General features: G+C 44.8%; 2 protein-coding genes across 2 annotated transcripts; both read right to left on the bottom strand.

The window, feature by feature from the left end:
* Positions 1 to 34,198: 34,198 nt before the first annotated feature.
* Positions 34,199 to 34,895, bottom strand: LOC123116007 (uncharacterized). Its single transcript, XM_044537030.1, has 2 exons — positions 34,664 to 34,895; positions 34,199 to 34,562 (listed from the first exon to the last, which is right to left on the bottom strand). The coding sequence occupies exons 1-2, from the start codon at positions 34,861 to 34,863 to the stop codon at positions 34,433 to 34,435; spliced, it is 330 nt and encodes a 109-aa protein (XP_044392965.1). The 5' UTR covers positions 34,864 to 34,895; the 3' UTR covers positions 34,199 to 34,432.
* Positions 34,896 to 49,746: 14,851 nt separating this feature from the next.
* LOC123111461 (peptidyl-prolyl cis-trans isomerase FKBP43) lies at positions 49,747 to 53,737 on the bottom strand. The gene is made up of 10 exons (XM_044532265.1): positions 53,534 to 53,737; positions 53,360 to 53,433; positions 52,649 to 52,884; positions 52,383 to 52,561; positions 51,054 to 51,396; positions 50,767 to 50,965; positions 50,442 to 50,526; positions 50,316 to 50,357; positions 50,181 to 50,229; positions 49,747 to 50,078 (listed from the first exon to the last, which is right to left on the bottom strand). The coding sequence occupies exons 1-10, from the start codon at positions 53,544 to 53,546 to the stop codon at positions 49,997 to 49,999; spliced, it is 1,302 nt and encodes a 433-aa protein (XP_044388200.1). The 5' UTR covers positions 53,547 to 53,737; the 3' UTR covers positions 49,747 to 49,996.
* Between the last annotated feature and the right edge of the window lie 18,352 nt (positions 53,738 to 72,089).

Consider the following 72,089-nt stretch of genomic DNA (forward strand, 5'->3'; position numbering starts at 1 on the left):
GTCCATCGCAGTAGGGGTACAATCTGCGAGAGTTTGGGTTATGTGTGGTAGGGCTGGTTCTTGTGCATGTACAACCGGGGTGCTATCTCCACCAAGAGGTAGCACTGTTTTATTTGAAGACCGTGTTTTTATTCCGCTAGATACTGGCATCACCCGCTCCAATTCAAATGGCTGATAAACAGGAAACATAGTTGAATGTACAGACATTGTATGAGAGACAGATGCAATAGATAGTGTGGAAAAAAGAGGGCATGAAATAGTTGACATGTATATTGTTTAACTAAAATGGATAGCATGACATAATTTCACATATATGATGTCTATCTAAACTGGATAGCATAGCATAACATAATTCAAAGATATGATGAATAACTAAACAGGATCGCATGACATAATTCACCTACATGTTATCTAAGTAATCAGGATCGCATCATTTAATTCACATATGTGATTTATATGCTAAACAGAGGGCATTCGATATGATGTCTGAACTAAGAACATGGTGTTGAATATTGTGTATATGATGTCTAAACTATGCAATGCAAGACACCGTATGCATGATATGAGCAGTATAACCGTGCCAAGTTAGAGCATACACCTCAGTGGGGGAATAGGACTGGTCATCTGTCTCTGAATCCATCTCTGAGGAGCTATCGGGACCCAACAAGAGATCTGCTTCGACAGGTAGCACTGTCTGCTCTGAAGGCCTTGTTTTCACTCCAGATTTTTCCATCTCCCACCCAAATGGCTGATTCACAGGAAGAGTAGTTTAATGTACAAACATTGTCGACAAATGGAAATGTAATGAAGAAAAGGATGGGCAAGATATCATTCAAATATATGATGCCTGGTTAAACAGGATGGCATTGCACATTTCACATATATTATGGCTGGCTAAAAGACATGAGACTGCATAATTCCCATATATGATATAGAAACTAAACAGGTGGCATTACAGAACATGTCTAAACTAAGCAGATGACATATATGATGTCAAAAGTAGGCACTGCAAGGCAACATATGCATGATATGACTAACATCATCATGCCAAGGTAGAGCAAACACCTTGGGGGGTAAATAGGAGTGGTCAGCGGCGTCTGAATACGCCTCAGAACAGATATCTTCCTCTGGATTACAATCTGGAGAGGGGTGGGGAGGGTTTGCCATTGAACCCACCATGGAGCGATGTCTGCATGACATTGTATTGCCGCGCAAAACTCTTCTCTTTTTCTCTACATGTTCAGCATGACTGTGTACAATATCTGACATGCATACGAAAAAAATATGGTGAGATTATGTAAGGAGAGCATGCAGAAATTTAGAGTGATGGTAACAACCAGTGGATCGACGTTTTTCCGTTGAACCAAAATAGCCCTAATGGATCGACGTGAATGTATAGTAATAAGTGATGCAACAAGTGTACAACCTCTTTGCCGTAGCCGTGTCGACCTCAGCATCATTGGGTTGGTCGCTGAAGCAGTTGAGGCAGAGGTGGCTGTCGGAGGTGTGGAGGAAGATCTGAGGAATCTGTAGACGGCGTCCAGGGCACTGCTCTGTTGTGATGGATCGTTCTGTCGTTGGAGCAGCTCCGGTGAGCCGTAAGACGTCAAGGCTGAAGCAGCACAAGACAGACATCGTCAATCTCAAGTGGGATTCTAATAGCATCTCCAATAGATGATGTAAAATGGATGTAAAATTAACATCACCAAAAACCACCTGACTACAACAGATGAGGTAAAAACTGTTGACTCTGAACTTAACTGTCGAAACTGAAATTTACTGTGGAATCTGAATGCTACTGTCAAAACTGAACGCAATGGTAGCAGAGAGGCACTTGACATGTAGTTTAGGGAGGGCCTGCAGTTCATCTTCAACCTGCACCCCCCTGAGCCGCCAGCCACCACCGGCCAAACCGCCGGCCCCAGCGCCGCCTTGCCGCCCCGAAACAACTCACCATCGCCGCCCCGGCCAGCCCTCTAGGCCCCCGCCCCCACCCTGAACCCTAAGATAGATAGTGGGGTACCTCTCCGGCGAGCCCCCGTCCCCGCTGCGGGTGGTTCTTCCTTAACTCCGGCGAGCCGCCCCCAACCCCTGAAAATCGACTGACCCAAAAGTCGATTCAGCCGACTGAAGTGTGGCATCGGAGCAGAGCAGCAGCACGAGCAAGGGGGAGAGCAGCAGCAGCAGCTGGGCGAGTGAGCGATCGAGCGAGAGCCGGAGCAGCAGCAGCAGCGCGAGCGAGCGAGCGAGAGCCGGAGCAGCAGCAGCAGATCTGGCTGGTATGGACGCCGCCGCCGAAAGGGCCTCGCACTGGGGGAGAGCCGCCATGGAGATGTCGCCCGCGGCGTTGGCTTCAAGGTAGCCTCTCCATGGGGGTGCGGGATGGAGCACCGTCAGCGCCGGGAGGTCGAGTTAAGGAGAATGTGCGACACGATGAGTGTACAACCTCTTTGGTGGCACCGAGTAGGCCTCGGCTTCGTCCGAGGAGTTGGTGAGGATGATGTGGTTCCGGTGGAGCAGGTTAAGGTGGCGCTGTGGGGATGGAGCATCCACGATAGACGAGGCGGTCGTTGGAGCAGCTCTTTGGAGATGGAGGATGGGAAGGCTGAACCGGCTGGACGGCGAGATGGACGACGGATCCTCATCCGGGAGGTGGACGAGGGACGTCGAGCTGTTGCGGTGGACGATGTCGTCGGGGAAGAGGCTCCGGCTGGGCAGCGGTGACATGGCGGACAGAGAAGGGTGGGGTTTTCGCGGCTGGAGCAGAGAGGTTATGCCGGCCTGGGATTTCGAATGGCGAAAAGGGGCGATGGGAGGGGGTGAAGCATGACTTAGGGACGCGCTTGTCCAAAATGTAGGGTGTGTTACAAAAGTACCCCCCATCGATTTGAACTAGCGGCCCTTTCGGCTCAGGGTTAGAAGGGGGATTTCGCATGTCGGGATTTGGCGGCTGGAGGGAGTTTTCGCGCGCGTTGTAATTTTGGGATAGCAAGGCGCGGGTTGTGAAGGCGCCAGTTTTGGGAGCACGATATCTGAATTTTCGGGATATAACAAGACGCGGGTTGAATTTTAGGGACAAGCCTAACGTGTAGTAATATTGTACTTGTACGTACCAAAACAATTCGCACTTCCCTCAACCAAAAAGAAAACGAAAAAAATAAAACTATTCACACCACACAAAGAGAGAGTCTTGCCCCGTTTTACTATACAAATGCTATTCAAAGCTACTCCCTCCTTCCATCTATATAGGGCCTAATGCGTTTTTCGATGCTAACTTTGACCAAATATTAGAGCAATGATATATGACATGCAACTTACACAAAGCACACCGTTAACTTCGTCTGTGAAAGGTTCTTTCAATGATATAATTTTCACATTGTGCATGTCATGTACTATTAATCTTGTCAATAGTCAAAGGCGGTCTTAAAAATCTCATTACGCCCTATATAGATGGAAGGAGGGAGTATGAATCCATGTTATGTCTGATTAATTTTTTTCGCTTGCTGTATAATGCATGTAACCTACTCATACCAACATTTTAGTGCATTCCAAATGTCTATACTACCGCTGCAATTCGAACTAAATTTGAATTTGTTTCTCTATTTCAATAAGAATCTACAATCATGATTGTTGCCAACTTCAACCATCATAGTTTCCTTGCTATCCGCCAGATATAAATCGGACGGCCTATAATGCAGGATGGCAGGCACACCATCATCAACAACTCCGTTTTTTATAAGAGTATAGATAAAATATATTAAATGTAGTATAACATGTTCATAAACACACCATGTGTATCACCGTTATATATATTCACACATGCGTCGGTTTAAAACACTATGATAAATTCTTCAAATATCCGAATTCGCTTTTTATAATGAAGTATATATGATCTCTATTCGTCTTTTACACCCACACAACCCTCTTATCTTTGTAGCTAGCGCTAACTTTCTCTTGTGCATGCACACGCCCGCATCCCTCTCACCCTCCCTCAGCATTCTCTAGCTCCATCGCGCAAATTCGTCTTTTCACTTTAGGTCGTTCACCCACGGTGTGTGTAGGCCCCCCAGCTCCTTCTTTACGGCACACATCGATCGATATGCCTCTCTAGCCAGGTGTGCCTAGCACAAACACAAGCTTCCCCTCTTCTCTTGTCACCGTCCATGCCTCACTCCCACCACTCTTTTCATCGTTCTCGTACTCGCACACTCCTCCCCGCTCGATATAGTATGCCTCTCGTACCACCTCCTACATGCATCCCTCTATCTCTATCCTTCTCCTCGTGCCTCGTTTGCTTCTAACACACACATGCATGTATACCGATCGATCTCCCAACATATACCTGGATCGACTTTAACTACCCCCCCATCGATCGACGTACCTCACAAGTTATGTCTCTCCTTTCTCTAACAAAGGGCGATTGATCTTCCTATGTAGTTATGTCTGCTTACCACAGCCACATCGTCCCCCCTCATCATTCGTGCATGCCTCCTGACCCGTCTCTCACACGCACGTGCACAGACAACAAGCAGCCATCTCCTCTCTTATTGATATTGCGGGCGTGCCCTCCGTTTGTCTAGCAAGCCTATCCCACCATTTGTTAGAAGCAACTCCACTACCACCCCCTCCAACACTCTAGCTCTGTCTCTCTCCCAACCTTATTCCTCTCCTGCACATATGCATGGATGCCGATCGATCTCCCTTAATACATGAGGCAGATCGATCTCCTTAATACATGAGGTAGGCCTCTCTCCTCCTCCACACATATACCAGCCATTGTACCTCTATAGTTAATTGGGCCTCCCTCTTCCCCCACCACACACCGATAGTCGAGCGCTGCAGGTAGGTATCCATGCCACAGAGACAAACTGCACATGTCCCCTCTCACGTTCCAGTAGGCCAGCCACTCTATATCTTTGACGTGGGCACACACAAATTCGATGGCACTCTTTATCGATCGCGCGCGCACACACACACATCATCCCTCTTTTCGATTCTATGGACACCTCAAGCCGGTGATACCTCCACTCTCTTCTCGTGGATCGCCCCCTCTATATATATGTTATATCCAGGACTCTATTTCACACACATTGCATATGTTACATTTTTTGATTGACCCCCCCCCCCCAAAAACTCTCAAGAACCCACACACTATATCTCTCTAGGTTTGTATCTCTCTCACACAACCCCACGTAGGTGGTGTACGTATACAAGAAGAGAATAGGTGCACCGTGCACGTACTCACGCTTCGTGCCCAGCCACACCCGTGCGGGTACACGGTGGAGCTCATTTCTTTACGAAATGGCAGCCCACGTGCTAATTTGAATGCCTGTAGCGGTTGTTTACTTAGGGAGGTCATGTACCACACCTGCACGAAACAAAGTTCGACTTGATGCGTTGCCGCGTTATTTTTAAATAAAGTTATAGCGCTCAATGGCACGTACATAGAATATAAAACAATTTTTATGGAGAAAAAGGTAGTCCGCTCACTATATACAATGGAGCCTTGCGTGCCTGGTTTGTCGCCCTTCAGAGTATCTCACACAAGGCTGCGGTGGCCTCTCTCTCTCTCACCGTTGGTCACTAATCCGGCTACATCCCATCCGCCGGGGGAATGGGAGTGCGGTGGTCTCTCTCTCTTTCACCGTTGGTCACTGATCCGGCCGCATCCCGTCCACCGGGGGAAAGGGAGAAAGTGCATCGTTTCTCCGTTCGACGGTGCCGAGGCAGCACGTCCCGATATGCGGTACACACCGTTCTCTCTGACCAAGCTCCGGCGCGGCAGGGCCTACGCCACCTGCTCGCAGATTCCGCCTACCGCCGCTCACCTAGTTACATGCCGACGACCTCCAGGTATGCCCTCCGACCTTGCTCCACTGCCCATCTTCCCACATCGCTGCATGTGGATCTTCCATAGTTCTTTGCCCAAAACGTAGCTCGTCCAGCGTACTTTCCATATTGCATTCTCTTCCTCACACCGTTTTAGACAAAACTGTGTTGTTATCTTCCCTTAGGGCAAGGAATATGCTTCTTTTTTGTCGTCACATGTGTCATCAACTGTTATTGGCCAGTAATTGTTTCATGTCTACCTCTTTTTTGCAAACAGGGCTATCCATTTCACCTCGTTGCTATTGCGACCTTTTGTTGAACTGCACAAATCACTTTTTTCTTAAGAGAGTTTTGTGCAGTTGTACTAAAATGTCACATGGGCAACGTCTCTACATTTCAGTGCGACTGCACAAAGGGAGATTGGTTTTGCTCTATCCGCCTCATCCAACTCCGAGCCTAATCATCTCCAACTAGTTAGTCTTAAGAGAGACTGCAAAGGTGACCGGCTTCTATTTATGTGTTTATTGTTTCATCAGCAGTCCTCTATTATCGTAATCACACTTAATATCTTTGGAACAGGGACGCTCAGCTCTATTTTAGTGGAACTGCACAAAATGATCGGAATGTTGCATGCTCCAGACAGCTACTTTTTTCCCAACATGCCTTGTTGATTTAGACAGAGCTGGGGGGACGTTGCTGCCAATGAAAGCATGGATCAATTTTAATTTAACACCTTCTCACAACTCTGTCTTCAGTTGTGATGTAATTATTAGCTCTGATCTGCTAATAATTGACATGCATTAGCAAGGAAGTTAGTTTTTTATTGTTTCCGAAAGAGCATCGATGGCAAGACACGCGAAACAGAAGCTGAAAGCTCACACCATTGTACAATTTCATGTCTCGCTGGAAAATTATTTGTATAGTACGTCAATTATGTAAACAAATGATGGAAGCTTGATAGCATTGCCAGAAGCCTCTTCATCATCCGGGTCCATGTGCCATGCACAAAATTATACTCCTTCGTTCCTAAATATTTGTCTTTTTACAAATTTCAAACGGGCATATTTTAGAGTGTAGATTCACTCATTTTGCTTCGTATGTGTACTCCCTCCGTTCCTAAATATTCTATTCGTCTTTCTAGAGATTTCAACAAGTGACTACATACGGAGCAAAATGAGAGAATCTACACTCTAAAATATGTATATACATCCGTATGTGCCAGTCCATTTGAAATCTCTAAAAAGACAAATATTTGAGTAGTCACTCGTTGAAATCTCTAGAAAGACAAATATACTCCGGAGTATATTTAAGAACCGAGGGGGTAGTGCACAACCGCATGGGAGACTCAGCCCGGTCGTTGCACCGCATTAATAGTGAGTAATGAGCAGTCAAATCGTAAGCCCCACCTTTCCCACTGTAAGTTGCTCTGAAGAAGCAACCATCAATACGCTCTTCTTTGAATCCGCTCATACTACTCCATCCGTCACTGTTTATACAGCGCGCTTCAGAAAAAAGAAAAAAAGATCTGTGGGACCAAGGCGACTAGCGATCGGCCTGAAAAATAGCATTGGTAGTTATAGCACGGCGTCTATTACTAGAGGGAATAATGCGTACACACATGCATGGAGTGCTTCCACCCGGGGTACACACATGCATGCACTTGCTCCACTCCGTAGGAGTAGTACAGAGTACATGGAGAGAAAATTGTGGACTTGATTGCGGTTACCACGCCCTAATTAATTGAGCATTAAACCAAACGCGTCTAAAGTCTCTCTGGTGGTGGAAATGCATTGAGAGAAATGCATCATAATGAAGCGCGCCCTGTAAACTATGACGGAGGAAGGAGTAGTATGAAGGTTCAAAACCAAGTACGCGTATGGCCAGTCTGTCAACACACCTCCTCTTGGCATATAACTGACATGTGGGACATGAGTGGGAGCAAACCGATCTCAATTGACGGCAAAGAGCCAACCCGCCGTTCCTTGAGAGAGACGAGGAGCAAGAACACACAGACGGGTTTGCATGGAGGCCAAGATATATTCGAGCATGGTTGGTTGATCGATATCATTCATTACATGTTGGGCTATCGTTTTCCGCCCTTCTCCGGAATAAACGTGTACTTTATCAGAGAAAAAAAATAAGAGTACAGACGCTCCACCATGCGGTTCTAGTAGTAGTACTACTCGTACTACTGCGCTTGGCTCTTTGCCTCTTCGTGAAGTCGAACAATGATGGTACTCCGCATATTGGGTACTACAGTGTATGCCTCTGACAATCTGACACCGAATGGACTGATGCATGTCCACCGAGGGTAGGTTGCATTAGTCAAAAGGCGTAAGCGAGCTTCACCTTGTCCTGGAAGCTTCTCCTCGTTCTGCGAGTTGATGGGACACACCAAAAAGTAGTGCTAGTCCATACTCCCTCCTTTCCGGTTAATATGGCTTAATCTTTTTTGCGGGTAAATGAGAGAGCTTTATTCATATATAAGCATTGTTAGGACGATCAGCCAAGACACTGGTCACTAGGAAGCAAGGTACCCCACAAAAAAAGAAGTAGGAAGCGAGGTGTTTCATCAAGCCAGCTCTCGGCCACATTCAAAGTGCAGCAAGCACGGTTCGCACGAAGATGCGCCGCAAGGTTTGCTGGCCTGTTTACATGCTGAATAACAAAAAAAGAGGAAATATTACTGAGCGCTACTATTTGTAACAGGATATGAGCCAGAATTAAGCGAGAATTGTGGCGAGTGTTCCATGCAATGAACTTCCATTATCACATGCGAGAACCCTCGAAGAGAACCAAATGTGTTGAAGATTGCTTTATCACATTTTAAAATTATAATAAGAGTGCAGACGCTCCTCCATCCGGTTCCTAGTACTAGTATAGTACGTACCTTTATAGACTATATTAGTAGTACTAGTACTAGTAAACTTTGCGCTTGGCTGTTCGCCTATTCGGGAAGTCGAACAATAGTAGCACTAGTAGTATAGTGTATGCTTCTGGCAATATGACACCGAATTAACTATTGCACGTCCACCGCCTGAGTGAGGGAGAGCTTGCATTAGTCAAAAGTTTCTCCTTGTCTTGCGAGCCACCGCGCACAAGTAATGCTGGTCCATACTGCCTCCTCTCCGGTTAATATGGATTAATTTCAAACGAGATAAATACACTGTCTGTCATTGTATATTTGTAAAAATACGGTCAGTGGACTTCATAATACACTCATTGCGCTCAATATATATATTTTCCAGTGTTTATACGGTCACTAGCTCACCCTAACTGAGTATGTGTGTGCATGCACGTGTAGGTTGAGCACTTAGCGTGACCGTGTGTGTTCTGTCGTGTGCTCGGACATGCATGCATTAGGGCGTCGCGCGCGTTTTTGCGTCCTGTGTACGTGTGACTGTTGCATACACGTAGGGGGAGTACGTGTAGGGGCCACTAAGGAGCAGTCAAATCACACAGTAAGTTAGTCGGAAGAAGCAACCATCATTTCACTCTTGAATGACACTTACACAATATAAAATGGTTGATATGGAGAGAAAAAGAAAACCACTATATATACACTAGCAGGACCCTAAGCTACAAGCTTGCTTGCTAAGGTTGCTCTCTTCACAAGCATAGAACGACGGGCTTGATCCCACAGCTGGGGGAAGGGAACAATGTTCTGCGTAGACGCGATCGACATCGGCGACGGAGAAAACCCACAGTCGGTGCGTCCCAATCGGGGGTTACCGCGGTATGTCCGCGTCCCAACCGCCCTTCTAGGTACAGGTCGACGTCCCAGGTAGTCCATCTTCCTTTTGGAGCCGGCTTGCTCCACTGCCGTAGCTCCATCTCCATGTCGATCTTTCTCTACTTCTACCAGCTTCTACTTGTGATGAGTTTATGTCTCATGAACTAGTGCCAGTACTATTATTCTAATCACACTTCTTCAATATCTTTGCCATCAGGGATGCTCAGGTCGATTTTAGTGGAATTGCACAAAAGCATCGTATGATCCGAGGGTGCCAGCCGTCTTTCCTCCGCAGGTTCTACCTGGACAGGGAATTAAATCATGTTTAGGGTTTAGGGTTTAAGTCGTAGTGACCCCATCAGTAGTTTTTCTTTCGTACACGCTCTCACAACTTTTTTCTTTAGTTGTGAAGTAAATATTGGCTATGATCTGTGAATCATTGAGATGCATCAGCATGCGTGTTAGTTTTCCTTTGTATTTGATGGAATGTTGTAACGGGGCAACCTTGGAATAGGAATGAAAATGGAGTGGAAAGTTTCCGTTTTTCCGGAGAAAAAATGGAAACGGAGAGAAACCAATGTTTTGTTTCGTTGGATCGCGCCATCGAGAACAACCAACGTTTAAATCACGTCTGTCGTGTTCGTGTCTCACCCTCCTCCACGGCTCGACCCCACACGGTCGCTCGGCATGCCACTCACCGCAAACCGAGTATATGATAACTTCCCGCCTGCTTGTTGATGGATCGCGCCATGGAGTAATACTAGCACTACTAGAAGATATTGAAGAGTTGGGGGAGGACAGCTAGATGTAGCACGGACTCCCAAGAACTTTTTACATGCATGTTGTAGCTGGCTATTGCGACCTTTGAACGCGGAGCAGCCGCGTGCACCCGGAAGCGGCGCGGGCAATGCTCTCTCGGCTGGCGTGCCGCTTCAATGCTGGCGCCAGTGAGAGGTCGCGTCCGCTCTGGCCGGGCTTGAATGCGGCACTGACCATTTCGGGCGGGAAGCACGCGCGGGTGATGAAGAGGGTTCGGGTTGGTCAGGACCGGCCGTGGCAGCGGTCCGGACATGCACAAACAAGAGATGATGTACGTTAATATTGCTGCGTATATAATTAACAACGTAAATAATGTGCTAGTTGGACAAATATGATTGGAGATGGAAATGGAAATGGAATTTTACGTAAACACGGATATGCATGTCTATGTCTATGTGTGTGTGAGCGACGACTCTCGCGACCTGGAAGCGGGGGCGTGTTTTTGATCGAGTTTTCTTTCTTGGTACATTAGAAAATCAGTTTGTCTAATTCACATCTAGATGTTATTTAAGGATATCACATCTAAGCTCCCACAAGTATATAATATAAGCAGGAGCCTCAGCGCTTGTTCGCTAGGGTTTCTTTGCACTCTCCACATGCTCGCCGCAATACATATATGTTACACGCTGGAGGCTCAGCATTCATTCACAGTCTCTCACCCTCTCTTCACCAGATCTAAACAATACTGCGTTGTCATCTTGTCTCTCTCTCCCCCCTCACAGCTGGTGAAGGAGGCGTTTGTATCCCGTCGCACCGGGAAGGGGAGGAGGTGCAATGTTAACTCTATCGCCTTCGGCGAGGGAGGCAATCCACTGCCGGCTACGTTGTTCTCTTTCACCCAGCGCCTGTGCGGGAGGGCCACCGACCCCTTCCTCCTCGGTGCCGTACATAGTGTGGGAAGATCCGGCCTCCCGCCGCACGCCTTGCCACATCCCGATGACCCTAAGGTATAAGTTTCTCTGAAACCGCCGTTGTTCTAGCTGCATGTGGATCTTTTTCGATCTGTATTCGAATCTAGGTCTTGGTTCAAAGAGGAAAGAAAGGTGCGGTGGGGTGGAGCATGTATCTAGGACATGGTTCAATGAGGAAAGGAGGGAGGAAAAGTAGTATAGACTGGCTATCCAGCCGCTTTATTGGTCGAAAAGGAAAAAAGGGGGTAACCCAGTACACACATCTGTAAGGAAACGATCTGTTTGTTGAAAAGGGAAATAAACTGGGGGGGGGTCGGGTAGTTTGTGCAGGACTAGATTTGCTGCCCTCACATAGGAAAAAAGTTCAAAGAGAACAAATATGGGACCAACACAGATATGCTGCTTGGCTACATACTCTGCATTCCCCATTTATAGGTGTGGACGCACATGGTGCTAGCATGTCCCATACAGCTATTTTGCTGTTGTTAATCTAAGAATACCGCCGGAAAATTGAAGTAATGCCACTGTTAAAAGTAAATTACATTTTTTAACGAATGTTGTTTCAAGAGAGTGTCTCTGTTAATATGAATCAACGCAACTGTCGGTGTACTAGAATAGGGGTACCCTAGTACCCCGAACTTGTGCACGGGCGGTCGCAGCATCCCGCGGCAAGGCTTGCCGGGTGACCACCAAGACCCTGCGTGGTTCCCTTGAAGACCATTCAAGAACAAAGTACTCAAACCAAGGCCCCGGCAAGAGGAGCTTGCCGGGAAGGCCAACCAAGGCCCCGGCAAGAGGAGCTTGCCGGGAAGACCAACCAAGGCCTCGGCAAGAGGAGCTTGCCGGGAAGGCCAACCAAGGCCCCGGCAAGAGAAGCTGGCCGGGAAGAAGACAAGACCCCGGCAAGAGGAGCTTGCCGGGAAGGCCACTCAAGGCATACCAAGAAAGCTTGCCGCGACGCGCCGCGCGTCCCGGCAAGGCCCGGTGAGCGACAAGCTCCCGAACACGACAAGATGACGACCGCGGCAAGGAGCTTGCCGCGGGAAACCCCCACTTCGTGCCCGCGCTCCAGCACACCTGCTAACGTGTCGCTCTAGGACTCTTCCAAGCGCACGTGGCAGGAGGCCGTGCAGCTAGGGGTGCGCGGTGGCAAGCAAGCGCTGACAAGATAACCATCGTGGCAAACGGTGGCGTCCCTAGTGGTCCATTTCGGTACTATTTAGGCGACACAGATGAGCATTGAATGACCTTGTCCCCTGCCGTCAGAGTTAGGTAGGGTGCACTGTGTCCACAGTAGCGGTAGCTGCACCTACCGCATCCTTTTCCATTTTTACCCTTCTAGTCTATGTTGCCACCTGTGGGTAACCCCTTGAAAGTATAAAAGGAGGCCCAAGCGCAACGTAGAAGAGGGTCGGCTGATCCGAAACATCAGAGGTTCGGCTCATTCGAAACATCAAGAACACTCTCACGCTTAGTTTGGCAGCGTCCATCGCTCCTGAGCAAGAATTCAATACACACAAACAAGCAGCAGTAGGGTTTTACGCATCCGTGCGGCCCAAAGCTGGGTAAAAACTGCTCGCGTGTACTGCCTCGATCCGCTCTTCGTGCGCTCTCCGCCTCCCACCGAACCGAAAGGGGCCCGGTCCCCATAGGTGTTGGTGGATCAGTTTCTCCCCCGACAGCAACCGTTTTAGAAATGCTACTATCCTACTTTGTTTTCCATCCAAGATAAGTTAGATGCTTCTTTCTATCACCGTTTGTTTCATCATCCTTTATCGGCAAGTAATTGTTTCCTTTTTTGCCTCTGTTAAAACAGGGGTACCAATTCAACTTGCTACTATTGCGACATTTTGCTTCGCTACTCGAAACACTTGTGTTTTAAGAGTGTTTTGTGCAGTTCAACTTGAATGTCACACCGGTGACTTTGCTTAATTTTGGTGGAACTGCACAAAAGGAGATCCGAGATTTGTTTCCAGTATTCCTGTCGAGTTGTTTCAAATCTTGGTCTTAACCACATGATATCTATTCAACTTGTTGCTATTGCGACATTTTGCTTCGCTACGCGAAACACTTTGCTTGATTTCAGTGCAACTGCACAAAAGGAGATTGGATTTCCTATTCGTGTTAGCTAATTCGTATTTTATCCTGGTGTTCTCATGAAAGGTCAGTACAGGCCTTCATCCACATGATTGTGCAGTGTGCTTTGAGATGTTGTGCTACCTGTATTGGTACTGTTTTAAATAAATGTTGAATTGGAGCTATTGTATTGTTGTCTTTTCCCATTAAGTAGTGAACAAAAATGGGACCAACCCAGACATGATGCTTGTTGCTTTGTTACAACAAACTCTGCATCACCCCCTTTATAAGTAGACGGAAGCACATATTGTTGTTGCGCCCACTCTCCCCTGGAACTGTTTATGCTTTTCGTTAATCTAATGCCGCTGGTAAAATTAAGCAATGCCACTCTCAGAATTAATTAACTACTGAATCTTAGTTCAAAACGGCAACACTTGTTAGGAATGGTACTATCCTACTTTGTAGTTCTTTCTACATGTTTAACCAAGGTATTGTTAAGATAATGTCTCTTTAAAAATGAATCAGTTGCATTGCTTTAGGAATGGTACTTTTCTGCTTTGTCGTTCTTTATACATGTTGAAACAAGGCATTGTTAAGATAATGTCTCAGTCAATATGAATGAATCACACTGATGGAGAATTGCTACTCTCCTGCTTTGTTTCCCATTAAGACAAGTCATCAACCGTTATTTCTCAGTAATTGTTTCCCTTATACCTATTGTTGCTTACAGGGGTATCAAAATTAAAGCTCGGGTTTATTCCGACTTCGATTTTAGTTGAACTGCACAACAGGAGCCAATGTGTCCAAGGCAAACTGCTGTGTTACTGGGTCCAGTTGGACGTTCCACTTTGTAGAAAGAAGCAGTCACTGGTTGCGGTACATTACAGAAGGAATGACCGAGAAGCTTTACAGAGTATTATTAGACACCGGTGACATGACTAGTCTGCAGAGACCAGTGGCAATTTAACAACACGTGGAGTGCCCTGGGCAAAAAGTGCCCAAACAAGTACAAGAGGCTACGACAGGACACGATCATAGGCATTACATATTTTGAATGGGAAAAGCTTGTCAAAGTTTAATCATTGATGTTAGCAAGAAGACGTTAGTTCAATATATTGGAATTGGAAAACCTTGTCAAAATTTGCTCATTGATGTTAGCCAGAAGACATGCATTTGATATTTTTGAGTGGGACGCCCTTGCTGGGAGCAGCGTCGAGTGTTTTTTCCTATTCCTGTGTTCAGTTTAGAAGTAAATAGTTACTCTGCTGAGATATTCCTGTGTTAAGAGTTTGTTCTGAATATTGTCTATGTAATGCCAGGCCTTGTGTTTGATTGCAAAGTTGAGCTTGGAATGTTGTGGCATGTGGCATCACGAGCTGTTCACCCTGCCTCCTGAGAATAATGCTTCACATTGTTTTGCATGTCGATCTAATGCCAGTGATTTGCTTGTTAAGAAGATCATCCTCTTCTATTGTTTCCGTGCGTAAGAAGTTCATCGTCTGATGTTTCATTCATAGCCTATACGACATGTCGGGTAGGTTAGACGTGAAACCATATGATCTTCCTACCAACTCATGATATTAGGCCATGATTGGATCGTCGTTTTCCAACCAAAACCGCTTGTAAAACTGACGCTTGTAAATTAAAGCAGATGGTCTCCGGCGAAGGCGCTTGGTTGGTCGATTTCGACTAGTAAAATATCGGAAGTACTTCACACACGATAAAAACGCTGAACGACACTCGGACCATTGCTAATCTAGCCGTTAGCTGTTGTTTCATCCTTGCCCATGGATGGCATGATACGCACGTCATGCATGTATCGTCTGGTAATGTCGTCCATATAGCAGTGCTCGTAAAATATACACTGGTCTCTCAAATTACACGCGTAACCCGCCGGTTTTACTTACAGACCTCGGGCCTTCCGATGACGACTAAATTACACTTGTATGTTAATACATGTTTGAAATAAACCACAGCTCCCAAGCGCGGCATTACCGTTTCATGCCGTCTCAGTTTCTTGAAGGTGCTCATAGGTGTCCGATGATCCTGGCTTCCTGAATGAGTAGCGGGCGCTGTATCAGACCTCCGTAGGGCCTGCGAGGCCCTCTCCATTGTCCTTCGAGTTGTTGCGCTCACCGTGGCGCCGAGCATTGTTAACATGGTCAACGAACATGAGGATTCAGGAGATGACTTTATTTTGACTGGATGACACTAGGGACCCACTAGGGCCATAGCCGTACGTACGCAAGTGCCTCCTTATTATGTACAACTATATTTTTTTTGCTTTCTCCTGGTTTCCTGACATCACGGTCCCACACCATTGTCAACCTATGTAGTCAATATAAACAGGAGAATTGCACAAGGTGCGGCCGACAGCTGGGACCAAGCAGCTCGAGCAGTATTTGTGTTTTTGAGGCGTGAGCACTGAGAGTTTTTCTTGGCGATGATTTCGTTGTTGTTCAGAGGAGAGCAGGGTATTAACTGGGCGGACTGTGGCCCGTCTAGCCCGGGCCAGATATCCAGCCCAGATACTACTTTTTTCAAGATGAAAATGGCTAGCCCAGCTATACGTCTTTTTGAGGAATACCCAGGCAAGGTCAACTTGTTATTCTCCGCCCCGCTGGGCTGCAAATCCTTCCTAGGAGGGATGCATTAGGCTTAACAGGAAAATGGGCTTTAAAAATAATAAGTGGGATGTAATTATAAAAACTGGGCAGTAACTATAAAAAATGCACCAAACACAAAATTAGTTCATAAAAAATTATTTATGGATTTTGAAAATCTTAAATTTTCATTGTTGCGCGCGCAATGTTTCATTGGATTTTTACGTAATATAAATTTATATTTAATCTGATTAGAAATTTCGGGATAAAAATATTTCGGATCCCATCAAAATGTGGGAAATTTTATTGAATTCTGTCTTCAATGGTTGGTTGAAATTATTAATCATTGTCCTAGCTAGAAAATGGGTTGTACTTTTAACAAACTATAAATGGGCTGTTGTAAATTCCATTAGAATTCAAAAATGGGTTATACATTCTTACAAAACGCAAATGGGCTATAAGTTCTCTGCCACACTGTGGGCCTACTAAGTGACGCTTCCCCTAAAAAAATAAGTTGACGCGTATGCAAGGCTTTGTCAACTTATTATAGTCAACACATGGTTCTAGCAGCAGTGGCCGTTGGATATCTATCCAACGGATGTCGTGCTTCTTCTTCAATCTCGGATATTCTTAGCTTCGACCGCCCAAAAAATGATTCCTCCCCCTGACATCTGGGGCGCACCGTTTCGGAGGCTGACCTGTGGGCCTACTAAGTTGGAGCGTACCAAGGGCTTTGTCAACTTAGTCAATATAAACGATTCTAGCTTCAGTGACCGTACGATGTCCATCCAACGGCCGTGGTGCTTCTTCAACCTCTGGTCTTCTTAGTCTAGCCGCCCAAAGCAGCGCCGGCCGTGCCGCCTGCTCCTGCCTCCCGTGGCCGGCTGTGCTGCCGCGGAGGCCTCACCGCCCCCATACTACTCCCATCGCTGGCCAGGCCATCCCTCCACTCACCCACACCCCCTGTTATTCTGCAGCAATGGCAGCCTCACACCGCAGCCGAACCAGTAAACCCTCGTACTCCTCTCCGCACGGGCTTCCAATGCTGCGTCTTCCCCGGATCCGCGCCGTCCCCTTCCTAGGCGTCACCGTCGTCCACCGCCCTTGTGCTCTCGGCGCGGTGTGGTCAACGTGGTCAACGACCGACTTCCATCGGAAGAGTACTGTACGTGGAGAGGCTGACAGCTGGGTACACTGCGGCCGCAAGTAAGTGCCTCCTTATTATGCACAAAATAATTATTCCTCCACTTGAGCAGGGACCCACCAGACGGGCCACCTTATTTCGCGAAAAAATGTTTCCCCCCTGACTGCTGGGACCCACCGGACGGGCCACCGTATTTCACGAAAAAAAATGTTCCCCCCGCTGTCAGCTCGGACCTACCGGAAGTGCCTCTTTATTACGCACAAAAAAATGAATACCCCCCTGCTAGCTGGGACTCACCTTGGTGGGAAGCTGACTTGTGGGCCTACTAAGTTGACGGGGATGGAGGTCTTTATCAACTTAGTCAATATGAACGATTCTAGCTCCAGTGACCGTACGATGTCCAACCAACGGCCGTAGTGCTTCTTCAACCTCTGATCTTCTTGCTCCAGCCGCCCAAAGCAGCGTCTGTCGTGCCGCCTGCTCCTGCCTCCCGTGGCCGGCTGTGCTGCCGCGGAGGCCTCACCGCCCTCGACTATTTCCACCTTGGGCTAGGCCCTGCGACGACGGCAGCCTCATACCGCAGCCGAACGAGTGAATACTCATACTCCTCTCCACGTGGGCATCCACTGCCGCGTCTTCACTGGATCCGCGTCGTCCCCTTCCTAGGCCTCGCCGTCGTCCACCGCCCTAGTGCTCTCAGCACGGTGTGGTCAACGTGGTCAAGGAACGACTTCCATCGGACGTGGACTGTACATCGAGAGGCTGACAGCTAGGTCCACGGCTGCAACAAGGAAGTGCCTCCTTATTACGCGGAAAATAATGATTCCTCCACCTGACAACAGGGACCCACCGGATGGGCCACCGTATTTCGCGAAAAAAGCATTTCCCTCCTGACTGCTGGAACCAACTAGCTACACCTTCACACGCAAGGAAATGCGTCCGGAAAAAAAAAACCAAAACGATTGGCCCCCTTGACTGCTGGGACCCACCAGGTACATCTTCGCAGGCAAGGAAGTGCCTGACAGTCGGGACCCACCTAGTCGAAGCATACATAGTGTTGTCATTCTGGTTGCGAACATGTATGTACATACTGGTCGATGTAGAGGCGTGCACGTGTCGTAGTAGAGGCGCGCACGTAGCATGTACACGTACGTACAGCGGCGAGGGTGCAAGAAAGAAAATACAGCCACGTACATACATACGGGCAGGGTCTCGAACGCCTACTCGCGCATATGTACATGGCTGGGTCGGAACGGAGAAACAGCGTCGTCGTAATGTTCATGGGGAGCCAACCGACTGGGTCGGAACGGAATGCGTGGTCGTGTTCATCGGGAGGGCCTCCGGTGGAGCTCCGGAACAGGCCCCAAGATGGGATCTCGTGGATACAGGAAGTTACGGCGGTGGAATTAGGTTTTTGGCTCCGTCCCCGATCTATTGGGGGTACGTAGGTATATCTAGGAGGAAGGAGTACGTCGGTGGAGCGTCAGGGGGCCCACGAGGTAGGGGGGCGTGCCCAGGGGGGCGCCCTCCACCCTCGTGACCGCCTCTGGCGCTTCTTGGAGTAGGGTCCAAGTCTCCTGGGTCACGTTCGGTTGGAAAATCACGATCCCGAAGGTTTCATTCCGTTTGGACTCCGTTTGATATTCCGTTTCTTCAAACACTGAAATAGGCAAAAAACAACAATTCTAGGCTGGGCCTCCGGTTAATAGGTTAGTCCCAAAAATAATATAAAAGTGGAAAATAAAGCCCATTATAGTCCAAAACATTAGATAAAGTAGCATGGAGCAATCAAAAATTATAGATACGTTGGAGACGTATCAGGCATCCCCAAGCTTAATTCCTACTCGTCCTCGAGTAGGTAAATGATAAAAAGAGAATTTTTGATGCGGAGTGATACTTTGGCATAATTTCAATGTAAATCTTCTTAATTGTGATATGAATATTCAGATCCGAAAGATTCAAGACAAAAGTTCATATTGACATAAAAGTAATAATACTTCAAGCACACTAATCAAAATAATTATGTCATCTCAAAATAACATGGCCATAGAAAGTTCGTCCCTACAAAATCATATAGTCAGGCTATGCTTCATTTTCGTCACACAAAGATGTTCCCAACTTCTATACCCCCGATGACAAGCCAAGCAATTGTTTCATACTTAAATAATCTCAAACTTTTTCAACCTTCACGCAATACATGAGCGTGAGCCATGGATATAGCACTATGGGTGGAATAGAATATGACGATGGGGATTGTGTGGAGAAGACAAAAAAAAGGAGAAAGTCTCACATTGACGAGGATAATCAATGGGCTATGGAGATGCCCATCAATTGATGTCAACATGAGGAGTAGGGATTGCCATACAACGAATGCACTAGAGCTATGAATGCTCAACAAAAGAAAACTAGTGGGCGTGCATCCAACTTGCTTCCTCATGAAGACCTAGGGCATTTGAGGAAGCCCATCGTAGGAATATACAAGCCAAGTTCTATAATGAAAAATTCCCACTAGTATGAAAAAGACAACTTATGAGACTCACTATATGAAAAACATGGTGCTACTTTGAAGCATAATATATGAGACTCACTACATGAAGAACGAGGTGCTACTTTGAAGCACAAAATATGAGACTCACTACATGAAGAACATGGTGCTACTTTGAAGCACAAGTGTGGAAAAAGAGATAGTAACATTGCCCTTTTCTTTTCTTTTTTTTTTGGGCCTTTTTTTTGTCCTTTCGCTTTTTTTTATTTGGGCAATGCTCTAATAATGATGATCATCACACTTCTATTGATTACAACATGAGGATTACAACTCGAAACTAGAACAAGGTATGACTCTATATGAATGCCTCCGGCGGTGTACCGGGATAGTGCAATGAATCAAGAGTGACATGTATGAAAAATAATGCATGGTGGATTTGCCACAAATACGATGTCAACTACATGATCATGCAATGGGAATATGACAAAAGTAATGTATGTCATAACAATGATGAACGGAATGGTGGAAAGTTGCATGGCAATATATCTCGGAATGGCTATGGAAATGCCATAATAGGTAGGTATGGTGGCTGTTTTGAGGAAGATATAAGGAGGTTTATGTGTGATCGAGCGTATCGTATCACGGAGTTTGGATGCACCGGCGAAGTTTGTGCCAACTCTCAATGTGAGAAAGGGCAATGCACGGTACCGAAGAGGCTAGCAAAGGTGGAAAGGTGAGAGTGCATATAATCCATGGACTCAACATTAGTCAAAAGAACTCATATACTTATTGCAAAAATTTAGAAGTCATCAAAAATTCAATTACTACGCACATGCTCCTAGGGGGATAGATTGGTAGGAAAATACCATCTCTCGTCCCCGACCGCCACTCATAAGGATGCACAAGCCAGGTACACTTCATGTTTCAAATTTGTTACACAACTTTAACCATACGTGCATGCTACAGGACTTACAAACTTCAACACAAGTATTTCTCAAATTCACAACTACTCAACTAGCATGACTTTGATATTATTACCTCCATATCTCAAAACAATTATCAAGCATCAAACTTATCTTAGTATTCAACACACTCAAAAGAAAGTTTCACATATCTTGAACACCAAGTATATTAACATTAAGCAAATTACCATGCTATTAACGACTCTCAAAATAATCTAAGTGAAGCATGAGAGATGAAGTTTCTTTAAAAAAAATCCATCATAGTGCTCTAAAAGATCTAAGTGAAGTACTAGAGCAAAAAATTATCACGCTCAAAAAGATATAAGTGAAGCACTATGAGCAAACTATCAAGCTCAAAAGATATAAGTGAAGCACATAGAGTATTCTAACAAATTCCAAATCATGTATGGCTCTCTCAAAAGGTGTGTACAGCAAGGATGATTGTGGTAAACTAACAAGCAAAGACCCAAATAATACAAGACGCTCCAAGCAAAACACATATCATGTTGGTGAATAAAAATATAGCTCCAAGTAAATTACCGATGGAAGTGGACGAAAGAGGGGATGCCTTCCGGGGTGTCCCGAAGCTTTGACTTTTTGGTGTCCTTGGATTATCTTGGGGGTGCCATGGGGATCCCCAAGCTTAGGCTCTTGCCACTCCTCGTTCCATAATCCATCAAAAGAATTCACCCAAAACATGAAAACTTCACAACACAAAACTCAACAGAAATCTCGTGAGCTCCGTTAGAGAAAGAAAACAAAAGACTACTTCAAGGTACTGTAATGAACTCATTCTTTATTTTTATTGGTGTTAAACCTACTGTATTCCAACTTCTCTATGGATTATAAACTATTTTACTAGCCATAGATTCATGAAAATAAGCAAACAACACACGCAAAACAGAATCTGTCAAAAACAGAACAGTCTGAAGAAATCTGTAACTAACGCAAACTTATGGAACTCTAAAAATTCAAACAAAAATAGTAAGTACTGGAAAATTTGTTTATTGATCAGAATCAAAAAGAATCAATGCAAAATCACGTTCCTGTGATTTATTGATTTTTTTCTCGTGAGCGCAAAGTTTCTGTTTTTCAGCAGAATCAAATCAACTATCATCATAGCTTATCCTATAGGTTCTACTTGGCACAAACACTAATTAAAACATAAAACCACATCCAAACAGAATGTAGATGGATTATTTATTCCTAAACAGAAGCAAAAACAAAAAAACTAAAAACAAAATTGGGTTGCCTCCCAACAAGCGCTATCGTTTAACACCCCTAGCTAGGCATTGATATATCAATGATGCTCACAAGAAAGACAAGAATTGAAGCACAAAGAGAGCATCATGAAACACATGATAAACACATCTAAGTCTAACATACTTCCTATGCATAGGCATCTTATAGGCAAACAAATTATCAAGGCAAGCAAAAACTAGCATATGCAAGGAGGCGGAAAGAAACAATAGCAATCTCAACATAACGAGAGGTAATTTATTATCATGAAAATTTCTACGACCATATTTTCCTCTCTCATAATAATTACATGTGGGATCATAAGCAAATTCAACAAAATAGCTATCACATAACATATTCTCAACACGATCCACATGCATGCAAAGTTGACACTCTTCCAAGATAGTGGGATTATCATTAGCTAGAGGCATGACCTTTCCGAACCCACTTTTATCAAAAATATCATAAGATTGAACATACTCCAAAAATGTGGGATCTAAAGTTGACACTCTTCCAAACCCACTTTCAATATTATTGCAAACATTATTATCAATCTCATATTCATCATGGGGCTTAAATAAATTTTCAAGGTTGTAAGAAGAATCGCCCCAATCATGATCATTGAAACAAGTAGTAGACATAGCAAAACTAGCATCCCCAAGCTTAGGGTTTTGCATATTATTAGCATAATTGACATCAAGAGGATTTATAGTAAAATCATTGCAATCATGCTTTTCATCGAAGGAACTATCAAGTATGGGCGCAATAGCAACGATCTCATGTTTAACATAAGGAACTATAGCAAATTCATCTTCATAAATATTGGCATCATGGCCACAAGGATAGCAAGCATCATGTTCATCAAGGGATATTTCAATCAAATCATCGGAATCATCATTATCTATAGATTCATGCATATCATTATTTCCTTCCAAAGCAGCGGTCATTCTCTCAATAAATTCTTTGACACAGACATTATGAGCATAGTTTTCATAGGAATATTTAAGTATGTCAAAATTTTCAGATTCGTAGAGAGTAATATCATACTTTTCAATCAAAGAAGCAACTTCATAAGCACCCTTAAAAGCAACAAATTCTTCAATTTGTTCGATCTCATAGTAACTGTAAACACCCTTTGCATAAGAAGATAAGATTTCATTTTCATTAAACTCACATAGGTAAGGAAGGTGTTTTTTAGGGTTCTTAGAGGAACAAGTAAAATCATAAATTTCACAAAGATTCCAAGCATAACACAACAATCTGTTTATTTGACTCTATAAGAGTCTCCCTTTTTCAGACAAACGGTGACGCACATAATGAGCATGCTCATCTAAAGATTTCCCATCAACTAGGCTAGTTGGGGTTTCAGCACGAGCGCATAAGGATCGAAGATGATCCAAGTAGAACACTTTAAGTGGATCCATATCAATACATTTTCAGCGAGCGAAGATGCAAGCATATAGAAGGCACAAGGAAACACAAACAAAGATACATACGGGAAGAAGGCGAACGGGAAAGAGAGGAGGAGATTGGGAAAGAGAGGGCAAATAAAACGGAAAGGGTGAAGTGGGGGAGAGGAAAACGAGAGGCAAATGGCAAATAATGTAATGCGAGAGATAGGGATTGCGATGGGTACTTGGTATGGTTGACTTGCTTGCGTGAGCCTCCCCGGCAACGGCGCCAGAAATTCTTCTTGCTACCTCTTGAGCACTGCATTGGATTTCCCCGAAGAGGAGAGGATGATGCAGTAAAGTAGCGTAAGTATTTCCCTCAGTTTTTGAGAACCAAGGTATCAATCCAGTAGGAGACCACGCACAAGTCCCTCGTACCTACACAAAACGATAGCAACTCGCAACCAACTCTTAGGGGTTGTCAATCCCTTCACGATCACTTACGAGAGTGAGATCTGATAGAGATAATATTTTTGGTATTTTTGATAGATAGATGCAACGTAAAAAGTAAAGGCAAAGTTAAAACAAAGCAAGTAAATAAAGTGATATAGATTGATATGATGAGAATAGACCCGGGGGCCATAGGTTTCACTAGTGGCTTCTCTCGAGAGCATAAGTATTCTACGATGGGTTAACAAATTACTGTTGAGCAATTGACAGAATTGAGCATAGTTATGAAAATATCTAGGCAATGATCATGTATATAGGCATCACGTCCAGAACAAGTAGATCGAAACGATTCTGCATCTACTACTATTACTCCACTCATCGACCGCTATCCAGCATGCATCTAGAGTATTAAGTAAAAACAGAGTAACATCATAAGCAAGATGACATTATGTAGAGGGATAAATTCATGCAATATGATAAAAACCCCATCTTGTTATCCTCGATGGCAACAATACAATACGTGCCTTGCAACTCTTTCTGTCACTGAGTAAGGACACCGCAAGATTGAACCTAAAGCTAAGCACTTCTCCCATTGCAAGAACTACCAATCTAGTTGGCCAAACCAAAACGATAATTCGAAGAGACTTGCAAAGATAACTCAATCATACATAAAAGAATTCAGAGAAGAATCAAATATTTTCCATAGATAATCTGAATCATAAACCCACAATTCATCGATCTCAACAAACACACCGCAAAAAGAAGATTACATCAAATGGTTCTCCACAAGAGAGGGGGAGAACATTGTATTGAGATCCAAAAAGAGAGAAGAAGCCATCTAGCTACTAGCTATGGACCCGAAGGTGTGAAGTAAACTACTCACACTTCATCGGAGGGGCTATGGTGATGATGTAGAAGCCCTCCATGGTAGATGCCCCCTCCGACGGAGCTCCGGAACAGGCCCCAAGATGGGATCTCGTGGATACAGGAAGGTACGACGGTGGAATTAGGTTTTTGGCTCCGTCCCCGATCTATTGGGGGTACGTAGGTATATATAGGAGGAAGGAGTACGTCGGTGGAGCGTCAGGGGGCCCACGAGGTAGGGGGCGCGCCCAGGGGGCACCCTCCACCCTCGTGAGCGCCTCTTGCGCTTCTTGGAGTAGGGTCCAATCTCCTGGGTCACGTTCGATTGGAAAATCACGATCCCGAAGGTTTCATTCCGTTTGGACTCCGTTTGATATTCCGTTTCTTCGAAACACTGAAATAGGCAAAAAAAAAACAGCAATTCTGGGTTGAGCCTCCGGTTAATAGGTTAGTCCCAAAAATAATATAAAAGTGGAAAATAAAGCCCATTATAGTCCAAAACAATAGATAAAGTAGCATGGAGCAATCAAAAATTATAGATACGTTGGAGACGTATCATTCCACATGGGAAAAGATGCCACTACCATCTACCACTAGACAAAGGAACTTTCTCACTAGTAGCTTCCCCCTTGTTGGAGTTAGCATCCGTCACCTTGTTAGTGGGATCGACCACTTCCAACGGTGCGGTGGATAATTTGAGACCATCAAGAAAGTTCTTAAACATGCCTTTGACCTCGGCCATCATGGAGTTTTTCAATGTGTCCAAAGCCACATTAAACTCCCCACAAGAGACCGCGGTTGCCCCATCGGCCGTAGACGAGAACAGATTCACACTGGAGTGCTCCTCCCCACCGTCTACGGTGTCAACCATACTCTTCGGATGGCAAAGTCCTTAATAAAGAGACAAGTTTCTGATACCAATTGAAAGGATCGATATAGTTGATTAGAGGCGGCAGGGGTTAATAGGCAACTAACAATTTTTAGCTTTTCTTTACCAATTTAAACTTTGCATCAAAGTAGGTTGTCTAGATATGCAACTAGGTGAGTAACCTATATGATGCAACAACAACAAGCACACAAGCAAGCAAGAGATGCAACACAATATAAGCTTGCACAAGTAAAGGTATGAGATAACCAAGAGTGGAGCCGGTGAAGACGAGGATGTGTTACCGAAGATCCTTCCTTTTAAAGGGAAGTACGTCTCTGTTGGAGCAGTGTGGAGGCACAATGCTCCCCAAGAAGCCACTAGGGCCACTGTATTCTCCTCGCGCCCTCACACAATGAGAGATACCATGATTTACTAGTTGGTGCCCTTGAAGGCGGCGACCGAACCTTTACAAACAAGGTTGGGGCTCTCTCCACAACAGAATTGGAGGCTCCCAACGAAACCACAGAGTTTCACCACAATGGAATGTGGCTCTGAGGTGACCTCAACCGTCTAGGGTGCTCAAACACTCAAGACTAACAAAATCCACACAAGAAAGTATGGGGGAAGCAAATATCCTTTGGTGGATGTGTAGATCTTGGTCTCCTCCTTCAATCCCTAGCAAATTAACGAGTTTGAGTGGCTAGAGAGAGATAGGGCAAGAGATCTTGAGTGGCATTAATGGTGGAGTGAGAGAGGTCGGAGGTAGGTGTGGTAGGTGGAAGAACTACCCTTATATAGAAAACCCTAAAATCCAACCCTTACTGCGAAATCAGCACTGCAGTGGTACAACCGCTCCTTGTCCCGGTACAACCGAGACTCACGGTTTACCTGCAGAACCCTACCAGGTGGTACAATCAGGCGAGCAGGCGGTAGTACCGATCAATGTGACAACCGGAACAACCGCCCACCCACCGCTCAACCACCGCATTGAAACAGTAGGGTGTCACCCCTGAGTGCGGTAGTCAAGCGGTATAGGACCGGTGCAACCGCCTGGCCTTGGACACTTTGGGTGTCTAAGTCCCAAGCAGTAGAACCGCTTAGGGCACTGGTAGTACCGGTTTGCAGGGCACAACCGGACCAACTGGGTCACCACCGCCCAAGTACCGCATGAAAACAGAAACCGGGCCGGTTGTTGAGCGGTACTTGGCCGGTACAACCGCCAGAGACACCCGCAGTCAATTTTAAGCATTGTGGCGGTACAACCGCTCGGGAGCAGCGGTACAACTGCTTGGTTATGACTGGGATGTTCAACCCCAGGGTATCACCCCTGGGGCGGTGGTTGGGTAAGTGCCAGGAGCCAGCGGTACAACCGCTCGAACGAGCGGTACAACCGCTAGGAGAACACAGTAGGCAGTTGAAAAGAGAGGGAGCACTCTCTCACACAAAACACGGAAGGCAACAGAGGGGGTGGCAAAAGTGTACGTGCGAGGATTTCCCCCAACTCTTTCTAATGTGGATTCCCTCTTAATAGTACGGGTTCCCTACGACCAAATAGATAAACACGTAGAAAACTATGTCTTTGATCTTTTCCTTCCAGAGAGAATAGCCAACCGATGTAAGCCTAAACACCGAGAACCTGAAGCACTTAGCACACGATTAGACCAATAAAGGGTTGTCATCATCATCCAAAACACAAAGTAGGGAAATGCCCTTACACAAGTGTGGAAGATGACTTGCTGAAATTAAGACCAATACCAAGTGTGTTCTTGACATATCTGACTATACGTTTAGCAGTTGTCCAGTGAACAGTGGTATGAGCATGAAGGAACTGGCAGACTTTGTTAACAGCAAAAGAAATATCTGGTCTTGTAAGTGTAAGATACTGAAGTGCACCTACCAGACTCCTGTATTTGGTGCTGTCTTCTTGACTGTCCTTCTATAAGAGACAATTTTTCAGAGTTGGATAATGGAGTAGGAGAGGGTTTACAACCTTGTAAGCCAACTTTCTTTACTAGATCTGTGGCATATTTTTCTTGAGACAAGTGAAGTCCATCCTCATGTTTCTTCACTTCTATCCCAAGGAAATAGTGCAAATATCCAAGATCCTTGAGAGCAAACTCTGTACTAAGGTCCTTCAAAAGTCCCGTGATAGCTTCATCAGATGAACTTGAAACAATAATATCATCCACATAGATGAGGACAAATATATGTGTATTGCACTTATTGTAAATAAACAATGAAGTGTCCAACTTAGAAGGAACAAAATCAAGTGCTTGCATTTTGTGACTGGGACATGAGTACCATGCTCGTGGGGCTTGCTCCAACCCATATAATGCTTTGTCAAGCTTGCACACATGAGTTGATGCCTGTTGACTTTCAAACACAGGAGGTTGTTTCATGTACACTTCCTCTTCCAGAACACCATGAAGGAACGCGTTCTGTACATCTAGCTGTCCGAGACTCCAGCCCCTGGACACAGCAATAGACAAGACAAGACGAATGGTAGCAACTTTTACAATAGGACTAAAGGTGTCCTCATAATCTATACCATTCTGCTGTTTAAAATCCATGGCCACAAGTCTTGCCTTGTAGCGATCAATGGTGCCATCAGGTTTTCTTTTGATCCTAAACACCTATTTGCAATCAATGAGATTTTTACTCTGCTGTGAGAGAACCAAGTGCCATGTTTTGTTCTTCTTCAGCACCATGTATTCCTCATGCATAGCCTTTTTCCACTTGTCATCTGCAAGTGCTTCTTCTAGGGTGTGTGGTTCACCTGGTTCACCTGTGGAACACACCATACCATATTTTGTGACATGCTTATAATTAATTGGTTGTATTACGCCTTTATGCAGCCGTGTACATCGTGGAGGTGAAACAACAGCCTGCATGGGCTGCACAGAAGATCTCGAGCTAACAGCAGGGTCTATAGGGTCTGCAGACACTGATCCCGATGGGGATCCAGATGCTGCAGCCGATCCAGGAGCAGCAGTCGTCAAATCGGGAGCCAGATCCTCTGTGGCTGCGGGTGAAGGCGCACGGTGCAGAGTTGGCGCAGAGGATCCCACCCGACAGGGCTCATCATGGTGTCGTGATGAGGGACCAGCACCTTTTGCGCCAGAGGTGGGTCCCGCATTAGTCGGGCAGCGCAGATCACACCGCTTGTAGCACACCGGTTGAGCGGGGAAGCACGCGCCTGCAGGTCCACTAGAGGGCGTACAGGTGGCAGCTGCGGACTCGCTCGCGGGCGCACGTGCGACCGGTCCTATCACTGTTGATGGCATGGAATCCCGAGCCGATCCGGCTGCGACGCTGACAGAAGTAGATCCCGAGGCGGATCATGCAGGCACGTCTGGTAGGTCTGCAGGAGCAGATCGAGGCAGATTTGCTCCCCGGTGCATGACACATGAAATATGGCTTGTTGAGGTCGTTTTCTTCATTGATTTCAGCTCTGCTTTCTTCAGTGCAATTTCCTCCATGATCACATAGCTCATGCACAGTGGTTGGGGGGTTAGTCAACATAAAATCATTGCGGTTATGTTCCCCTTCATCAAGGCCGGTGAGAGATGGTGGTAAAAGGAGAATTTCTTGACGAAGTAAGGCACCAGCATTGGGATGAAGATCAGCGAAAGCAAATTTGGTCTCATCAAAAACAACATCTCGTGAGATGTAGACACGCACGGTAGAGACATCTAGACATTTCACCCCCTTGTGTTGGGCACTATAGACAAGAAAAACACACTGTTTGGATCTGAACATGACTTTGCGAAAATTGTATGGGCGGAGATTGGGCTAAATGCACACCAAAAAACACGAAGAGATGTATAGTTTGGTTTGACATGAAGTAGGCGTTCGGTAGGTGTTTCATTGTTTATAACACGACTAGGGAGCATGTTGATGATGTGAACAACAGTCATGAATGCTTCATCCCAGAATTTAAGGGCATGGAAGCACCTGCTAGAAGAGCTAGACCAACTTCAATTATGTGCCTATGTTTGCGTTCGGCAGAACCGTTTTGTTGGTGAGCGTGGGGGCAAGACACATGATGTGATATGCCAAGTGTTTGGAAAAAGGAGTTTAATTTATCATACTCCCCCCCCCAGTCTGACCGAACAACAATAATTTTGCTATCGAACTTGCGTTCAACGAATGCTTGGAAATTTTTAAAGACATGAAAGACCTCGGATCTTTTCTTGAGAAGATATATCCAAGAGAACTTGTTGTAGTCATCAATAAAACTTATGTAGTAAGTGTGTCTACCAACAGAACTAGGGGCAAGTCCCCAAACATCATAAAAAATTAATTGCAATGGTTAGGTAGAAATACTTGTGGAGATAGGATAAGGTAATTGATGACATTTTGCTCTCTGGCAAGAATCACAAACGGTTTCAATATTTTGCCCACCAACAAACTGAAGCTTATTTTTCCTAAGCAAACGTTCAACAAGAGAAAAAGATGCATGCCCTAAACGATCGTGCCAACGTGTTGAAGAAAGCTTTACAACACCATAGACTTGTTTATTGAATCTTCTAAGCTCCGGAATCAATGAGTAAAGACCTCGAATGCATCTACCTCGATATAGTACCTTCTGTTGGGGAACGTAGTATTTCAAAAAAAATTCCTACAATCACGCAAGATCTATCTAGGAGAAGCATAGCAACGAGCGGGGAGAGTGTGTCCACGTACCCTCGTAGACCGAAAGCGGAAGCGTTAAGTAATGCGGTTGATGTAGTCGAACGTCTTTGCGATCCAATTGATCAAGTACCGAACGCACGACACCACCGCGATCTACACACGTTCAGCTCGGTGACGTCCCTCGAACTCTAGATCCAGCTGAGGCCAAGGGAGAGTTTCACCAGCACGACGGCGTGGTGATGGTGATGATGAAGTTGACACAGGGCTTCGCCTAAGCACTACAACAATATGACCGAGGTGGAAATCTGTGGAGGGGGGCACTCCACACGGCTAAGAAATCAACTTGTGTGTCTATGGCGTGCCCCCCTCCCTCGTATATAAAGGAGGGGAGGAGGGGGCCGGCCGGCCTCATGGGGCGCGCCCCAAGGAGGAGAATCCTACTCCTACTAGGAGTAGGTTCCCCCCTTTCCTAGTCCAACTAGGAGGGGAAGGAAAGGGAAGAGGGAGAGAAGGAAAGGGGGGCCGGCCACCTTCCCAATTCGGATTGGGATTGGGAGGGGGGCGCCCCTCCACTTGGCCGCCTCCTCCTCTCTTCCACTAAAGCCCATGAAGGCCCATTAACCCCCGGGGGGGTTCCGGTAACCCCCCGGTACTCCGGTAAATACTCGATACACCTCGGAACCATTCCTGTGTCCGAATATAGTCATCCAATATATCAATCTTTATGTCTCAACCATTTCGAGACTCCTCGTCATGTCCGTGATCTCATCCGGGACTCCGAACTACCTTCGGTACATCAAAGCACATAAACTCATAATACCGATCGTCATCGAACATTAAGCGTGCGGACCCTACGGGTTCGAGAACTATGTAGACATGACCGAGACTCATCTCCGGTCAATAACCAATAGCAGAACCTGAATGCTCATATTGGTTCATACATATTATACGAAGATCTTTATCGGTCAAACCGCATAACAACATACGTTGTTCCCTTTGTCATAGGTATGTTACTTGCCCGAGATTCGATCATCAATATCATCATACCTAGTTCAATCTCGTTACCGACAAGTCTCTTTACTCGTTCCGTAGTGCATCATCCCGCAACTAACTTATTAGTCACATTGCTTGCAAGGCTTATAGTGATGTGCATTACCAAGAGGGCCCAGAGATACCTATCCGACAATCGGAGTGACAAATCCTAATCTCGAACTATGCCAACTCAACAAACACCATCGGAGACACTTGTAGAGCATCTTTATAATCACCCAGTTATGTTGTGACATTTGATAGCACACTAAGTGTTCCTACGGTATTCGGGAGTTGCATAATCTCATAGTCATAGGAACATGTATAAGTTATGAAGAAAGCAATAGCAATAAACTAAACGATCATAGTGCTAAGCTAACGGATGGGTCAAGTCAATCACATCATTCTCTAATGATGTGATCCCGTTCATCAAATGACAACTCATGTCTATGGCTAGGAAACTTAACCATCTTTGATTAACGAGCTAGTCAAGTAGAGGCATACTAGTGACACTCTGTTTGTCTATGTATTCACACATGTACTAAGTTTCCGGTTAATACAATTCTAGCATGAATAATAAACATTTATCATGATATGAGGAAATATAAATAACAACTTTATTATTGCCTCTAGGGCATATTTCCTTCACCTTCTTCGTGGCCCGATCCTTGATCAAAAATAAGAAATGATGAAATTCAATAAAGACATGATTGTCAATGGTAATGCGATGAACGGATAGAAGATTTTTTTTTGGCATTAGGGACATGCAAAAAATTTCGAAGGTGAATTTTACGAGAAGGGGTACGTATAACCGAATGACCAACGTGACTTATGTTCATACCTGCACCACTGGCTGTGCGAATCCGGTCCTTCCCGTGGTACTTTTCACGTAGGGTTACCTTCTCGAGCTCCCCTGTGAGATGGTTTGTTGCACCGCTGTCGAGATACCAGTTAGTATCGACGTCGTATGACCCATCGGCGATAGCAGCAACCTTGTCATCTTCATCAAAACGATACCAGAAATCCTTAGCTATGTCCAGGCTTGCCGCAGATCTGGCAACACACTGCATCGGGTCGTGATCTGCCCGAGCTGCCGCCGCCGCTACCGCCCCCGTCATGGCGACCCTTGTTGTTGGTAAAGTTAGGGCGTCCGCCGCGGGAACCAGAGTTGCTGGAGCTGCCACCGCCTTGCTTGCCCTTGTGTTGAGGAGGACCACGATGACGAGATGAGTACCCACTGCGCCCGCGAGTGGCCGCGTTGGCAGAGGACTTGAAGCCGCCTCCGGTGCTGTGAAACTGGGTGACACGCTGATCGAAGTTGCTCAGCATGGCGTACAGCTCGTCGAGGGAGACCGGCGTGACGTGGGCGTCGAGGGCGGAGACGAGTGGCTGGTAGTCCATGACCAGCCCATGCAACAGGTAGGAGATGAGCTCATCATCCTGGATGGGCTTGCCGACCGCAGCGAGTTCATCAGCAAGACCACGCATGGAAGCAAAGTATGCAGCAACCGATTGGTTGCCCTTATGTGCATTGATCAAGGTCGTGCGAATGTTGTTTACACGACTCAAAGATTGAGAGGAGAACAGCATGCCTGCGAGCGCCACCCAGAGGGCATGCACGGTGGTGACCGCGGTCACCGTGATGAGCACATCTTTGGAGAGGTTGTTAAGGAGGTAGCCGAGCACCTGCTGGTCCTCCCGCACCCAGATGGGATGGAGAGGGTTGGGCTCGAACGTTTCCTTCCCGTCCTTGTCCTTGGTGACGAGGAGGCGGGTGGGCTCCGGCATGGTCCGTCAATGTAACCGAAGAGCCCAACTCCCCTCAGCTGCGGCGTAACTTGCGTTCGCCACATGACATAGTTCGTCCGAGAGAGCTTTTCCGTGACCTGGCCGCTGAGGTTGGATTGGAAGGCACTGGAGGAAGACATGGCTTGGCACTATGGAGATCGAAGAAAGCTAGGGTTTGGAAGAGGAGGCTCTGATTACCATGTCCGTTAGGTAAAAGCGTCTTACTTCATCGTGAGGGGACGCCATACGTGCTTATAGGACAGGGGTGCACCTCCCTATACAATGCGTGCAAGTAATCCCCTCTAGGCTATCACGCTAAGGGCTACGTACAGGATGTTTAACAGAGTTGACTTCTCTCCGGGGTGAAAACCCATGATCTGACCTGAGTGGTTGGGTCCAGCAATGCGGTGCTTATGAGTCGTTACCATGCTAGATGCGTCGTTGTTGGAACACCTATCTTTGTTGCCTGGGTTGCCATAATTGATGGTTATTGCTCTTGTTTGCTGCAGTGGTTTCGTTGGTCATTTCTTTTGTATATTAATTTGGTTGTGGGCATCCTTGATATCTTGAATAACTCTTGAGATTGTGTTGGTGTAGGTGCAACTAACATCTTGTTGATATAAATATATTCACTTTGTCCAGAAAAATGACAACTTTAGAAACAATAATCTCATAGACAAACAAAATGGGGTGCAAATCATGTAGGGGCTTATTTGCTGCCCAATAAGAACCAAAAGAAAAATACATTTAGTGGCGAACATGTAGCATACATGCATTTTATGAAGGTGTAGTATAGTACACATAAAACATGTAGTGTGCCGCTGCTAAGTGTTAACGTAATGGTATAACATGCCCATAAGCAGATCACATCTTGTATGGTCCTATATAACTTTGGCATGGCGTCGCGTGTACATACATCAGTAGAGGTGGGGCATGTGTGTGTGTATAACCTTTTATAAGGATACAAAATAGAGAATGGCATTTTGGCACATGGGAGCGCGCGCTCCTGGTTTTTAAAATGTGTTTTAAACATATTTTGAAATGTCAAAAAAATTCAGACAAAAATTTGGCGCGTACATCTCGATATTATACATGCTCACAAAGTCATTTCACGGAAAACCGTCAACTTATGTGTCACGTGTGAAAAAGATAAAATCCGGTGTTAAAAAATGCTTTTCACAAGTCATTCTTTTGTCTTTTTTTCGCACAAGGCACAGAAAACGTCGATTTTCTCCGAACCTTGACATGTACATCTATAATGTTGAGATGTATGCGTCAATTTTTTTTTTGAAATTTCCTCACACTTTGAAAATATTTTTGTTTGGAGCACCAACGGATTTCCATACAAAATATAATTACATTACTACTTAGTTACAAATTAATCTCCCGCCAGAAAGCAGTTACAAACTGTGTTAAAAAAAGGTTACAAATTAATCAGTGCTTACATTTATACACATGTTTTGCAGAGGTTTGATGCGTGGACCATATTGGTTCCGCAGAGAAGCAGCTATAACAACAAAAGGAAAAAAAAGGCCAACAACTTGTGCAGTAACAGATACACACATACATGTGCGTACACAAATAATAAGAAATCAATCAGTATAAGTTATGCGCCCATCATTTCGTGATCTCTGAGCGTATTGTGGATAGGAGTAGCATCACCGGTAGAGTCGGCGGGGGCTTCCGCGGCTGCTGCTTCTCCCTCCTCTAGAAGGTACCGCCGGCCTGAGCCGTACCTGCATGCATGCGCCCGACCGATCCATCCATTAAAATGGAACCTAGCTGCCATATATCCACGCGTCTTGTCTAACTACACGGACGTCACGCGGGTACGTACCTGGAACTGAAGAGGTGCTGGTGGTAGCGACGAGCGGCGCTGATGATGTCATGGAGGGGGCCGCCACGCCGAAACCGGGTCTCCTGCGAGCGCTTCATATAGTACTCCCCCAACTCACCCGTCTCCACGTTCGCCGTCGCCACCGTGGCGGCCACGAGCACCGTCGCCACCACCAGCCATGTCCTCGTCGTCCCCGGCATCGTCCCCCTTGATTCTTTCGCTCCTCCTCCCCTCCCTGCCAAGTGCTAAGCAGGCCGACTCCCCCAGATCCCTCCACATATATATACGCGTGCGCCTCCTGAATCCATTTCCATCTATGGCTGGCCATTCCGTGCCTATGTTTGCATATACCTGTGTTTAGACGTGCAACTGGCAATTCATTCACGTGTGGATTTCTTGCATGTTCCATAGCCATAGGAAGTATGTTTTTTGTGACCCAGAAATAGTAGACTACTGTAAAAAAATTTGCGACGGACAAATAGCAGACTATTTATTGCATCGAGGTGTAAACGACATCAAGCCTCCGCCCCTGTCATAGAGAATTCCATGCAACTACTGTTCATGAAAGTTATCTGTCGGATGTTGAAGCACCTGCTAGTGCACCATCTTCCCCTGCTGCAAATGCAAACGAACGAGGCAAATCAATTCCCACGGAAGCTGGTCCAAGCACCTCTGCTCCCCCACGAGGTGTCCATGCTCCTGAAGCATATCCTACGCCACTTGTTGGTCAGTTCAGAGATCGTCTGGATAGCGCCCGTTCTCACTAGTACTACTCCGTTTCATAATGTAAGATGTTTTTTAACACTAATGTAGTGTCGAAAAACGTATTACATTATAGGACGGAGGGAGCACTACATTGAAACAACCGGGAATGCCTCTGTCAGACCTAATGCTGAGGCCCCACAACCCAAACTATGAGGAAGATACTGGTTGAAATGAAGCAGCAACATGCCAAGTTCTTTGCTTGGTCCAAGAAGTAATCAGGTCATTTCTTGACTGAGTTCAACTTGATCCGCTACTATATGCAAGGCTGGACATATTCTACACTGACGAGTGCTTCAACCGTCCGTGGGAAGTTCTATTGCAACATGAGACTGAAGATCAACCGAAAGCCAAAGGCTTCACTAAGAGCTACCAGTGTCATATTCTTCATGATATATACGCACGCAATGCAGGATATTTGGGGAGCTCCTCACACTTTACTGCCATGTGCACCATGCATTCAAACACAATCTATTCATAGTGCACATTCTCAGGGGAGCTATACCTTCTATATCATGAAACCAAAATCCTCGCTACTATTAGTATTATTCAATCTTAGGGTATTTTCAACGCCAACCCGCAAATTTGCTCCCGCATCCATCCGCGGATAGGGGGGACCAGTCCGTGGACATGGATGCGGAAGCCGTCCATCCAAAGCTATCCGCACATGTCCGGTTACATTTCAAATAAAATTCAACGAAAATGAACAAATTTGATTCAAACTTAGACAAGCTGGACATTTTCTACATAAAACTGGATGCTTTTCATCTAAACCAGAGCAAATTCTTTACATTTAGACATTTTTCTACTAGACTGGACTCTAAACCTAGACTAACATGACCGTCGGCGCCCGTTCCCCATCCCCGGCCGACCATGAGCCCCGGAAAATGAAGCCCTGCCCCCTCTGCAGCCCTCCGTAGACATGTCTTCCCCATGTCCGGCAACCCGCTCGTCGGACTGTCGGATGCCTTGGAGGGATATGCTTCAGCTAGAGGGGAAGAATAGCCTCCGCTTCCCTCCTACCTTCCCTATGTCCGGCATCGCCACTCATCATAGTGGACTCTGCTTACGTGAAGCATGGATCAGGATTGGCTTTTGGGGCGGGTGATGATGGTGGCCTGCGAAGAGGGCAAGACACCGGTTATGCATGCCGGCAACGTGCCGGCGGGGGCCTTTGTGGGACCCAAGCGGCGGCAACCTCCGATGATCTACTTTTCCTCGCTATCGGTGGCGGCCACGGATGTGCTGACCGCCTCGTTGATCTCCACAACGCCGACTTCTTTCTCCATCGGCAGGGCGCGACGGCGGATGGTGCGGGAGGAGCGGTACGACGTTATCTCGTCCACGGCAGCATCTTTGCCCGTGCCGCCATGCTCCTCCACGAGCTGGCTTGGAGCGGCCACTTGCTCCTCTGCGCGTAAGCCTGCAGCCTCTCCCGTGGTACTGATAGCCTCAAGTGGTGAGGGAGGCTGAGCAGCGGGTAGCGCTTTCTCGACCGGCGCGCTGCTTCAATGCCGACGCCAGTGAGAGGTCGCGTCCGCTCTGGGTCGGCGTCAATGCGAAGCGGCCGCTCCCAGCGGCATGAATGTGGGCAGGTGGCACCGGCCGGGAAGCGTGTAGGTGAGGGAGGAGGGGGTTTGGGTGGGCCAGGGCAATCAGAAGCGAACGTGTCAGCAGTCCGAACGCCCGCAAACCCCCCACTTTGTCTTCGGTTTGTGGGAAAAAGTGCGTCTGGATCGCCGAGCGGACTGATACAGGCCCGTATTGGATATCACGACACGTCCGGACCACGCGGTCCAGACGTATGCGGGTGGTTTGAAAGTCTACGTTAGATATGCCCTTATGAAGCTAAGTGTGTTGTCATCCCTGAGGACACTGGTAGAAAAAGGGCCTAATGTGAAGCACATTAGTCCCGGTTTGTAGCTGAACCGGCACTAATGTGACCATTATTGTCGGTTCCAACGGCTAGGCGGGCGGCGAACATTAGTACCGGTTCGTGGCGAACCTTTAGTATTGGTTCGTGCCACGAACCGGTAGTAATGAGGTGGTGGCAGGCTTGTGTCAGGCTGGGGCCCCACCAGAACCTTTAATACCGGTTGGCTATATGAACCGGGACTAGAGATGCACCTTTAGTCCCGATTCGTATAACCAACTGGTACTAAAGGTCATCCTATATAAACCCCTTCGTTGAGCCTGAGCGCTCTGTTCTTCCCCTTTCCCCTTTCCTCTGTTTTCTTCCTCTTCCTCTCGAGCTCACACTCCATTTTTGCCAAAATTTGTGAAGATTTGAAGGCACCCCATCCATCCAAGTGACCACAAAGGTTTGCAACTTTGTCCTTTCATCTCTCATTGCTAGATTAGCTCTTGCAATGCTCTATAAGTATATTGATTTGTGGGTTTTATTTTGGGAGGAATTATATGTGGTAGTATTTGATTTATATGCAATTTGAGGTCAAAATAACTCTTAGTTTGCATATGTGGGTGTGGTTTACTTAGTGCCTTCCCGTCTCCGTCGTAACCACCGTCGATCGCCCGCACCGTCCCGTCGTCGGCACCACCTTGTGGTAAGCCTCTTGTTCTTATAGTTTTTATATAGAGAAAATCATGTTTGTGTGATTTAGATATATAGTTACTCGTATAATTATCTTACCCGTACGTCATTTGTTATACATAGTGCCATGGTTTTGATATGCGTCCCCGTCGGCCCTCATCCAGGTTATGATTCGGATGTGGTATATTCTCTTTTATAGCTATTTGTTGCATTTCATGTTTATGATAAATTATGCCCATCAAGTTGACATAGATATTTTTATATAAGAGGTATGTGAACCGGAAATTCCAACCGACCCTATTGTCGAGATGTTAAATTTAGCTGAAAGAGAAAACGAGTATTTGAAAGAAAAATTGAAAATAATTGAGGGGGAGAAGATGGAATTGGAGTTGCATGTTGCCGATGTCATCGATGATCACAAGATAAAGATGGTGAAAATGTGCTTGAAGATTAGAAAGATTAGAAAATATGCCATTGATAGTGAGGCTTGGTATCATTATGCTGTTGGATCAATTGTTACCTTAGTTGCGATCTTGATCGCATTTGTTGTTGCATTTAAATGCTTTAGCTAGAGAGTTATTTGTATGTTTGTTTTATGATAATAAGTGTTGTATGAAATTTATGTACGAACTTTAATTTATGTATGAACTTGTATTAACTTGGTCTTTTCGGTGTTGTGTAATGAAGATGAGTCGGCAATGGTTGTACGATGACCGATGCTATCCCCAGTTCATTGATGGCGTGCATACTTTTCTGCTTGTGGCTGAGGCAAACAAGCGGGCGGATGGTTTTATGCCTTGTCCATGTGCTGGTTGTAAGAATGGTCAGAATTACTCTAAGTTAAAAACCATCCACGTCCACCTGTTTGAGTCCGGTTTCATGCCCCAATATAATGTTTGGACCAAGCACGGAGAAAGAGGGGTTATGATGGAAGACAATGAAGAAGAAGAGGACGACGACAGCTATCCTGGCCATGGGTTCCCTGAATACGATGGTACAACAATGGGGGAAGAAGCTGAGCCGGCAATGTGGGAAGAAGCTGAAGAAGAGGCATCAGATAAGCCCGCTGATGATATAAGTCGGGCCATTGCCGATGCAAAGAGAAACCGCGCAAGTGAAAAGGAGAAGAAAAAGTTGCGGCGCATGTTAGAGGATCACAAGTAATTGTTGTACCCGAATTGCGAAGCTGACAAGAAAAAGTTGTGCACCACACTGGAATTGCTGCAACGGAAGGCAGAGAATGGTGTATCTGACAAGGGATTTGGAAAGTTGCTGGTAATGTTAAAGAAGATGCTTCCAAAGGACAACGAATTGCCCGAGAGTACATACGAAGCAAAGAAGGTTGTCTGCCCTCTAGTGTTAGAGGTGCAGAAGATACATGCATGCCCTAATGACTGCATCCTCTACCGCGGTGAGTACGAGGATTTGAACGCGTGCCTGGTATGTGGTGCATTGCGCTATAAGATCAGCCTGATGTTGAGGGCGAGCGCCCCAGGAAGAAGATTCCTGCCAAGGTGATGTGGTATGCTCCTATAATACCACAGTTGAAACGTTTGTTCCAAAACAAAGAGCATGCCAAGATGATGCGATGGCACAAAGAAGACCGTAAGAAAGACGGGAAGTTGAGAGTACTCGCTGACGGGTTGCAGTGGAGAAAAATCGAGAGAAAGTACAGGGAGGACTTTGCAGGTGATGCAAGGAACATATGGTTTGGTCTAAGCGCAGATGGCATTAATCCTTTTGGGGAGCAGAGCAGCAACCATAGCACCTGACATGTGACTCTATGTATGTACAACCTTCCTCCTTGGTTGTGTATGAAGCGGACGTTCATTATCATGCCAGTGCTCATACAAGGCCCTAAGCACATAGTTGAAGAACTCTTATAGCTCTGGAATGGAACAAGTGTATGTGCGTGGGATGAGTACATAGAGGAAGAATTTGACCTAAAGGCATTGCTGTTCGTGACCATCAATGATTGGCCTGCTCTCAGTAACCTTTCAGGACAGACAAACAAGGGATACCGCGCATGCACGCACTGTTTGGATGATACCGATAGTATATATTTGAATAATTGTAAGAAGAATGTGTATCTGGGACATCGTCGATTTCTTCCGAGTAGGCATCCCGTAAGAAAGAAAGGCAGGCGTTTCAAAGGTGAGGCAGATCACCGGAAGAAGCCTCGCCACCGTACTGGTGCTGATGTACATGATATGGTCAGGATTTATAGGTAATCTTTGGAAAGGGTCCTAGTAGACAACCTATTCCGAATGACGCTAACGGACGCACACCCATGTGGAAGAATAAATCTATATTTTGGGACCTGTCCTATTGGAAAGACCTAGAGGTCCGCTCTATAATCGACATGATGCACGTGACGAAGAATCTTTGCGTGACCCTGCTTGGCTTCTTGGGTGTGTATGGGAAGACAAAAGATACACCATGGGCACGGGAGGACCAGCAACGTATGCACGGAAAAGACGACATACATCAGGGTCATGCCAGCTACGCTCTTACCAAAGAAGGGAAGGAAATCTTCTTTGAATGTCTGCTCAGTATGAAGGTACCGTCGGGCTTCTCATCGAATATAAAGGGAATAATAAATATGGCAGAGAAAAAGTTCCAGAACCTAAAGTCTCATGACTGCCACGTGACTATGACGCAACTGCTTCCGGTTGCATTGAGGGGGCTTCTATTGGAAAATGTTCGATTGGCCATTGTGAAGCTATGTGCATTCCTCAATGCAATATCTCAGAAGGTAATCGATCCAGAAATCATACCAAAGTTAGAGAATGATTTGGTGCAATGTCTTGTCAGTTTCGAGTTGGTGTTCCCACCATCCTTCTTCAACATCATGACGCACGTCCTAGTTCACCTATGCGAAAAGATTAACATTTTGGGTCATGTATTTCTACACAATATGTTCCCCTTTGAGAGGTTCATGGGAGTCTTAAAGAAATATGTTCATAACCGTGCTAGGCTAGAAGGAAGCATCTCCAAGGGCCATGAAAATGAGGAGGTCATTGAGTTTTGTATTGACTTTATTCCTGACCTTAAGCTGATTGGTGTTCCTGAATCGCGGCATAAGGGCAGACTGGATGGAAAAGACATACTAGGAGGGGATCAAATAGTATGTATGGACGGGCATTCTCTCACTCAAGCACACTACACAGTTCTACAAAATTCCGCCTTGGTGGCTCCGTATATGGAGGAACACAAGAATTTTCTATGCTCCAAACACCCGGAGCAGTCTGACGACTAGATTACACATGAACAAACGAGGACTTTCGCCGGTTGGTTGCAGACACGTGCCATGCATGATGCCGATATTGAAGATGACCTGTACTTGTTGTCCCAGTTACCATCTTTGAATATAATGACTTTCAAAGGGTATGAGATAAATGGGAATACATTTTACATGATCGCCCAAGATAAGAAGAGCACCAACCAAAACAGTGGTGTCCGTTTTGATGCAGCAACCAAGAAGGGAAAGGACACATATTATGGTTACATAAAGGACATATGGGAACTTGACTATGGACGTGGTTTGAAGGTCCCTTTGTTTTGGTGCAAATGGGTCAATATAACACGAGGCGGGGTAACGGAAGGCCTGTAGTACGGAATGACAACAGTGGATCTCAACAATCTTGCGTACACAGACGAACCATTTGTCCTAGCCAATGATGTGGCACATGTTTTCTATGTGAAGGACATGTCTACCAAGCCGAGAAAAAGAAAAGACAAGGAAGCGAATACATCATACGATGAGCCAAAGCGCCACATAGTTCTTTCAGGGAAAAGAAACGTCGTGGGAGTGGATGACAAGATAGACATATCAGAAGATTATGAAAAGTTTGATGAAATTGCTCCATTCAGAGTGAATATTGACCCAAGCATCCAGTTAAATGATGAAGATTGTCCATGGTTATGGCGCAAAGGGACACACGCGAAGAAAAGGTTTCACACCCAAAGATCCCACTCTGGGATGTGATCGGCTTCACTATCATCACTTTCTTCTCTAGTGAGTTTCCGGACTTGTATATCTTTGTAATAGTTAGGGTGCTTATGTGTTTTGTCACTTGAAACGTGTACCTTTGTGCTTCTGACAAACGTGTACCTTTCTGACATCGTTTGCTATGTTTCATGCATTTACTAAATTTTTTGAGCTAAATGACCCTGAAATTGAAAAACATTACGAATGAACTCTGAAGAGGTTGAAAGTTGGCACAGTATCATCATTTCACCCACATAGCATGTGCAAAAAAGTAGATAGGGTTACGGCAAAAACTGGATCCACTTCGTGTACAAAATGGACAATCTCTTTCGAAGTATCAGGGTTTCGGACGAAAACTCATCTGTTACAAAGGCATTTCATTTTTTTAAACTTATTTCAACTCCAGACTTTTTGTGTGTTCTATATGCACCATTCAAAGCCACGTCATCAATTTTCAACCCTTTCTGACATCATTTGCTATTTTTCTTGCATATAGTGATTTTTTGAGCTAAATGACCCTAAAATTTAAAAGCAGTACAGATGAACTCTGAAAAGGTTGAAAGTCGGCATGGTATCATCATTTCACCCACATAGCATGTGCAAAAAGGTTGAGAGGGTTACGACAAAACCTGGATGCACTTCGTGTACAAAATGGACGATCTCTTTCGAAGTATCAGGGTTTCGGACGAAAACCCATCTGTTACAAAGGCATTTCATTTTTTAAATAACCTAGGTATTAACAAATTGAATATAATGATAAAACACACTAATATTAAACATAAGAAAAAAGAATCACTGAAAAATCTATTTTTAAAGTTAAGTTATTCAGAAACTAGTGATTCACACAAATTTCAAATAATTCAAATTTGAAAACTACTGGCACTAACAGAAAGTTTGTAATTTTTTGTACCTAAAGCAAAAATATTCACAAAGAAACTCTAAATACAGCAAAAAACAACTCAAAAATAAATAAAAGAAATTAAATAAAGCAGAAAAGAGAAAAAGCTAAATAAAAAACACTACTAGGAAAAGGGCTATAGATGATACGGACACTAATGGCGCAACAGACATGTGGTGCACCACTACTATATACAGATTCTGTTTTTCGTGTGTTGTTTGCTTATTTTGATGAATCTATGAGTAGTATCGAGGGGTATGAACCATAGAGAAGTTGGAATACATTAGGTTTAACACCAATATAAAACAAGAATGAGTTCATTATAGTACCTTAAAGTGCTTGTTTATTTTCTTATACTAACCGAGCTCATGCGATTTTCTATTGAAGTTTTGTGTTGTGAAGTTTTCAAGTTTTTGGGTAAAGATTTGATGGATTTTGGAATAAGGAGTGGCAAGAGCCTAAGCTTGGGGATGCCCAAGGCACCCCAAGGTAAAATTCAAGGACAACGAAAAGCCTAAGCTTGGGGATGCCCCGGAAGGCATCCCCTCTTTCGTCTTCGTCTATCGGTAACTTTACTTGAGGTTATATTTTTATTCACCCCATGATATGTGTTTTGCTTGGAGCGTCTTGTATGATTTGAGTCTTTGCTTTTTAGTTTACCACAATCATCCTTGCTGTACACACATTTTGGGAGAGACGCACATGAATCAGAATTTATTAGAATACTCTATGTGCTTCACTTATATATTTTGAGCTAGACAATATTGCTCTAGTGCTTCACTTATATCTTTTTAGAGCACGGTGGTGGTTTTATTTAATAGAAATTATTGATCTCTCATGCTTCACTTATATTATTTTGAGTGTATTTTAGAACAACATGGTAATTTGCTTTGGTTATAAAATTAGTCCTGATATGATGGGCATCCAAGATGGGTATAATAAAAACTTTCATATAAAGTGCATTGAATACTATGAGAAGTTTGATTCTTTATGATTGTTTGGAGATATGAAGATGGTGATATTAGAGACATGCTAGTTGAGTAATTGTGAATTTGAGAGATACTTGTGTTAAAGTTGTGATTCTCGTAGCATGCACGTATGGTGAACTGTTATGTGATGAAGTTGGAGCATGATTTATTTATTGGTTGTCTTCCTTATGTGTGAAGGTCGGGATCACGCGGATGGTTAACTCCAACAACCCTTCCCCTAGCTAGGAGCATGCGTGTAGTACTTTGTTTTGATTACTTGTAAATTTTTGCAATAAGTATGTGAGTTCTTTGTCCATGGATTATACACACTCTCACCCTTCCACCATTGCTAGCCTCTCTAGTACCGCGCAACTTTCGCCGGTACCATAAACCCACCATATACCTTCCTCAAAACAGCCACCATACCTACCTATTATGGCATTTCCATAGCCATTCCGAGATATATTGCCATGCAACTTTCCTCCGTTCCGTTTATTTTGACATGCTCCATCATTGTCATATTGCCTTGCATGATCATGTAGTTGACATCGTATTTGTGGCAAAGCCACCATTCATAATTTTTCATACATGTCACTCTTGATTCATTGCACATCCCAATACAACACCGGAGGCATTCACATAGAGTCATATATTGTTCTAAGTATTGAGTTGTAATTCTTGAGTTGTAAGTAAATAAAAGTATGATGATCTTCATTACTAGAACATTGTCCCAGTGAGGAAAGGATGATGGAGACTATGATTCCCCCACAAGTCGGGATGAGACTCCAGACTAAATAAAAAAAAGGAGAGAAAAAAAGATGCCATAAAAAGGCCCAAATAAAAAAATGAGAGAGAAAGAGAGAAGGGGTAATGCTACTATCCTTTTACCACACTTGTGCTTCAAAGTAGCACCATGATCTTCATGATAGAGAGTCTCCTATGTTGTCACTTTCATATACTAGTGGGAATTTTTCATTATAGAACTTGGCTTGTATATTCCAATGATGGGCTTCCTCAAAAGTGCCCTAGGTCTTTGTGAGCAAGAAAGTTGGATGCACACCCACTTAGTTTCATTTGTTGAGCTTTCATAAACTTATAGCTCTAGTGCATCCGTTGCATGGCAATCCCTACTCACTCACATTGATATCTATTGATGAGCATCTCCATAGCCCGTTGACACGCCTAGTTGACGCGAGACTATCTTCTCCTTTTTGTCTTCTCCACAACCACCATTCTATTCCACCTATAGTGCTATGTCCATGGCTCATGCTCATGTATTGCGTGAAGATTGAAAAAGTTTGAAAATACTAAAGTATGAAACAATTGCTTGGTTGAAACCGGGGTTGTGCATGATTAAATACTTTGTGTGATGAAGATAGAGCATAGCCAAACTATATGATTTTGTAGGGATAACTTTCTTTGGCCATGTTATTTTGAGAAGACATTATTGCTTCGTTAGTATGCTTGAAGTATTATTGTTTTTATGTCAATATTAATCTTTTGTCTTGAATCTTTCGGATCTGAACATTCATGCCACAATAAATAAAATTACATTGATAAATATGCTAGGTAGCATTCCACATAAAAAGTTCTGTTTTTATCATTTACCTACTCGAGGACGAGCGGGAATTAAGATTGGGGATGCTTGATACGTCTCCAACTTATCTATAATTTTTTATTGTTCTATGCTATTATATTATCTGTTTTGGATGTTTAATGAGCTTTAATATGCTCTTTTATATTATTTTTGGGACTAACCTATTAACCGGAGGCCCAGTGCCAGTTTCTGTTTTTTGCCTATCTTAGAGTTTTGCAGAAAAGGAATACCAAACGGAGTCCAAACAGAATGAAACCTTCATGAGGATCTTTCTTGGACCAAAAGAAATCCAGAAGACTTGGGGTTGAAGTCTGGAACTCCACGAGGAGGCCACGAGGCAGGAGTGCGCGCCCAGGGGGGTAGGCATGCCCCCACCATCGTGGGCCCCTCATAGCTCCACCGACATACTTGCTTCGCCTATATATACTCTTATACCCTAGAAACATCAGGGGGGCCACGAAACCACTTTTCCACCGCCGCAACCTTTTGTACCCGTGAGATCCCATCTTGGGGCCTTTTTCGGCTATCTGCCAGAGGGGCGATCACGGAGGGCTTCTACATCAACACCATTGCCTCTCCGATGAAGCGTGAGTAGTTTACCACAGACCTTCGGGTCCATAGTTATTAGCTAGATGGCTTCTTCTCTCTCTTTGATTCTCAATACAAAGTTCTCCTCGATGTTCTTGGAGATCTATTCGATGTAATACTCTTTTGCGGTGTGTTTGCCGAGATCCGATGAATTGTGGATTTATGAACAAGATTATCTATGAATATTATTTGGTTCTTCTCTGAATTCTTATATGCATGATTTGATATCTTTGCAAGTCTCTTCGAATTATCGGTTTAGTTTGGCCTACTAGATTGATCTTTCTTGCAATGGGAGAAGTGCTTAGCTTTGGGTTCAATCTTGTGGTGTCCTTTCCCAGTGACAGTAGGGGCAGCAAGGCACGTATTGTATTGTTGCCATCGAGGATAAAAAGATGGGGTTTATATCATATTGCTTGAGTTTATCCCTCTACATCATGTCATCTTGCTTAATGCGTTACTCCGTTCTTATGAACTTAATACTCTAGATGCATGTTGGATAGCGGTCGATGTGTGGAGTAATAGTAGTAGATGCAGAATCGTTTCGGTCTACTTGACACGGACGTGATGCCTATGTTCATGATCATTGCCTTAGATATCATCATAACTATGCGCTTTTCTATCAATTGCTTGGTAGTAATTTGTTCACCCACCATAGTACGTGCTATCTTGAGAGAATCCACTAGTGAAACCTATGGCCCCCGGTTCTCTTTCTTATTATATTACATCTCTTGTATTTATATCGCATCTCGTTTATTATTTTGCAATCTTTACTTTCCAATCTATACAACAAAAATACCAAAAATATTTACTTTACTATCTTTATTAGATCTCACTTTTGCGAGTGACCGTGAAGGGATTGACAACCCCTTTATCGCGTTGGTTGCAAGGTTCTTAATTGTTTGTGCAGGTACTAGGTGACTTGTGTGTTGTCTCCTACTGGATTGATACCTTGGTTCTCAAAACCGAGGGAAATACGTATGCTACTTTGCTGCATCACCCTTTTCTCTTCAAGGGAAAAATGAACGCAAGCTCAAGAGGTAGCAAGCGACCAGCCAGACTCGGCCCGATCCAGCCCCGACTGGTGAGCAACCGGAGACCACGTCGGCCACCGCCAACGACCAGGCCGAGACCCAGCAGCCGGAGGCCCCACCAGCCGGAGCTACGCCCACCACCGACCTGACTAGGCAGCCCGAGGAGCCTTTGGCCTAAGCGGCCTTTATCTTTTTTAAGTTTTTCTGTGTTGTGCTCCAAAACATTGTTAGTTATGCCCAGTTCCACCCACTGGGGGTGTATTTTAAACTCTGATGAATGCTGGCCTTGGGCCCTTTTGCAATGTAAATAAGTTTAAATCCCCACATGTTTCCATGCGTTGCCGAGTTCTAACTTCATTTTGCCTTTGCTCTTTTTGGTTTTTTCGGGTTTTGTGTTCCTTTGGTCGCGGCTCTGCCTGCTGAACAGCCGCACTGCGGTCTATGGCCGGGTCAGGGACTTGGCCGTTTAGAACGGGTATGTTACTCCAGCCGCTTAGAGCATAGCTGATCGAGCGAGAAGCCGGCCTGCCGGCTGCTAAGCAGCCGGATGAGGGAGGCGAAAGGCCGGCTTGGCCAGGGTCAACACCTTTCCTTACTCGTTTTTCATGTGGACAGCGTTTTCGGCCTTTAGCTCTTGCCAGCCGGACAGTCACGCTGCGAGCTGTGACTGGGTCAAGAGAGGGCTTTGGCGTTGGCACACTACTAGTCTGGCTTCGTGTAGTGCTGACTTAGGCCAAGGCGGCGAGCCCCCGGGCCGGCTGACCGGACCCGGACGGGGCAAGAGAATGAAAAACTCAAGTCATAGGAGAAGCTTATCTTATAGATGAAAAGGTAGCCCCTGAGTGCTTCTCAGGGCACCTGAGGTCTTTGCTTAATACAAAAGGTAGCGTGGTACATACACTACATCAACTGTAGAATGGACGAAGGAGGTTTGCATGCCACGGTTGCTCTGTCTCTTCGCAAGTTGTGCTTCGCTTGCGTTCCCTGGGCTTTTGTGCATCGATGAGGTAGTAGGAGTCATTGCCTAGGGCCTTGCTGATGATGAAGGGGCCTTCCCAAGGAGCTACGAGCTTGTGCTGGCCGGCTAATCGTTGGATCAATTGGAGCACAAGGTCGCCTTCGCGGAAACACACGGCTTGATCTTCTTGTTGTGGTAGCGGCGCAAGCTCTGCTGGTAGATGGCGTACCGGCTGAGTGCTAGCAGCCGGACCTCTTCGAGCAGGTCGACGCTGTCTTCTCGTGCCTCCTTTTCTTCCGCCTCCGTGTACATGGTGACGTGAGGCGAGTCGAACTCGATATCCATTGGGATGATAGCCTTGGCCCCGTACACGAGGAAGAAGGGCGTGAAGCCAGTTGATCTGTTGGGCGTGGTCCGAAGACTCCAAAGGACGGCCGACAGCTCCTCGATCCAGCAGCCAGCCGAGCGCTCCAGTGGCTCAACCAACTGGGGCTTGATGCCGGACAGGATGAGGTCGTTTGCTCGCTCCACCTGACCGTTTGACTGTGGGTGGGCAACGGACGCGAGGTCCAGTCGGATGTCCTGATTCGTGTACAACAGGCCAAGGCGCCTTTGGCGAAGTTTGTGCCGTTGTCGGTGATGATGCTGTGCGGGACGCCGTATCGAACGGTGATGTCCGCGATGAACGTGACGGCTGTCAGGCCGTTTTGCTTCTTGATCGGTTTGGCTTCGATCCACTTCATGAACTTGTCTACGGCAACCAGCAAATGGGTCAATGCCGCCGCGTGCTGTCTTAAACGGTCCCACCATGTCCAAACCCCACACAACAAACGCCCAAGTGATTGGGATGGTCTTGAGGGCAGAGGCCCGTTGGTGTTGCTTGATACGTCTCCAACGTATCTATATTTTTTGATTGTTCCATGTTGTTATATTATCTGTTTTGGATGTTTAATGGGCTCTAATATACTCTTTTATATTATTTTGGGGACTAACCTATTAACCGGAGGCCCAGCGCCTGTTTCTGTGTTTTATTTTTTGCCTATTTTAGAATTTTGCAGAAAAGGAATACCAAACAGAGTCCAAACGGAATGAAACATTCGCGATGATCTTTCTTGGACCGAAAGCAATCCAAAAGACTTGGAGTTGAAGTTTGAAACTCCACGAGGAGGCCACGAGGCAGGAGGGCGCGCCCAGGGGGTAGCCCCCCCCCCCCCCCCCCCCCCCACCATGCACGCACACAGTCATTAAAGAGTACACCAACATCGGTACTTTAGGGACAAAAAACCAAACAGCCGGGTCGATGTCGCTGGGAGCCGAGAGTATGAATCACTATTGTCGAGGACATAGCAGCCGGTACAAATATTGCAAGGACAATCCTCCTCGTGGCGAGAACAAAAAATCCAAAATCAATCTAGAGAAGTAAGACCTGAAGGACCATACCTAAATAAAATTAATCTTCCAACGCCATCATTGACGTTGGGAAGGAGATTTCATCGTCGAACGAAGGGCCGAAGATTACTTATTGTAGACGATGCCATCTCTATCTCCAATGAAGAAGAAGACGGCTGGAGGAGGGGGAACCGATCCATGGTGGGGATGAAGGTGGTGGCGTCGGGTAGGTTTACAGGAGGACCTCACGAGCGAGGGAAGGAAACGCACTGCCCACGCTCCCTGGGAGAAGGAAGTTCCACATTCGACAGAATTGCCCGGAAAAACGTCCCACAAACTGACCAGGGTGCTGATCTCGACCACAGACCTTAAACTCACATACCACCGTCTCGTCTAGTTCAGTACACAGGATATATAAAGCGTCTCTTTTTGCTAACTCGAATGCCTATCAAATCTATAATACTCGTCGCCCACACAACAGGTCTACAGAACAAAACACATAGCCTATGCGGAACAAACCACACAATCTCCATCTGTAGCTCGACAAAAATCCATGGTCCGGTCTTTGGCATAAAACAGGAACGAGAAGCTCAGCACATTTCACCGGACTTTCACCAACTCCACTTCATAGATGATTGTTGAATCTTTGGGCAATTCTACAGCCGATTTACCACCATTGTCGCTGAAGAATAAATGTGGTCCAAAAGCCGAGCAAGGTGTCATTTATAGAGTATATATACATATAATAGGAAGATGGAAAGTAAACAAATCCACAATGCCTTACCACATGGATGGGGGAATGGTTAGCCTCCTCTTCTCTCCAACGCGCATACCTGCGGTGAATAGCATAAATTGTAAACCATGGTCGAAGAAATGACTCAAAGCATATACAAAACAGCGAGCTCCAAGGTAGTTTTACCAGTAATACCAAGGTTCCATCCACGCATCACTTTCTCAGAACCTGCAGTAAGCACAGCATGCATTCTGAATGACAAACCCAAGCATGGTATGGTAAGATAAGCCGAAGGCGTTTGTCAAAATTTACCAAGCTTAAACTTGTAGGGCTTTTCCTCGCCATTAGAATGAACAGTTTTTCCATCCTGCAGCTTGCCAACATAATTGATATAAACCTGCACAAGTAAAGTGGACATGTTTACATCTCTTCTTTCGGGCCAGTGTGTTTCAGGCATGTAAATTTTTAAGTACTGAATGCATACTAAGTCAGCATTCATCGTTGTTTCTTCTTTTCAGTTCTTATCTCTAATCATGGCCAGAGCCCTAGCCAAGCACACCGATATGAAATGTGCGATTGCTTTCATGAACTACAAGCATACTATATGGAGAGCTCAGAAAACAAAGCTAGCGGATACCTTGTTGCCCTCTGAAGCCACTTTGGCATCTTGGTTTCCTGCTGACAGATCTTCTATGACCAGCCCATCTTCCAATGTTCTTATGTTGTTCGAATGCTTTCCATCTTCTGCCTCTAGAGTTTTCTTCTTTTTCTTGGATTTCTTTTTTATCTCAGCTTCCTGTTTTGGAACCGATAATCCATTGACCTCTGTTACATCCCTGCTCAGGTCACACAACAAGGTACAGATTAGTGTTCACCAAACACAATCGAAACATATATGCAACTAAACAGGAAGCAGAGATATACATTGGAGATGCAGGATCCTCATTGATGGCATCACTTTTTCTTTTCTTATCACTGTTACTCCGTTTTTTGGCTTCGTCATTTGACGTAACATTTCCAGGTTTGATTTCCTCTGAAACTTTACCATTAGTTTTCTTAGCCAAGGAAACAGGCGTAGGCAAGTTTTCTTCTTCACTCTGGGCCAAAAAGTCCTCATCTTCACTGGCACTATCAAATATTGAGCCACGTTTGCACCTGGCAGCAGGCTTTGATGGAGAATCAGCAATCTTGTCAGCGGAGCTGTCAACTTGTTGCTTCTTCTTTAAGCGCCGCTGTCTTTTAACCTTACGAGCATGCTTTTCAGAATCTATGTAACAAATATTAGAATGTGTTAGCAATCACTGGGATGGAAATTTAAGGAGATCCGAATTAGACAGCAGTAGCAGCATCCAATGGCAATGTGTGAACATAAATACAGGCGATGTGTACAGAATAAAAATAGCAATAATCTAGCTGTAGGGAGACTTGTTACAAAATAGTTAAATAGGCATGCTAATTGAATCTATACCTCTATAAAAAGAGCGAGTTGCGTGTATCCAACAAATCTCACTGGTTCAATTTAGCGTTAAACACGTTTAGCACCCTCCACTAATTAATGGCATGCCTGATATCAACGTCAACGTTAACCAAGTAAATTATATCCTACCTAATTTTAACATGCAATTTATATCTTGACTAATATTAATATACAACACAGTTAATACATTGCCTAATATTAACGTGCATTGCACGTACAGAATTACTTCGCATCTAGCCAACAATCTACATCACTCCGGTGTTTAGCGTTAAACACGTCTAGCACCCTCCACTAATTAAATGGCATGCCTAATATCAACATCAACATTAACCAAGTAATTATATCCTACCTAATATTAACATGCAATTTATATCTTGACTAATACTAATATACAACACAATTAATATACTGCCTAATATTAACGTGCAATGCACATACAAAATTACTAATTCCTGCAAAAGAAAGAGAGAAGGGATCAAACAATCATGCGGACCTTATGTCATCTCCACTATAGTGTAATGGTGGCAATGTGTCGTGCAAAACAAATAAATAATTGGGAACCAAATCAAAAGTAGAAAATAAATTACTCATAAGTCCCATTCGTTCTAGTTCTTAGTCATGAACAACAAATGTGGTATGATCAAAGTCCAGACTTCAGAAACATCATTAAGTATCATTTAAAGGGTATCCTACTATCCTAGAAGAACAAGGAAAACAAGCATATGTGTATGAAAGATATGCCAAGTAATTCATTGCCCGATAATTCAATTACATACCTTGCTTGCAGTGATCGGGGGTTGAGCATACATCACCATCATCCATAGAATCAGAAACATCATTGTCCTCGGGTACTTCATTGTCACCATCATCAATGAAGTCAGATTCGTAACTGTCCTCACTCCCTTCATAGTCTTGGTCTGTATCAGACTCTCCAACATCCTCTCCATAAGATTCTCTAGTTACAAGGTCAGGAGAAAACTCAAGTCTGAAACACTACAGAAAAGTGAAACAAGTGGCACGATGAAACTTTCAAAAAGGATACGAGTCTTCCTCCCCTGCATTGCCCCTTCTGCCTGGCCGGAGGTAATATCCTGAGAGATGCACAGAACTCTGGCCAAGTACTGAAAACAGAACCTCATCGACCTCCTCCAACTCAATCTCGAGATGGCACATCTCAGCCAATTTAGGATTCAAACTACAAAGTATGATGGGTTTCTTGTTGCCCACAATGCATTGCACCACTGTCCTTGTAGCAGCATCGCAGCTTCCCAATGTGGCCTGAAAACCATCATAAAAATTAATATCATGCCCGCAAATACCTGTTGGAAGGACAGCGGAGCAAACAATACAGTAGGTCTAAGCAATGCTCAAATTAAGATAGGCTCAATCGACTTTATGCTCCCCCCCCCCCCTTCTTCACCCACTAAGACCGGATACACACATGGCATGGCAGCGTACCATAGTGGTATCCAGACAAATTTCCAAACTTGCACAAATGCATTCTAATGGAGTATCAGATCATATGCGAAGATAGCTTTAGGAACCAACATTCATATTTCAGAAAGGAACGTCATGCATCCAAAATTGGATTAGAATGAAAAAAAAATTACGAGGTACTCCGTACTCATCTAATTCGAACCACAACCTTATTTCAATAACCCTGTGATCTTGATACTGTCAAACAAAACATGACCCTGATACTGTCGAACAAAACATGACCTTCATAAAGTAAATAGAGAGGTGTGCGGGCAACCTGGCAAATGCGGAGACGGCCATGGGAAAGGTTGTAGCTGTGGGTGTACGGCTTCCCGGGCTTCACCTCCACGCCTGCAAAAATCATATCATAGCAGATGTCTCGTGATTATTAACAAGAACAATGCGCAAACAGCCCCAGAAAAGGTATTGGTATGGGGAAGGCGTGGCTTACCCCAGAACGCCATGGGGAGGGATTGATAGATTCAGGAGGGAGGCGACCCGGCAACACGACGACGGAGAGCACGGCCGCCGTCTGCGGAGCGGCGCAGGGACGGGGCGCGGTCGGGGATGGTGGCGAGCGGCGGCGGTGCCTCCTCTGGGGGCTTAAAAAGGGGAGGAGGGAGGGACACGCTTTGGGTTACCGCCCGGCGGTCCAGTGATTCCGGGGCTATGGTTCGGGGCGTTTTCAGCTCCTGTGGGCCGGCCCACTTCACCCGCACACCAACGCTACACAAAATGATTCGGTAATAGATTGTCTCAAAAAAAAAATGATTCGGAAATAGAAAAACTGCATTTTTTTAGTCCATAAAAATTTTGTATTTTCCAAAAAAGAATGTGCCCTCTATGTTAGGATTTTAGTACTCCGTCGGCACCTTGATCTCCAGCACGAGTTCCATGTTATATCTATCATCCTTCCTCTAGGCGGTGGTGTGGGCAGTGTGGTCTTGTAGAACCTCAAGCGAAAATCCTGGTTCGGAGGCGGCAGAAGGATGGCAATTTGGAGGAGATATTGAAGCACTTGGACCTTAGGGATGATGGACTCGATGATGTCATGGTGGGGAAGGAAGAGGTGAAGTGATACAAATCTAAAGCCTAATGGCGATAAAGCCCTTCCCCACCTGATTTGGGTTAGATTTGGGGTTCAATAGGGCTTGTTTTGGATGTCAATTTAGGTTTAGATTTGGGGAAGGTCATTTCTATTTTGTGGTACTGTGTTAAATTAATGATCTTCATTATTGTACAGTCTATGTATTAGAGTGGTCGTTCGTGCAAGGGTTTGTTGCACACATTATAGTTATGATCCTTGTACCAACTCTCCCCTTCTACATGACAACATACGGTGAAGATCATCACCATCGACATGCACGTTGCTATGATCCTACACATCACCGTTCACATGCACAATTTTATATATGATCCTACACAACTCAGCGCACATCACCATTGACACGCACGTCGGTCCATGTGTAATATGCTAGAAATGTGTTATTGCGTCGAGCCTATGTTCTTCATTGCAATGTTGTGCGGGCAAGTTGGTCATCGACAATGTTGGCCACTTGAACGATGCAATAGAAGACAATGACTCCAAAAGTTAGGGGTGGGAGGCTGACGAAGGTTGGCCACTTCGACGAGGTATCTCGAGCCCACATCTGCAAGGTGCTCTTGGCACCTGTGTTGGATTTACTTCTCATCCCTGATGCCTTTTCTTAGCACCTAGGCACCATCCTACGGTATATCGTTCTAGAGACAAACATCAAATGCAATTCTTAGCACCTAGGCACCATCCTACGGTATATCATTCTAGAGACAAACACCGAATGCAACTAGTGTCAACGGGAGGGTTACCATGGATCAAGGATGGCCATGCTTCGCCATTGCTCACCAGTTGCAGATCGGCTACTTCTTGACCTTCAAGGTCCTGAGCCAGGATGCTTTTAGGGCCATCGTCTTCGATTGTTCCTTCAAAGAGGTGATCATCACCTCGCAAAAAAGAAGAAGAGGTGATCATCAAGTATGGCGAGCACGAACGAGTCCTTCCCATGGTCTATGGGCAAAGGTTGTATAATCTTGGTTCATTAGTGTGAGAGGTGAACTAGTATGAATGTGGTTTTCACGTTGTTGTTGCCACTTTAGTAATGTGTATGCTTGCTTAGAAATGTGGTTTAATCTTTGTTTCGTATTGTTGCTTTTATGCATATGACTCTGTGTTGGTAACCTCGCCACTCGAAGAAGGGGTTACCACACCCCACGTCTTGCATATGTTGGTATCCTCACCACTCGAAAAAGGGGTTACCACACTACACGTCTTGCATGTAACCAAACAACAACATGTTGCATCTGGGGAACGCGGACTTGCAACCAACGTCGTGGGGAACACAGACTTGCAACCAACGTCGTGCTTGTGCTTCTGCTCTCCTGCAACTTAGGGACTTTTTGGGAAACCAAATAACACGCATAGCATGGCCCGAAGGTTGTATCACCCCAACCAGGCTTCACTTGGCCATTCGTGCAAGGGGGTCAAAATCCATGAGGGGAACCAAACACGCTCTTAATTATCATGTCATAATGCCGATCCAACACCGAATCATGACGGCATCCTCGATGTCGCTCCTCTGTTAGGAGCATTGTGTTTGGAGACATGGCCTGGTTCCTTCTAGCTCTCCTCCGGTGTTCGCCGTGGTCCTATTTTGAGCTCCGGCGGTGCTATGTACACCCATCGACGGTGCCTCCAAGAAGGTGTCTTCCTCGGTTCTGATCAAGTTCTGCCATTCACCCGCCACCTCCTCTTAGGCATCAAGGGTGATTGGTGCATCGACGAGCGACGTCCAGAGGGAGTTGGTGGTCTTCGGAGGTGCCTGGCTTTGGTTGAGACGCGGTGTTGTTCTCTATTAGGACAGGCCCTGTTGCTTGTAGTTTTGTGTGGTAGAAGGGTGTGTTTGGTCTTACCCGGATATAGTGTTCATGCTATGCTCGTTGTTTGCAGCGAGTTTTAGTTCTCTTGTACTTGTATTTCTGCCTTCTATAAAGCTATGGTACGCCTAAGCGTTGTAACGCCCGGATAATTATGCAACAGTAATCACGCTAATGGTGCCATGTCATCGATTTTTACTGTTGTTAAGTTCACGTTGTTTCAAAGTCGGTTCCATTTTCATATTTAAAATGAGTAAAAGAAAAGGCAAAAAAACAGAAAAGAAGCCCCCGGCTCCCCATGGGCCTCGGCCCATCCCATCCCAACCGGCCCAGCCCCAGGCTATAACCCTCCAAGGGCAACGAAACCCTAGTCGATACCCCACTCCCCCACTCGCCCACGATCCCCTCCCTCGGTCTCTCCTCCCCCTGATCTGGATCGAGGCAGCACCCCCCCCCCCGCATCGCCCCGTCGCCACATCGCCGCCGCCCGAAGACCCCCCTGATGTCCATCGCCTCCCCTCCTCTGCCTCCCGATTGGATCGGGGGGATCGAGCCGCGCCCCGACGTCGCCGCCACCCGACGCCTCGACACCGTCGCCCATCACCGCCTCCTCCTCTGCCTCACCGTCCGACGTCGTGCTGCTGCGACCATCGTTGCCGTCCTCGCCTCGTCCTCGCCCCAAAGTCGCCGAAGCTTCTCCGAGCCTCGCCGGCGTACCCCTGCAATGGGGATGAGCAGCCCCCCTCTCTCTCGCTCCCTCGCCCGGTCCACGGTCGCCACGCCATCCCTGCCCAGCGCCCGCGCTCATGGCGAGCGCGCACGCGCCTCGAACCGTCCCACTCGCTCCGTCGCTGTGTTGCGGCTCCCCGCTCGACCCCGCGCCTCTGGCTCCCGCCGCTGCCTAGCGCGCGCCACGCCTGTTGCTGCGGGCGCTATCACCACCGCCGCTTCCGCCGTGCCCCGCCTCCGCCTGTGTTGGCCGGTTGCGTGGCCTCCCCACATGCGCCGCTCGCTGCCCCCCCTCCCCTGGTCGCGCATTTTGGTGCCCCGTGCTCGCGCCAGCACCATCGGGGCTCCGCCCCGATTAGCCCCGCTCCCGCAGCCCCGTTAACCCGCCCCGGCTAGCCCCCTTGTGCCACTGACCACAGGGGCCCACCCCCTGATTAGAACGATATTAATAATAAATAAATTTAATCAATTAATTAATTAGAAAATCAGTAAATTAACTTAATTAACTCTGTTTAAATTAGCCTAACTACCTAATTTAGTTAATTAAAACTATTAGTTTAGTTAGGTCTATGACAGAACAACCCCGCATGTCAGTTTGACCCAGTCAACACCCTGTTGACTACTGACATCATGATGACGTCATGCTGATGCAATAACCCCATTTTAGAATTATTAATAATTTCAGAATATTGTTCAAATCTTTGAAAAATCATTTAAATTAATCCGTAACTCGGATGAAAAAGTTTTCTACATGAAAATTGCTCAGAACGACGAGACGAATCCGAATATGCAGTCCGTACGTCTGCCACATGTCCCTAGCATATCAAACATGCAAACTTTCCCCTCCGGTTCATCTGTCTGACAGACATCCGTGTTGGGGAACGTAGTAATTTCAAAAAAAATCTTACACACACGCAAGATCATGGTGATGCATAGCAATGAGAGGGGAGAGTGTTGTCCACGTACCCTCGTAGACCGAAAGCGGAAGAGTTAGAACAACGCGGTTGATGTAGTCGTACGTCTTCACGGCCCGACCGATCAAGCACCGAAACTACGGCACCTCCGAGTTCTAGCACACGTTCAGCTCGATGACGATCCCCGTACTCCGATCCAGCAGAATGTCAGGGAAGAGTTCCGTCAGCATGACAGTGTGGTGACGATCTTGATGTTCTACCGTTGCAGAGCTTCGCCTAAGCACCGCTACAATATTATCGAGGAGAACTACGATGGAGGGGGGCACCGCACACGGCTAAGAGATCAAGAGATCAATTGTTGTGTCTATGGGGTGCCCCCCTCCCCCGTATATAAAGGAGTGGAGGAGGGGGCCGGCCAAGGGGGGTGGCACGCCCTAGGGGGGGAGTCCAACCCCCACTGGGAGTAGGACTCCCGCTTTTCCTATTAGGAGAGGGAGAGGGAAGGAAGAGGAGGGGGGGAGAAGGAAAGGGGGGCCGGCCCCCTCCCAATTCGGATTGGGCTTGGGGGGGCGCCCCCTCCTTTGCTCCTTTCCCCTCCTTTCCACTAAGGCCCAATAAGGCCCATATACCTCCGGGGGGGTTCCGATAACCTCCCGGAGCTTCGGTATTGTCTCAATCTCACCCGGAACCTTTCCGGTGTCCAAATATAGTCGTCCAATATATCAATCTTTATGTCTCGACCATTTCGAGACTCCTCGTCATGTCCGTGATCACATCCGGGACTCCGAACAAACTTCGGTACATCAAAACTCATAAACTCATAATAAAATTGTCAACGAAACCTTAAGCGTGCGGACCCTACGGGTTCAAGAACTATGTAGACATGACCGAGACACGATTCCGGTCAATAACCAATAGCGGAACCTGGATGCTCATATTGGCTCCTACATATTCTACGAAGATCTTTATCGGTCAAACTGCATAACAACATACATTGTTCCCTTTGTCATCGGTATGTTACTTGCCCGAGATTTGATCGTCGGTATCCCAATACCTAGTTCAATCTCGTTACCGGCAAGTGTCTTTACTCGTTACGTAATGCATCATTCCATAACTAACTCATTAGCTACATTGCTTGCAAGGCTTGTAGTGATGTGCATTACCGAGAGGGCCCAGTGATACCTCTCCGACAATCGAAGTGACAAAACATAATCTCGAAATATGCCAACTCAACATGTACCTTTGGAGACACCTATAGAGCTCCTTTATAATCACCCAGTTACGTTGTGACGTTTGGTAGCACACAAAGTATTCCTCCAGTAAATGGGAGTTGCATAATCTCATAGTTGTAGGAACATGTATAAGTCATGAAGAAAGCAATAGCAACATACTAAACGATCAAGTGCTAAGCTAACGGAATGGGTCATGTTAATCACATCATTCTCCTAATGATGTGATGTCGTTAATGAAATGACAACTCATGTCTATGGTTAGGAAACATAACCATCTTTGATTAATGAGCTAGTCAAGTAGAGGCATACTAGTGACTTTAAGTCTGTCTATGTATTCACACATGTATCATGTTTCCGTTTAATACAATTCTAGCATGAATAATAAACATTTATCATGATATGAGGAAATAAATAATAACTTTATTATTGCCTCTAGGGCATATTTCCTTCAGTCTTCCACTTGCACTAGAGTCAATAATCTAGATTACACAGTAATGATTCTAACACCCATGGAGTCTTGGTGATGATCATGTTTTGCTCGTGGAAGAGGCTTAGTCAATGGGTCTGCAACATTCAGATCCGTATGTATCTTGCAAATCTCTAAGTCTCCCACCTGGACTTGGTCCCGGATGGAATTGAAGCATCTCTTGATGTGCTTGGTCCTCTTGTGAAATCTGGATTCCTTTGCCAAGGCAATTGCACCAGTATTGTCACAGAAGATCTTCATTGGTCCCGATGCACTAGGTATAACACCTAGATCAGAAATGAACTCCTTCATCCAGACTCCTTCATTTGCTACTTCCAAAGCAGCTATGTACTCCGCTTCGCATGTAGATCCCGCCACGACGCTTTGTTTAGAACTGCACCAACTGACAGCTCCACCGTTCAATATAAACACGTATCCGGTTTGCGATTTAGAATCATCCGGATTAGTGTCAAAGCTTGCATCGACGTAACCATTTACGACTAGCTCTTTGTCACCTCCATAAACGAGAAATATATCCTTAGTCCTTTTCAGGTATTTCAGGATGTTCTTGACCGCTGTCCAGTGATCCACTCCTGGATTACTTTGATACCTCCCTGCCAAACTTATTGCGAAGCATACGTCAAGTCTGGTACACATCATTGCATACATGATAGAGCCTATGGCTGAAGCATAGGGAACATCTTTCATTTTCTCTCTATCTTCTGCTATGGTCGGGCATTGAGTCTGACTCAACTTCACACCTTGTAATACAGGCAAGAACCCTTTCTTTTCCTGATCCATTTTGATTTTTTTCAAAACTTTATCAAGGTATGTGCTTTGTGAAAGTCCAATTAAGCGTCTTGATCTATCTCTATAGATCTTGATGCCCAATATGTAAGCAGCTTCACCAAGGTATTTCATTGAAAAACTTTTATTCAAGTATCCCTTTATGCTATCCAGAAATTCTATATCATTTCCAATCAACAATATGTCATCTACATATAATATCAGAAATGCTATAGAGCTCCCACTCACTTTCTTGTAAATACAGGCTTCTCCAAAAGTCTGTATAAAGCCATATGCTTTGATCACACTATCAAAGCGTTTATTCCAACTCCGAGAGGCTTGCACCAGTCCATAAATGGATCGCTGGAGCTTGCACACTTTGTTAGCACCTTTTGGATCGACAAAACCTTCTGGTTGCATCATATACAACTCTTCTTCCAGAAATCCATTCAGGAATGCAGTTTTGACATCCATTTGCCATATTTCATAATCATAAAATGCGGCAATTGCTAACATGATTTGGACAGACTTAAGCATCGCTACGGGTGAGAAAGTCTCATCGTAGTCAACCCCTTGAACTTGTCGAAAACCTTTTGCAACAAGTCGAGCTTTGTAGACAGTTACATTACCATCAGCGTCAGTCTTCTTCTTGAAGATCCATTTATTCTCGATGGCTTGCCGATCATCGGGCAAGTCAACCAAAGTCCATACTTTGTTCTCATACATGGATCCCATCTCAGATTCCATGGCCTCAAGCCATTTTGCGGAGTCTGGGCTTATCATCGCTTCCTCATAGTTTGTAGGTTCGCCATGGTCAAGTAACATGACTTCCAGAACATGATTACTGTACCACTCTGGTGCGGATCTTACTCTGGTTGACCTACGAGGTTCGGTAGTAACTTGATCTGAAGTTTCATGATCAATATCATTAGCTTCCTCACTGATTGGTGTAGTTGTCACAGGAACCGGTTCTTGTGAGAACTACTTTCCAATAAGGGAGCAGGTACAGTTACCTCATCAAGTTCTACTTTCCTCCCACTCACTTCTTTCGAGAGAAACTCCTTTTCTAGAAAGGATCCGAATTTAGCAACAAAAATCTTGCCCTCAGATCTGTGATAGAAGGTGTACCCAATAGTCTCTTTTGGGTATCCTATGAAGACACATTTCTCCGATTTGGGTTCGAGCTTATCTGGTTGAAGTTTCTTCACATAAACATCACAGCCCCAAACTTTAAGAAACGACAACTTTGGTTTCTTGCCAAACCATAGTTCATAAGGCGTCGTCTCAACGGATTTTTATGGTACCCTATTTAATGTGAATGCGGCCATCTCTAAAGCATAACCCCAAAATGATAGCGGTAAATCAGTAAGAGACATCATAGATCGCACCATATCTAGTAAAGTACGATTACGACGTTCGGACACACCATTTCGTTGTGGTGTTCCGGGTGGCGTGAATTGTGAAACTATTCTGCATTGCTTCAAATGTAAACCAAACTCGTAACCCAAATATTATCCTCCACGATCAGATCGTAGAAACTTTATTTTCTTGTTACGATGATTTTCCACTTTACTCTGAAATTCTTTGAACTTTTCAAATGTTTCAGACTTGTGTTTCATCAAGTAGATATACCCATATCTGCTTAAATCATCTGTGAAGGTGAGAAAATAACGATACCCGTCGCGAGCCTCAATATTCATCGGACCACATACATCAGTATGTATGATTTCCAACAAATCAGTTGCTCACTCCATAGTTCCGGAGAACGGCGTTTTAGTCATCTTGCCCATGAGGTACGGTTCGCAAGTACCAAGTGATTCATAATCAAGTGATTCCATAAGTCCATCAGTATGGAGTTTCTTCATGCGCTTTACACCAATATGACCCAAACGGCAGTGCCACAAATAAGTTGCACTATCATTATTAACTCTGCATCTTTTGGCTTCAACATTATGAGAATGTGTATCACTACTATCGAGATTTAATAAAAATAGACCACTCTTCAAGGGTGCATGACCATAAAAGATATTACTCATATAAATAGAACAACCATTATTCTCAGATTTAAATGAATAACCGTCTCGCATCAAACAAGATCTGGATATAATGTTCATGCTTAACGCTGGCACCAAATAACAATTATTCAGGTCTAAAACTAATCCCGAAGGTAGATGTAGAGGTAGCGTGCCGACCGCGATCACATCGACTTTGGAACCATTTCCCATGTGCATCGTCACCTCGTCCTTAGCCAATCTTCGCTTAATCCGTAGTCCCTGTTTCGAGTTGCAAATATTAGCAACAGAACCAGTATCAAATACCCAAGTGCTAGTGCGAGCATTAGTAAGGTACACAATAATAACATGTATATCACATATACCTTTGTTCACCTTGCCATCCTTCTTATCCGCCAAATATTTGGGGCAGTTCCGCTTCCAGTGTCCAGTCTGCTTGCAGTAGAAGCACTCGGTCTCAGGCTTAGGTCCAGATTTGGGTTTCTTCTCTTGAGCAACAACTTGTTTGCTGTTCTTCTTGAAGTTCCCCTTCTTCTTCCCTTTACCCTTTTTCTTGAAACTGGTGGTCTTATTGACCATCAACACTTGATGCTCCTTCTTGATTTCTACCTCCGCAGCCTTTAGCATTGCAAAGAGCTCGGGAATAGTCTTGTCCATCCCTTGCATATTATAGTTCATCACGAAGCTCTTGTAGCTTGGTGGCAGTGATTGAAGAATTCTGTCAATGACACTATCATCAGGAAGATTAACTCCTAGTTGAATCAAGTAATTATTATACCCAGACATTTTGAGTATATGTTCACTGACAGAACTATTCTCCTCCATCTTACAGCTATAGAACTTATTGGAGACTTCATATCTCTCAATCCGGGTGTTTGCTTGAAATATTAACTTCAACTCCTAGAACATCTCATATGCTCCATGACGTTCAAAACGTCGTTGAAGACCCAGTTCTAAGCCATAAAGCATGGCACACTGAACTATCGAGTAGTCATCAGCTTTGCTCTGCCAGACGTTCTTAACGTCGCCAGTTGCATCTACAGCAGGCCTGGCACCTAGCGGTGCTTCCAGGACGTAATTCTTCTGTGCAGCAATGAGGATAATCCTCAAGTTACGGACCCAGTCCGTGTAATTGCTACCATCATCTTTCAACTTAGCTTTCTCAAGGAACGCATTAAAATTCAACGGAATAACAGCACGAGCCATCTATCTACAACAAACATAGACAAGAAAAATACTATCAGGTACTAAGTTCATGATAAATTTAAGTTCAATTAATCATATTACTAAAGAACTCCCACTTAGACAGACATCTCTCTAGTCGTCTAAGTGATCACGTGATCCAAATCAACTAAACCATGTCCAATCATCACGTGAGATGGAGTAGTTTTCAATGGTGAACATCACTATGTTGATCATATCTACTATATGATTCACGTTCGACCTTTCGGTCTCCGTGTTCCGAGGCCATATCTGTATATGCTAGGCTCGTCAAGTTTAACCTGACTATTCCGCGTGTGCAACTGTTTTGCACCTGTTGTATTTGAACGTAGAGCCTATCACACCCGATTATCACGTGGTGTCTCAGCACGAAGAACTTTCGCAACGGTACATACTCAGGTAGAACACTTCTTTAATTAGTGAGAGATCATCTTAAAATGCTACCATCAATCAAAGCAAGATAAGATGCATAAAGGATAAACATCACATGCAATCAATATAAGTGATATGATATGGCCATCATCATCTTGTGCTTGTGATCTCCTTCTCCGAAGCACCTTCGTGATCACCATCGTCACCGGCGCGACACCTTGATCTCCATCGTAGCATTGTTGTCGTTTCGCCATCTATTGCTTCTACGACTATCGCTACCGCTTAGTGATAAAGTAAAGCAATTGCAGGGCGCTTGCATTTCATACAATAAAGCGACAACCATATGGCTCCTGCTAGTTGCCGATAACTCGGTTACAAAACATGATCATCTTATACAATAAAATATAGCATCACGTCTTGACCACATCACATCACAACATGCCCTGCAAAAACAAGTTAGACGTCCTCTACTTTGTTGTTGCAAATTTTACGTGGCTGCTACGGGCTGAGCAAGAACCATTCTTACCTATGCATCAAAACCACAACGATAGTTCGTCAAGTTAGTGTTGTTTTAACCTTCGCAAGGACTGGGCGTAGCCACACTCGGTTCAACTAAAGTTGGAGAAACAGACACCCGCCAACCACCTGTGTGCAAAGCACGTCGGTAGAACCAGTCTCGCGTAAGCGTACGTGTGATGTCGGTCCGGGCCGCTTCATTCAACAATACCGCCAAACCAAAGTATGACATGCTGGTAAGCAGTATGACTTGTATCGCCCACAACTCACTTGTGTTCTACTCGTGAATATAACATCTACGCATAAAACCTGGCTCTGATGCCATTGTTGGGGAATGTAGTAATTTCAAAAAAAATCCTATGCACACGCAAGATCATGGTGATGCATAGCAACGAGAGGGGAGAGTGTTGTCCATGTACCCTCGTAGACCGAAAGCGGAACCGTTAGAACAACGCGGTTGATGTAGTCGTACGTCTTCACAGCCCGACCGATCAAGCACCGAAACTACGGCACCTCCGAGTTCTAGCACAAGTTCAGCTCGATGACGATCCCCGTACTTCGATCCAGCATAATGTCGGGGAAGAGTTCCGTTAGCACGACGGCGTGGTGATGATCTTGATGTTCTACCGTTGCAGGGCTTTGCCTAAGCACCGCTACAATATTATCGAGGAGAACTACGGTGGAGGGGGGCACCGCACACGGCTAAGAGATCAAGAGATCAATTGTTGTGTCTATGGGGTGCCCCCCTCCCCCATATATAAAGGAGTGGAGGAGGGGGCCGGCCAAGGGGGGTGGCGTGCCCTAGGGGGGGAGTCCAACCCCCACTGGGAGTAGGACTTCCGCTTTTCCTATTAGGAGAGGGAGAGGGAAGGAAGAGGAGGGAGGGAGAAAGGAAAGGGGGGCCGGCCCCCCTCCCAATTTGGATTGGGCTTGGGGGGGAGGGGCTCCCCCTCCTTTTCTCCTTTCCCCTCCTTTCCACTAAGGCCCAATAAGGCCCATATACCTCCCGGGGGGTTCCGATAACCTCCCGGAGCTCCAGTATTGTCTCAATCTCACCCGGAACCTTTCCGGTGTCCAAATATAGTCGTCCAATATATCAATCTTTATGTCTCGACCATTTCGAGACTCCTTGTCATGTCCGTGATCACATCCGAGACTCCGAACAAACTTCGGTACATCAAAACTCATAAACTCATAATAAAACTGTCAATGAAACCTTAAGCATGCGAACCCTACGGGTTCGAGAACTATGTAGACATGACCGAGACACGATTCCGGTCAATAACCAATAGCGGAACCTGGATGCTCATATTGGCTCCTACATATTCTACGAAGATCTTTATCGGTCAAACTGCATAACAACATACATTGTTCCCTTTGTCATCGGTATGTTACTTGCCCGAGATTTGATCGTCGGTATCCCAATACCTAGTTCAATCTCGTTACCGGCAAGTGTCTTTACTCGTTACGTAATGCATCATTCCATAACTAACTCATTAGCTACATTGCTTGCAAGGCTTGTAGTGATGTGCATTACCGAGAGGGCCCAGTGATACCTCTCCGACAATCGAAGTGACAAAACCTAATCTCGAAATATGCCAACTCAACATGTACCTTTGGAGACACCTATAGAGCTCCTTTATAATCACCCAGTTACGTTGTGACGTTTGGTAGCACACAAAGTATTCCTCCGGTAAATGGGAGTTGCATAATCTCATAGTTGTAGGAACATGTATAAGTCATGAAGAAAGCAATAGCAACATACTAAACGATCAAGTGCTAAGCTAACGGAATGGGTCATGTTAATCACATCATTCTCCTAATGATGTGATCTCGTTAATGAAATGACAACTCATGTCTATGGTTAGGAAACATAACCATCTTTGATTAATGAGCTAGTCAAGTAGAGGCATACTACTGACTTTAAGTTTGTCTATGTATTCACACATGTATCATGTTTCCGGATAATACAATTCTAGCATGAATAATAAACATTTATCATGATATGAGGAAATAAATAATAACTTTATTATTGCCTCTAGGGCATATTTCCTTCAATATGAAACCGGGAAAACTTTCCCGGATGTTTCCCGCTTCGCTAGTATTGTCTAGCGCTACGTTAGAACACCTCTAGCCCCGCTTATAATCATGTTTTGCATTTGTTTGCGTGTATTTACTGTTTCTTCCCCCTCTTCTCTCTGGTAGACCCCGAGACCACTGTTGATGCCCCTGTGATCGACTACGTCACCGACGACCCTTCTTCCCTTTCAGCGGAGCTTCGAGGCAAGCCCCCCCTTTGATCATCCCAATATCGCCCATTCTATTCTCTCATGCTTGCATTAGATTTTGCTACTATTATTTATTGCTCCTATTCTGATGCATAGTCTGCTTTTGTACCGCTATTGTTACCTACCTGCTTATCCTAAACTTCTTAGTATAGGTTGGCTAGTGATCCATCAGTGACCCCCACCTTGTCCTTGTTGCCCCTGCTTCATCATCGATGACTCGATCAACGTGATCGACGACCGGAGCCCGACACCTCACATCACCTCACGCCCCTTTTTGTTGCTCGACTCTGCAGAGTTACCATCGAGTGCTGAGGGTGGAACCTCATACATCACTCCTAATGAGATCTCTGTAGTGTAGCTATTCGGTCGTGGTCATTGCTACGTCTTGAGCTTGCGTTGGTTTTCCTCGAAGAGGAGAGGGTGATGCAACAATAGTAGCGTAAGTATTTCCCTCAGTTTTTGAGAACCAAGGTATCAATCCAGTAGGAGGCTCCTCAAAAGTCCCATGCACCTACACAAACAAACAAAGAACTCGCAACCAACGCAATAAAGGGGTTGTCAATCCCTTCACGGCCACTTGCGAAAGTGATATCTAATAAGGATAGTAAGATAAGATAAATATATTTTTGGTATTTTATAATATATATGCAAAAAGTAAAGATGCAAATAAAAGTAAATTGGAAGCAAATATGATAAGAGATAGACCCGGGGGCCATAGGTTTCGCTAGTGGCTTCTCTCAAGATAGCATAATTATTACGGTGGGTGAACAAATTACTGTCGAGCAATTGATAGAAAAGCAAATAATTATGAGATTATATAGGCATGATCATGTATATAGGCATCACGTCCGTGACAAGTAGACCGACTCCTGCCTGCATCTACTACTATTACTCCACACATCGACCGACTCCTGCCTGCATCTAGAGTATTAAGTTCATAAGAACAGAGTAACGCATTAAGCAAGATGACATGATGTAGAGGGATAAACTCAAGCAATATGATATAAACCCCATCTTGTTATCCTCGATAGCAACAATACAATACGTGCCTTGCAACCCTTTCTGTCACTGGGTAAGGACACCGCAAGATTGAACCCAAAGCTAAGCACTTCTCCCATGGCAAGAAAGATCAATCTAGTAGGCCAAACCAAACTGATAATTCGAAGAGACTTGCAAAGATAACTCAATCATACATAAAAGAATTCTGAGAAGATTCAAATATTATTCATAGATAAACTTGATCATAAACCCGCAATTCATCGGATCTCGACAAACACACCGCAAAAAGAGTTTACATCGAATAGGTCTCCACAAGAGAGGGGGAGAACATTGTATTGAGATCCAAAAAGAGAGAAGAAGCCATCTAGCTAATAACTATGGACCCGTAGGTCTGTGGTAAACTACTCACAACTCATCGGAGGGGCAAGGATGTTGATGTAGAAGCCCTCCCTGGTCAATTCCCCCTCCGGTAGAGTGTCGACGAAGGCTCCAAGATGAGATCTCGCGGATACAGAAGGTTACGATGGTGGAAATTATGTTTCGTCTGCCCCCTGGATGTTTTCGGGGTACGTAGGCTTATATAGGAGGAAGAAGTACATCGGTGGACACCCGAGGGGCCCACGAGACAGGGGCACGCCCTATAGGGGGGGGCCCTCCTATCTCATGGAGGCCTCGGCTGCTTCTCGACTTGCACTCCAAGTCCTCTGGATCATGTTCTTTCCAAAAATCACGCTCCCGAAGGTTTCATTCCATTTGGACTCTGTTTGATATTCCTTTTCTTCGAAATACTGAAATAGGCAAAAAAACAGCAATACGGGATGGGCCTCCGGTTAGTAGGTTAGTCCCAAAAATGATATAAATGTGTAAAATAAAGCCCATAAACATCCAAAAGGGGTAATATAATAGCATGGAACAATAAAAAGTTATAGATACGTTGGAGACGTATCAAGTATCCCCAAGCTTAATTCCTGCTCGTCCTCGAGTAGGTAAATGATAAAAAGAGAATTTTTGATGTGGAATGCTACCTATCATAATTCATAATGTAATTTTCTTTATTGTGGCATGAATGTTCAGATCCAAATGATTCAAAATAAAAGTTCATATTGATAAAAGAAATAGTAACACTTCAAGCATACTAATCAAAGTAATCATGTCTTCTCAAAATAACATGGCAAAAGGAAGTTCATCCCTACAAAATCATATAGTTAGGCTATGCTTCATTTTCGTCACACAAAGATGTTCCCAACTTCTATACCCCCGATGACAAGCCAAGCAATTGTTTCATACTTAAATAATCTCAAACTTTTTCAACCTTCACGCAATACATGAGCGTGAGCCATGGATATAGCACTATGGGTGGAATAGAATATGATGATGGGGATTGTGTGGAGAAGACAAAAAAGGAGAAAGTCTCACATTGACGAGGATAATCAACGGGCTATGGAGATGCCCATCAATTGATGTCAACATGAGGAGTAGGGATTGCCATGCAACGGATGCACTAGAGCTATAAATGAATGCTCAACAAAAGAAAACTAGTGGGTGTGCATCCAACTTGCTTGCTCACGAAGACCTAGGGCATTTGAGGAAGCCCATCGTAGGAATATACAAGCCAAGTTCTATAATGAAAAATTCCCACTAGTATGAAAAAGACAACTTATGAGACTCACTATATGAAAAACATGGTGCTACTTTGAAGCACAAAAATATGAGACTCACTACATGAAGAACAAGGTGCTACTTTCAAGCACAAGTGTGGAAAAAGAGATAGTAACATTGCCCTTTTTATTTATTTTCTTTTTAGGCTCTTTTTTCTTTGGCCTTTTTTTTCTTTGGGCAATGCTCTAATAATGATGATCATCACATTTCTATTGATTACAACATATGAATTACAACTCGAAACTAGAACAAGTTATGACTCTATATGAATGCCTCCGCCGGAGTACTGGGATGGTGCAATGAATCAAGAGTGACATGTATGAAAAATAATGCATGGTGGCTTTGCCACAAATACGATGTCAACTACATGATCATGCAATGGCAATATGACAAAAGTAAAGTATGTCATGATGATGAAAGGAACGGTGGAAAGTTGCATGGCAATATATCTCGGAATGGCTATGGAAATGCCATAATAGGTAGGTATGGTGGCTGTTTTGAGGAAGATATAAGGAGGTTTATGTGTGATAGAGCGTATCGTATCACGGGGTTTGGATGCACCGGCGAAGTTTGCACCAACTCTCAAGGTGAGAAAGGGCAATGCACGATACCGAAGAGGCTAGCAATGGCGGAAAGGTAAAAGTGCGTATAATCCATGGACTCAACATTAGTCAAAAGAACTCATATACTTATTGCAAAAATTTATAAGTCATCAAAAATCAAGTACTATGCGCATGCTCCTAGGGGGATAGATTGGTAGGAAAAGAGCATCGCTCGTCCCCGACCGCCACTCATAAGGATGCACAAGCCAGGTACACTTCATGTTTCAAATTTGTTACACAACTTTAACCATACGTGCATGCTACGGGACTTGCTAACTTCAACACAAGCATTCTTTAAATTCATAATCACCCAACTAGCATGACTTTAATATCACTACCTCCATATCTCAAAACAATTATCATGTATCAAATTGATCATTGCATCCAATTCACTTCCTATGATAGTTTTTATTATACCCAACTTGGATGCCTACCATTCTAGGAGCAATTTTATAACCATAGCAAATACCATGCTGTTCTAAACGAATCTCAAAATAATATAAGTGAAGTATGAGAGACTAGTAATTTCTACAAAATTAAGTCACCACCGTGTTCTAAAAGATATAAGTGAAGCACTAGAGCAAAAACTATCAAGCTCAAAAGATATAAGTGAAGCACATAGAATATTCTAGCAAATTCTAATCAAATAGGCTTCTCCCAAAAGGTGTGTACAGAAAGGATGATTGTGGTAAACTAAAAAGCAAAGACTAATATAATACACGACGCTCCAAGCAAAACACATATCATGTGGCGAATAAAAATATAGCTCCAAGTAAAGTTACCAATGAACGAAGACGAAAGAGGGGATGCCTTCCCGGGGCATCCCCAAGCTTAGGCTTTTGGCTATTCTAGAATATATTAGGGTGCCTTGGGCATCCCCAAGCTTAAGCTCTTGTCATTCCTTATTCCATAGTCCATAAAAGCTTTACCCAAAACTTGAAAACTTCACAACACAAAACTCAACAGGAAATCTTATAAGCTCCGTTAGTGAAAGAAAAAAAACACCACATAAGGTACTGTAATGAACTCATTCTTTATTTACTTTGGTGTTAAACCTATTGTATTCCAACTTCTCTATGGTTTATAAACTAATTTACTAGCCATAGATGCATCAAAATAAGCAAACAACACACGAAAAACAGAATCTGTCAAAAACAGAACAATCTGTAGCAATCTGTAACTAACGCAAACTTCTGGAACTCTAAAAATCCTACAAAAATAGGAAGTCCTGGAAAATTTGTTTATTGATAAGCACCAGAAATAATCAACGCAAAATGACGTTTCTGTGATTTAACAAAATTATATTGGTGCGCGCAAAGTTTCTGTTTTTCAGCAGAATCAAATCAACAATCATCATAGGTTATCCTATAGGTTCTACTTGGCACAAACACTAATTAAAAGATAAAAACACATCTAAACAGAAGGTAGATGCAAGATTTATTAATAAACAGGAGCAAAAACAAAAACATAAAGAAAATTGGGTTGCCTCCCAACTAGCGCTATCGTTTAACGCCCCTAGCTAGGCATAAAAGCGAAGATAGATCTAACGAGTGCCATCTTTGACACTAAATTCATAAGTAGCCCGCATGATAGACTCATAAGGTAATTTGACTTTCTTTCTTGGAAAGTGATCCATGCCTTTCTTTAATGGAAATTGGAATCTAATATTCCCTTCCTTCATATCAATAATCGCGCCAATCGTTCTATGGAAAGGTCTACCAAGAATAATAGGGCGAGAAAGATTGCAATCTATATCAAGAACGATAAAATCCACGGGCACCAAATTTCTATTTGCAACAATGAGAACATCATTGATCCTTCCCATTGGCTTTTCAATGGTGGAATCCGCAAGGTGCAAATTTAAAGAGCAATCATCAAGATCATGGAAACCTAGAATATCACATAAAGTTTTCGGAATCGTGGAAACACTAGCACCCAAATCACACAAAGCAAAACACTCATGATCTTTAATTCTAATCTTTATAGTAGGTTCCCACTCATCATTAAGTTTTCTAGGTATAGAAACTTCCAAATTAAGTTTTTCATCATAAGATTGCATCAAGGCATCAACAATATGTTTGGTAAAAGCTTTATTTTGACTATAAGCATGAGGAGAATTAACAACGGATTGCAACAAGGAAATACAACCTTCTAAAGAACAATTATCATAATCAAAATCCTTGAAATCCGAGATAGTGGGTTCAATGCTATTTAAAGTTGTGACCTCTCCAATCCCACTTTTACCAAATTTAGCATCAAGATCTAAAAACTCCGAATTCTTGGGACGCCTTCTAGGTAAAG

This window comes from Triticum aestivum, chromosome 5B, assembly GCF_018294505.1.
Source record: "Triticum aestivum cultivar Chinese Spring chromosome 5B, IWGSC CS RefSeq v2.1, whole genome shotgun sequence".
NCBI classification, from domain to species: domain Eukaryota; kingdom Viridiplantae; phylum Streptophyta; class Magnoliopsida; order Poales; family Poaceae; genus Triticum; species Triticum aestivum.

Excerpts from the sequence above, each read along its gene's own strand:
- LOC123116007 (XM_044537030.1), bottom strand. The coding sequence starts at position 34,863 with ATGCCGGGGACGACGAGGACATGGCTGGTGGTGGCGACGGTGCTCGTG. Across the intron at positions 34,563-34,663 it reads CAGCACCTCTTCAGTTCCAG|GTACGGCTCAGGCCGGCGGT; the intron begins GTACGTACCCGC and ends GCATGCATGCAG.
- LOC123111461 (XM_044532265.1), bottom strand. Across the intron at positions 51,397-52,382 it reads CCCCGATCACTGCAAGCAAG|ATTCTGAAAAGCATGCTCGT; the intron begins GTATGTAATTGA and ends TTTGTTACATAG. Across the intron at positions 50,358-50,441 it reads GCCCTACAAGTTTAAGCTTG|GTTCTGAGAAAGTGATGCGT; the intron begins GTAAATTTTGAC and ends TGCTTACTGCAG.